This window comes from Talpa occidentalis, unplaced genomic scaffold, assembly GCF_014898055.3.
Source record: "Talpa occidentalis isolate TD23 unplaced genomic scaffold, MPIMG_talOcc4v2.1 talOcc4.3, whole genome shotgun sequence".
NCBI lineage: Eukaryota > Metazoa > Chordata > Mammalia > Eulipotyphla > Talpidae > Talpa > Talpa occidentalis.
Window position 1 is genome coordinate 65,086,637 of NW_023603184.1, and position 71,843 is coordinate 65,158,479.

At 45.9% G+C, this 71,843-nt stretch overlaps 1 protein-coding gene and 1 pseudogene across 1 annotated transcript; one reads left to right on the forward strand and one right to left on the reverse strand.

The window, feature by feature from the left end:
- Nucleotides 1–6,392: 6,392 nt before the first annotated feature.
- MARCO (macrophage receptor with collagenous structure) lies at nucleotides 6,393–38,924 on the reverse strand. The gene is made up of 16 exons (XM_037522085.1): nucleotides 38,816–38,924; nucleotides 28,994–29,095; nucleotides 27,797–28,018; nucleotides 27,019–27,054; nucleotides 25,416–25,460; nucleotides 22,944–22,988; nucleotides 22,540–22,647; nucleotides 20,889–20,987; nucleotides 20,714–20,749; nucleotides 20,129–20,227; nucleotides 19,976–20,038; nucleotides 11,682–11,726; nucleotides 10,634–10,732; nucleotides 10,061–10,105; nucleotides 9,465–9,641; nucleotides 6,393–6,605 (listed from the first exon to the last, which is right to left on the reverse strand). The coding sequence occupies exons 1-16, from the start codon at nucleotides 38,922–38,924 to the stop codon at nucleotides 6,475–6,477; spliced, it is 1,461 nt and encodes a 486-aa protein (XP_037377982.1). The 3' UTR covers nucleotides 6,393–6,474.
- A 32,475-nt stretch (nucleotides 38,925–71,399) lies between these two features.
- The window catches only part of LOC119255096 (calponin-2-like), a 2,422-nt pseudogene continuing 1,978 nt past the window's right edge, over nucleotides 71,400–71,843 (forward strand).

Here is a 71,843-nt window from a genome sequence, read left to right on the forward strand (position 1 = left end):
ACGAACACGCCACCTAGTCTATCCTACCCCCAAGCTTAGTGCAGTGGGAGGGCCCTAAATCCCATCTACCGATGCAGAGGGTTCCATGGGGCAGTGTTGGGGGGGCAAAGAGTGGATTATAAAGGATCTCAAGGATCATAATGAACAAGGAAGTTAGGAAGTGGGTGCTTTAGTTAGTCAGAATCAGGGGACCCCCAAAAACCCCTATTTATCAATCTGAGTAAGGAACAATTGGTTAGAACCAGGAGGGTGCCCCCAGGCCAGGTATCTCCAACCCATTTGTCAAACAGACAGCTGGAATCAGGGTGCCCTAACCCGGTGAAAAGTTTAATGTTCAGAACACCAACACAAAAACAGTGCCAGCGCAAGTGACCAAAGCTTGTTTTGAAAAAGCAGGCCAAGCAACCCGGGAGACTCAGTGGGCCTCAGTAACCTAGGAGACCCCACGCCTCTGCCAATCAGAAAGAGACACAACAGTGAGACCCCCAACTGCCAAGCCCCCACTCCTTGCCCAGTGTACCCATATAAACCCCAACTTCTTGCTCCCTCAGTGGCTACCCACTTGGGATCCCTTTCTGCTTAGACAGTTTTCCTGTCCTTCTTGTTTGTCAATAAATCTCTTGCTTTTCTGTATGACTCTGATCTCAATGTTAAATTCTTTTTTTTTTTTTTTTTGGTAAAGATTTATTTATTTATTTATTTCTACAAGAACCAGGGTACAGGCCAGATGCGTGGGAAGGTGAGAGGATTCATCAGAAACAGAGCAGGGAACAGAACAGGCAGACTGATGAAATGCACTGTTGAGGGGAGCAGCAGGCGAGACAGGAGAGGTCTGCCACGCTATGTGGGATTCTCGCCGGCCGGCCGGGATCGAACCCGTGCTGCAGAGGCTGCAGACAGCTTCACAGTGCGGCCCTCAACCGCCTGTGCCACCAGGGAGACCCAAATTCTTTCCTTTCTGAGACAAAAAGCAAGCATCCCTCAGGTTCCGGCTCCTGCTCCTGGACCCTTGGGCCTAATGTCATACACTCAGTGTTTACCATGTGCCAGGCCCCACTTTAAGTGCTTTCTTTTCAATTATCATTTTCAACTGATCCTCACAGAGACTCTGAAAGGAAAGAACTGCTACTGTCTTTACTTATAAATGAAGACCTGTTACTTGGCAGCACCTGGACACTAACCCAGGCAGTCTGAGTGCTGGACCTTCTTTATTACTCCATGTCTACAGCTGAGTCAGGAAGTGCTTTCTGGACTTGTCCTGCTGGGCAGAGGAACCTTAGGGGGGCTTGTGTACAGACTGTCCTTTGAAGGCCCTGCTATCCCTTCCCTGTTCAGCCAGCCCACTTAGTGCTGATATTTGCTGTGTAGGCCACAACCAGGCCACAAATTCTCCTGGAAGAGATTCGAATCAGGAGCGAGAATTATTTCAAGTCAACTGCACAGCCAAGCCTCAGATAGCAGTGTCACTCAGAGGTTAGAAGGTCACTCTCAGCCTTGGACGGCCTCAGCCCTGCTCCACACCCAGCCCTGCTCTCTGGAAGTTGAGGGTGCTGTTATGCTAATTTTATACAGTTCCTCTTTAGCCCTGAGTTCAGCCACCAATCAGCCACAGAGCCAGTGAGCTGACACTGTAGCCATGTGCTGTGGCCCCAGCTGGTCTGAGCAGGACATTTCCTCAGCTTAACCCAGCTCAGCCTAAGGGTTTATCAGAGGAAGCACCTGGGAGAAGTGTGGGCTATAACAACTCTCCTTCATCTGACTGGCATCAGACAGACCTGGGTTCCTTTAGTGTGTGGCCCCATCAGGTTAATCTTACCAATTAATGATCTTACTACTGTATAACCTTCCCAATGCCCAGTAGCTCTAAGCCACAACCCTGTGTGATTGCTCACAAGTTATGCAGTTGTTGGCACTTAATTCTTCTGATATGGGCCAGGCCTGGCTAGTCTCAGCTGGATTTACACACACACACACACACACACACACACACACACACCCTCCCCCAGGCCAGGCTTGCTTTTATGACATGGAGGGAACAGAGCGCAAAACAGTGACCGACCCAGCTTTAGATGAGCTCTGCTGCTAACTTACCTTGAATCTAAGGGTGGTGAATTGGAGCCATCTGACACATGACTTAATCTTCTGTGACTCAGTTTGCTCATTTATAAGAGGGGAATATTACCAGTTGCATCCTGTGACGCTCTAGTCTGCTGTGTGCGTCAGGTGGGGCCATATGTGGGGTCACAGGGGAGGGGTTGGGAAAAAGTTTATTAATCTCACAAGTCCTAGAGAGAGTCTCTGCACTCTGGAGGGAGTCACATGCTGAGGGAGCAAGCTCAGTCAAGCAATGGGAGGTGAGAGAGAGAGAGCAATTGAGAGAGGCAGTACCCTTGGACAAGAGGCTTTATCAGGGGCCTCCTTGGTGGTGCAAGGGGTTAAGTCTCAGCACTATGAAGCTATCCGCAGCCACTGCAGCACAAGTTCAATCCCCCACCAGGAAGCCAACCCATATATGGCCAAGCAGACCTCGCCTGTCTCGCTGCTCCCCTCAGCAGTGTATTTCAGTCAATCCACCTGTTCTGTTCCCCACTCTGTCTCTGGTGAATCTTCTCACACCACCCCCTCTCCTCCATACCTCTGGCCTATATCCCAGCTCTTAGTATGCATAAATAAATAAATAAATCTTAGGGAAAAAAGAGCATTTATCAGGAATCAGGGCAGGGTGCATGAGCAAAAGGTGAGAGAAGATTCCCTTGGCTCATTTGAATGTTACTAGGTCACAGCTAGGGTAGGGTCAGAAAGGGAACTTAGGTCAAGGCACCTGGCTACCTCAGCGGTGCTCATAGTCTGTGGGGATGTCGAGGCGGCAGAAAATATGAACTTCTCTAATTTACAATTCAGCTAGTAAAACGTGGGCCCTAAGATCTTATTTATAAACTGCAAAAGGCCAAGGATTTGATTTGTTTTCGGAGAAAACCATTCTTCATATCTGGGAAACTGTTTAAATGGGGTCTTTAGTCACGGTAATTAAAAAGAGTATGATGTACACCTCCATCTGAGAAAAGACTACGAAGCAGTCGCTGTCCAGAGGAGCTAAGTGCTCTACTTAGCATTCCTTCATCCCTTCATTTATCCATGCAACCGCCATTCACATGGTGAGGGAGTCATTCCAAATGTATTTATCGTGTAGGGACTGTTAGGGGGAAATGATGTCCTGAGCTAATCCCATGCAGGCTTTGTGGACCCCACCCCCACTCCAGACTAAAGCCATCAAGACATTGGGAAGGACAAATCCCATCACCACCAAGGGGAAGGTGGCTGGGACCTGAGGGTGGAGTTGGGCAGCCAGGTTGGATATAAAAACCAAACACGTGGGCCTTGGGGCTCTCTGGCTCGCGATTGCTCACCTCCCGGCTTCACGGCTCCTGGCTCGCGGCCAGCTCTCAGAGCGCCATTTTGGGATTTCCTGATCGGCGGATAGGGTAGGACTCATTTAAAACTTTGTCTCCCACTTTTCTCCCAGAGCTGTACATTTCCTCATTTCCCCTTCCCTTGTAAATAAACCTTTTATTAAGATTTCGCGTGTGCCTGCAGTAGAGCATTGATAAGTCCTTTTAAGTGCGTGGGTGAGGACCCACAGTCAGGCACCCCGTTTTGTATCGGGGTTGCTCTACAACAGGACCACTGCATAAGAGAAACTGCATGAACACAGGCTTGGATATAACAGAGAGGAAATGAAACATGAAGGTTGCTGAAGCCTGTGTGAGTCATTGTCAGGGCCATTTCCATGGTGATGAGTTGGCTCCACTGCCCAAGTGAATGGGGAGCCACCAATGGCTTTAGACAGGGAGTGGCATGGTTAGCTTTGTAATTTCTAAAGATCTCTCGGACTGCTGTATGGAGATCAGTGCATGGTTGGTGGAGTGCTGTAGAGGGGAGAGATTAGTTCGAAGACGTTCCAAGCATCCAGACCTGGATCACTGTGGTGACAGAGATGGAGAGAATTGTATGGACTAGAGAGAATTGGAGAGGCAGAATGAGCGAGGACCTGGGGCTTGGTGCATGATGGGGAAGGGAGGGGGAGCCACAGCATTTGACAGTCAGTTTCTGTCTTGGGCACTGGGTGAAGGGAACCACTGGCTGACAGCAAACACAGGAAGGCAGAAAAGGAGTCACGTTTTAGCTGCCTGACCTTTGAGGTACCTTTGTGGAGGCGGTTCGTTGACAGTTAGATATATGACAGGAGCTGAGGAGCTGGGTCTGCACTCAAAGTGTGATCGGGCAGTCACAGATCAGACACGAAACCCAAAGCCATGGAAGGCCGTGCTGAGTGCTCACAGCCTCTCTCTGGGCTTGATTGCTATGGTAGTGGTGGACAGCCCAGTCTCTGCAAGGATTTTTGGCTATTGTGTGTCCATAAATTGTTTATTCCTGTGGAAAGATGATGATGTGTGTGTGCATGTGTGTGACAGAAAGAGACAGAGAGAAAGGCACAGAGACCAGGTACACGAACACATCCCTAAGAAAGGAGCAAGCGTCCCTGAGGCAGAAATCAGTCTCTCCCTCCACGACTCATCTTTGAGGAGGCAGATGCTGGAATAAGAACTGCAGCTGGAGGGATTAGGCCTCAGACAGCCAGGAAGACCCTCCCCTCTCCCATGTCTCTCCATTTTCTTTTCTCACCATCTACCAATGAGTGACAAGGGCCTTTCCTGTTTGCACATCTCAGATCTCCTTTACTTAAAAGTCATCTAGGCTTGGCTTTTGATAAGCTAAACAGAAAAAATTAGAAAATCGTTTCTCCTTTCAACTCTATTTTCATGGCTCTCACTTCCTATGGAGATTCAGGAAATCAGCTTTGAGATTCAGATCAGAGATGACATCTTTGTTACAGGCAGTACCTGCTCTTTCCTTCCCTTGGGCAAGACAAAAACAAAAAACATCTTGGGAGATAAGGAACAGGATTTGAGAAGGGAGTGCTATAAGGCATGTGAGTTACACATTTGCAAAATAATATACCCCAGAACCCCTGATATGACTTAAAATGTTTTTTTAGTCTGACCCTACCAGGCCCAAGTCCCATGCTCAGAAAAACATACATCATCCTAGAGGTTTCTGCCACATGAAAACAGGCAGCTTTCAAGCCCTGCTTGCACACTCCCCTCTCTGCCAAGGGCCAGAGTCCTCTGTCCCTGCCAGTGCTACTGCTTGTGCTGGAATTATGGGTTGCATTGTATGGGAGGCTCTGCTTGGCGTCTTGAGGGGAGGAAACAGCTATCCTGCTGGGGGCTGTCCTGTGTGGGCTGTCTTTGGGCGGGGAGCTGTCCTGAGGGGGCTGTCCTGGGAAGGCTGTCCTGGAGAGCCTGTCTTGGGTGGGGCTGTCCTGGAGGAGCTGCCCTGGGGGGCTGCCTGAGGGGGTGGGGAGCTGTTCTTGTGGGGGGGGAGGGGAGTTGTCCTGGGGGTGCTGTGTTGCTGGGGGCTATCTGAGGGTGACTGTTGAGTGGGGGGCTGTCCTACTGAGAGATGTCCTGGGGGAGCTGTCCTGCTGGGGGCTGCTCTCACCCTGTCCGGTCCTAAGCAGAGCTCACACACTTGGGCCACTCCATCTCTCAGCCCTTCCATCTGTTCCTTCCCAGGTTCTGGCCTTCTGACCTCGGCTCTACCTGTTACAATTGACGCTGGGCAATCTTTTCTTCTATCGGAGGCTGAGCTCCTCCTGAGCAAGTGGGAATGACGATACCCCAGACTCAGAGTCACCTCACACCGTGCGTCTCTCCCGGGTTCAAATTCACCTGAATTATTTACAACCTGGGGTGTGCCCCCAAGATAAGAGAGACCAGGGAGTGCATGATTGTACTCAATCTCTATCCCAGGGGAAGACAGAAAAGGGAGAGGGAAGCAATGCTTCTCAGAAAGGGTGCTCGATTGCACCTTGCTTCTATTCAGTTGTTCCCTCAATAAATATTTACTGAACCCCTGCAGGGGTGAATAAAACAGACAAAAGTCCTGGCATTTATGGAGTGCACATTCTATTGAGAACTAATTCTCACCTTAAAGGTATTATTCTTATTTCTCATGCAGCATGGGCCAAACTATACACCAACCTCTTTATTTACTGGCGAGTGATCTGATACCTGAGGGAGAGATACTGGCTCTGAAGGATTAAGGGATGGTTGTGGTACTGTTGACTGAAGGTGATCTCCACCTTTTGCATTGCATTTAGATGCTCCCTGTAGCCCCGCCCTTCCTGCAGATCTAAATTGAGACTGCATTGTCCCTTTGTGCATGGGCCTGTGAGAACTCAAGGAAAGGGTCTGCATTGAGTAGGCACATCAGTAAGAGACTGGGGAGGAAGCTCAGTGATTTCAGCCTCAGCCAATGATTATTCCAGGTACTACTCTGAGCTTTATTAGCAACTGCATCCCATTCTTGAGGGTTAGCCTCCACTGAATGGGCTGAGTGGAAGGCTGAGAATCAACTGCAGTCTACACCGGCATCCTCATGGTGTCCGCAGTTGTGAGAACCCCAGGATTTCTTGTTGCAATACCACAGGCTCACCTCTGACCCTTGACAGGCAACATTATCCAGCCAGATCTGTCCAGTGCCTAGATATAGAGAAAACAAGGGGGGACAGGAGAGTAGGGCGGGTCAGTCTCATCCAAGTATTTAACATTTAGTCCAAGCATTATTTGAAATCTCTTCCCATGGCCTCCCAGCATTTACCTCTTCCTTGCAAATGTTTAACAGCCATATCCATCTTCCTCAAATGCCTTTTTAACCATGCCATCCCTAGCTCTGAAGCATTCACACCTTGTTCAAACACCCTTCCTTCTAATAGACTTGATTTCAGACCAAGAGATCAGAAGAAAACAGTTGGATTGTGTGATTGTTATAGGACAGGGAGAGGGGTAGCCCAAGCCCCGCAAACCTGCCTATTCTAAATGGGTTCTGCCATCCGCCGCATCAACACAAAACATATGAGACTTTAATGGGAAGGAACTTTAATAAAACTAGGAAACAATACAGGTAAGGCAAAGAGTCTAGTTTCTAAATGAAGCACCCAAAGTTACCCATCCCCTCGTGGGTAAAAGTCCATCCATATGGGATTGGCCCAGAATAAGGCCCCAAAGCCTGCCACAAGTCTAAAGCATCTTCCAGTGGGGACCCACAGAAAAGGGTCACAAACAACCAGACAAGCCCGGAAGGAAAAGAGCAAAATCAACATCAAGATAAAAGCTGCCATTGTCACCTCTCCACGGGTCTCACCCACATCTGTGTCACCCAGTCCACGACCAAAAGACAAGCGCAGTTTCTTCACGTGTCTCTAGGCTCCATGCGCCTCCTCCAGGTCTCCTGGCTCCATCCTGCTTCCTTCCTCCGTCTCTTCTGCAGCTTCTCCTCTTCCTGCTCAGCTCCACCCTCCCTTGGGAGGGGCAGGGAACCTCCCCCTTTCCTGGGGACCACCCTGTTACATGATTACTATAATTTATACTACAGTGTGACAATCTACATGAAGAAAATGTATTTTTTTTTTTTAGTATTTTTTTTTCATAGAAGAACTGGGGTGTAGGCCATAAGTAGGGGGGGGTGAGAAGATTCACCAGAGACAAAGTGGGCTGCAAAACAGTCAGATCTGCTGAAATACACTGCTGAGGGGAGCAGACGTCGTGAGACAGGAGAGGTCTGCTGTGCCATGTGGGTTAGCTCCCTGGCTGCGGATTGAACTCAGGTTTGGGGCCGTCACAATGGTAGTGCTGGGACTTAACCCCTAGGCCACCAGGGAGGCCCAAGGAAAGTGTATTTTATTTTATTATTTATTTATTTATTTATTTATTTATTTTTATTTATTTATTTATACAAGCACTGGGTACAGTCAGAAGCGCGGGAGGGTGAGAGAATTCACCAGAACCAGAGCGGGGAGCAGAGCAGGCAGAAGGACCGAAGTACACTGCTGAGGGGAGCAGCGGGCGGCAGGAGAGGTCTGCGTGCCATGTGGGACCCTCCTCTGGTGGCCGGGGAGCAGCCGGGGATCGAACTGGCGCTGCAGAGGCTGTGGGCAGCTTCGCAACCCATCGCTCAACTGCTAAGCCACCGGGAAGGCCCAGGAAAGTGTATTTTAAAGGAAGATGTGTATTAATAATCCAACTGGGCTCAGATTAAAAAGCTGGTATCACCTTTGGGATGAAGTAAAAACAGACCAGTTAGGGGCAGGAACAAGAGAATCTAGCTGTTGTCCTGCTGGGTCAGCTCTTACCACCTAAGAAATAGTCTCAGTCCATGGACATAACTCCTTTACTGAAAATTTGTAATTTTTGCCCATAGACATAAGCTAAGTCTTGAGGACCCCAGGATGTCTTTCCAAAACTTATTTTTGAAAGTGTCTGCTCTGATTTGCTTTCTCTTCTCTCCTCACCTCCTTAAAGATGATCACTGCTTGGGCAGTCTAGGCCTCTAGTTGCCAGAAGCTGGGATGAATGCTGTGTCTGCAACTTCTCTGCTGTCCCTGTAGCCCCCACACCTCAGCTGTCTTTGAGAGAGCCACGCCCCGCCAACACCCATTACCTTGTGGCATTCTGACCTTGGGGCTAGTCAGACATTGACCCAAACAGGACCAGCACAGCCCCAAGCAAGCCTTTGCCACCACAGTGGGGAAAAGGAGACAGCTTCTTTCTCCCAGTGTAACAGGGTGGTCCCCAGGAAAGGGGGAGGTTCCCTGCACCACCCAAGGGAGGGTGGAGCTGAGCAGGAAGAGGAGAAGCTGCAGAAGAGACTAAGGAAGGAAGCAGGATGGAGCCAGGAGACCTGGAGGAGGCGCATGGAGCCTAGAGACACGTGAAGAAACTGCGCTTGTCTTTTGGTCGTGGACTGGGTGACACAGATGTGGGTGAGACCCATGGGGAGGTGACAATGGAAACTTTTATCTTGATGTTGATTTTGCTCTTTTCCTTCCGGGCTTGTCTGGTTGTTTTTGACCCTTTTCTGTGGGTCCCCACTGGAAGATGCTTTAGACTTGTGGCAGGCTTTGGGGCCTTATTCTGGGCCGATCCCATATGGATGGACTTTTACCCACGACGGGACGGGTAACTTTGGGTGCTTCATTTAGAAACTAGACTCTTTGCCTTTCCTGTATTGTTTCCTAGATTTATTAAAGATCCTTCCCATTAAAGTCTCATGTGTTTTGTGTTGATGCGGCGGATGGCAGAACCCATTTAGAATAGGCAGGTTTGCAGGGTTTGGACTGCCCCTCTCCCTGTCCTATAACACCAGGACTGTCAAACTGGAGACAGATAAGCCTGGGGCCCTGAGTGGCAGGAATTCTCAGTTGCCTGAACCAATCCTTTTCTTTTAATCCAAGCCAAATGAGTCACTTTCAAATAAAGGGTGTCAACACCCTCCAGCTCCCAGGAGACAAAGTCCACTTCAGCACCTCAAAGAAGGAGGCTCCTGGATGACAACTCACTTACCACTTTGCACATTGTAAAGCGCTGTTCCCGAGGAGAAACCCAGCATACGGCAGAAGACAGTGGCATCGTTATTGTCCCAGTCATCATCGCAAATTGTCCCCCAGGCCCCATTATAGAAGACTTCAGCCCGGCCCCGGGACCTAGATCCGATGATCCTGGCGAGTGCTTGGTTTTCACCTGGCAATAAAGAAAGCACACGTGGGAGAGGCGAGCCAAGTGGTCTGGGCTGGCGTGAGGCATGCTTTTTATTTGGACACGATGCCATCAGAGCAAGCGCTTCTGGGGCTGGTCTTGCCAATCCAGCAGACCGTGCCCTGCCTTGTGTTGGTAGTGAGAAAAAAGAGAAAAGATAAGAAAAGAGAAAAGAAGGGCGAGAGGGAAGGAGAGAGAAAGGGAAGGGGAGAGAAGCGAAGGAAGGAGAACTCTGGTGTGGCGGCCGCACCCCACAGGCACATTCAAGGGATGACGCCACCAGCTTCTCCCAAAGGTGAGGCACTTTCCTGAGAACCAAGTGTCTCTCCCCTACCACACACACAATCTTCAGGTCTAGAGTTTACTCAAAAGCACAAATTAGAGAGAATAGAAATAGCCTTTACCTCTTTCACCCTTTGCTCCCTGTGCTCCTTTTTGGCCCGGGGACCCTGCCATGTGGAGAAGAAACACATCATTGATAAAAGTCAAGCCAGGATCTCCTCACCCACCTTTGCCAGCAGTGCAGAAGAGTAAGGAGTGAGGCGGCATCAGAGTCTCTCCTTGGGCTTTGCTGGTGATCTGGCATTGTGGGCAATGCATATGCCACGGGCACCAGTGGTTGAGCAAGAAGAAATGGCCCAAGGTATGGCAGGAAGGAGTCGAGCTAGATGAGTGAGGATGTTTCACAGGTAAGGGGCACAGGGTGGGATGGAAGCATCTCCTTGGTGGAGAGATCCGGTCAGCCCTGGAAGCTGCGCCGGGGTGTGGCTGGGCGGTGTGCAGGCACATGCGCACAGGGTGCTCGCCGAGTGCCAGAGCTGCGCCCTCCACCCCTCTGGGTGCACAGTGTCCAGGGCAGTCCTGGGACAGGACTTGGCACAGAACCAGGAAACTTCTACCCTCCTGGTGCCCCAGACTCCCACGCCCCTTAAACAAGGCCTCTTTTTAGCCCTACAAAGCAGAAGCAGAGAGCTTACCTGTCACTCCTGGTTCTCCCTTTGCACCGACTGGTCCAGGTGCACCAGTGAAGCCTGGCAGCCCTGGAGTTCCCTTTTCTCCCTTCATGCCTGCAGAGCCTGAAAAGAGAGCGGTTACTGGTGTCAGATGTCCATGGGGGCCGACAATCTAGGAGTAAAAACTGACTTGTCCGGAACAACCAGGTTTCCCCTGTGATGGGTCTGAATGTTCAGCTGTGTCTGTTCCCACTAGGGATCGGGGGTGGGGAGCTGCTCCACTCTGGAGTCTGCTCTGGTGTAAATGCTGGAGGAGAGCATGTTGACAGGATTCAGAGATTGTTGGTTCCCAGTGGGCTGCACACTTGTCTGTAAGTTCTGCCCACTCTGGAAGAAATTGCTAGAATGTTTCTAGGCCTCAATGTATTTAGCAAATTAAAATAGCAATAGAATATCCAGCTGAGGAGGAAAAAAGTCTGCTCAAAACATTTGCCTGAGAAGTTTGACTTTAGCAAGCATTAGGGTGGGGCCCTTGAGAAGACGGGGAATGCTGGGGCAGATGCCCACGTCAGTAACCAATTCCACACAAGGGATTGGCAAATGAGGGTCACCATGAGAATAGTCTACAGAGAAGCAGGAGCTCAGGAGAACCCTGAGGGGGTCACAGGGAAGATGGAGAGGAAGCAAAGCAGACACATGGAAGCAGATAGACCTTGCAAGCCACCTGGGAACTGGAGAGGTGCCGGCCCCGCGTGGATGTGGATGTGCACCCCAAAGGCACCATCTGATTGCCAACTTCCCAGATGTTGTTGACCTCACCACGCTCAGCCCCTGCCCCTCTCCCGATGGCCCTCAGGTTACTGAAATCCTGGTCTTCCCAGGTCTTCTAGATTTATCCTCCTCCAGCAGTGTAACCAGAGGTTTCAGTGACAGAGCCTCAACCAGGATAGGCCCAGACACGGTGGGGGAAGGTCACAGCCTTGCATCAAAGTCAATGAGACCCACCCTTCCAGCACATGCACTTTCCGGTCATCCTTGCTGGAAATTAAAATCAAGCCAGCCCTTTCTTTACCTGGAACTCCTGCTTCTCCTTTTGTTCCTTTCTGTCCTTGGAGTCCTAAGATCAAAATACAAAAAAGAGAAGATAATAAAACTCAGATATGAGACACTTTTAATCTTAGACAACCTCTACTTTTTGTCTGATTAATGGAGATGGAAAGAGACATTGATTCTCCACGATCATTTAAAGCCTCTTCAGCAGAGCGTGAAAGGAGACAAACTGCAGATGAAAGGGGGCGTGTGTTGGGGTGAAATAGAAGCGTGTTGGCTATGGCGCCTGGGTCAGACAGACCCCTGTTCACTTCTTTGTGCAGTAGTAACCTGACTTGGTGCCTATGTGCCATGCCCATCCTTCCTGTTGCACTTTATTAGAAAATAATTGAGAGTTATTTTGAAAGTTATCTTCATTTATAAAGGACCGTGGTGGGGACTCGGTGGCCACCAGGAGCTTTGGGGGTCCTCACCCACAGTAGATGTTCCATAACATTTGTTTATTTATCTCACTGTGGCTAAGATTCATCTGACTAAAGGGTCTCATGTCCAGGAAATGGAAAAATAATTGGTACAATAATTGCCAATGCGTCTATTTGTAGAATTAATGGAAAAGATCCTTCGTCCCTTCTCTTCCTCTCTCTCCCTCCCTCCGTCCATCTCTCCTTCTTGCTTTCCTTCCCTCTTTTCCCCCACCCACCCCTTTATACACTGACTTCCATGGGCCCACTGCACCCAGCACCAGGCCTGATCTCTGTGGGATACTCACCTGTTGGTTTAGCAACATCGCTGTCTCTCATACTTACATGCCAATTTGATTTTATTTCAGAGAGTCACACAAACTATTTCCAAAAGTCACACAAACTTGGGGAAATGAAAGCTCATTATTGACATGAAGAAAAAGTTACTAGAGGGTTAGAGGGGAAAGCAAATAGCTACTCGTGGGAGGCAGTGCTCATCAGCTCGCCCTTGACAAGGATTCAGTCCTACATGAGTCCAGCCTAAATTGAAGATCTACCCCTTGGTGATCACCAGAAACAACAGGGAACTCAGCTACCCTCCTTGACAATGGCCTGGGGAGAGCTCCTACCTCCAGATGTTTCTGCCTTCTGACTATCCTGAGCACCTACTGTGTGCTGGTGAATGGTGGGCAGACGAAAGACCTGGCAGGACTCTCAGGACCCTTCTTGGAATAATGAGCAAGAGGAGTCCTGGCTCCTGGCAGCAGTCAGATGTAAAGTTGGGCACTGTCTGGGGAGGAGGGTTGGGGGCCAAGTAACAGGAGGCTGCTACTGCAGATGTCAGCACCAAGAGAGATGGGGGGCAGTGGAAGAAGCTGAAAGAGCAACTACTTCAGCCCCTCATTTGAGGGACTTGTCTCCATAACAAGAGGTGATGCTACCTTAGAGGTCAGACCCCTGCAGGTCTAGCCACCCCCAGGCCTTCTGTGCACACTCCGCCCCTCACCACTTAGGCCCCCTGGAGGGCGTAGATCCAGCTGATAAAGCCTCATACCATGTCACACGTCATGGCCTGGCAAGCCTTCTCCCCGGATGGTGCATTTTCTTCCAGGCAGCGCAGAGGCAGAGGCAGACGTCCTGGACTTGTGTCTGCCTCTGGGGCTTGGAGCAGGGAGTTACCCTCCCCGAGCCTCACCTTCCTTCCCTGTGTTTCCTGGCCACCTGCATGTGAGACTGAAGTGAGGTCTGCTGGGACAAGCACTGACACTCATGTCTGGCAAGTGCTCAATAAATAGTGCCATGAGGCCCCTGTGGACCTGTTTGCTCACGACTGTCTCCCCTCCGGGTATGCAGCACCCTGCACACTTCAGAGAAGCCTTAGTGTGGGCTCTGGGCTTGCCCCCAGACTGCCGTGGAAACTTTTGCTGTTGACCTGAGTTTGCCCAGCTGAGGTGGCAGATGTTTCCTCTTTGAGTCTGAACAGCATGTGTCAAGATGAGAGAGAAGACATATTCGGAAACATCTCTTTGGTTGTTATTGAACAGAAAAAAGGTTCATATGTAGGCCCTTGGCTCTCTCAGCCTGCATCTCTTCCTTCAGAGACTGTCCCTAGAAGCAAGGTTCGGGGACTTCAGGCAATGCAACCTCCCCTTACTGCCCACCCTCCAAAAGACATGCCCTTCGCCAGCTGCCTCCACAGTGCCAAACAGCAAATATCCTGTGTAGACAGGAACCAAAGGGAAGCCCCTACTCACTAGGTCCCTGCCCCCGGTGGCCTCACCCTCCCAACTTCATTTTCACACCCTCCCTTTCAGCCCCTCAGCCCCTGGGGACTCAGTGTCTGCTGCTGTGGGCCTGTGCCAGACACCCTGCCAGGGGGTTTACATACACTGCCCTGTTCTATCAGCTGCCACACTCAGATGCTGGGTGATTGATGCAAGGTCACACAGGGAATGAGAGGTGAAGTGGGGATTGGAACTCAGTCTCAGCCTCCTGCTGGAGCCTCCTGTTTTTCACCAGCGTACCAGCTCACTCCTTCCTGGAATTTTGCATCCAGTTCTGAAGACACTTTGGTCCCACATGGGCCATCCCGCCCCAAATGAGCAGTAAAAACCGAGTGTGCATTAGAATCACCTGCACAGGACTTGTTAAAAAACAGCTTATGGTCCTCCCTGGTGGCGCAAGGGGTTAAGACGCAACCTATGAAGCTCTCCACAGCCACTGAAGCACGAGTTCGATCCCTGAGCAGGAAGCAACCCACATGGCACAGCAGACCTCTCCTGATCACCCGCTGCTCCCCTCAGCAGTGTATTTCAGTCGATCTGCCTGTCCTGTTCCCCACTGTGTCTCTGGTGAATCCTCTCACCCACCACACTCTGGCCTGTACCCCAGTTCTTGTATGAATAAATAAATAAATCTTTTAAAAAAAAAACAGCTTACTAGCTCCCTTCCCCACCCCACCTTCCAACTGAGCCTCTGATTTGGTGACTGGGATGGGGATCTGAGTTTCTGCATTTCAAACAAGTTCCCAAATGACACTGCTGCTGCTGGTCGGGGGACCATGCTTTGAGTAACAGTCCCCTAGACGCAGCTCACTCATTCATAAGGGAGCTCAGAACTTGCCTGTGAGCCTACCTCTGAGGGACTCATAGTCCCTCCTGCATCTGAGCTCTTCTAGAACCTGTTGGCCCCTGATGAAATGCTCTCTGATATGTGTATAAAGGGTGTCAGTGTTGTCTTCAAAACTGTCCTTTTTGTGGGAAGGAGATTGGAACTGAGTTTTGTGTAACTTCTCTCCAAGCCTCACTGGACTCTGAGTGACTGTGCTGGAACTAATCGATGGAGGGACTAGTAACTACTTCACTATAAATCAAGGCAACATCCTGACTGGATAAGGGAGAGGGAGAAATGACTGAAAAGTAGGATCTAGAAGTGCAGGCTATAAAATGACATTGGGAAGCAAATGAATGCTGAGTTTTTCCTTTTAACCATGAGCAGCCTGGATTTTCCTGATATCACAAACTGATACACTGAGAGGGCCCCAAATACTTATTTATTGTTATTTATTTACTTACCTATTTTTTTTGTTTGTTTTATTAAATATTTATTATTTAGAGAAATGATTTCTGCCAAGAAAATAATTTTTGTAGGAAGCACATGCCTCCCTATTATTTAATGTTCAATTGGTTTTCTAACTAAAATCTTGGGATGTTCTTGCTCCAAGAGGAAATGCCTATTTTGATAATAGAGACAGAGTGCTGGCAAGCTGGCTGAGACCTAGATGTTCTAGACTACTTGTCATACTCCACAGAGGAGTGTCAATTACCTACTACTGTCACCTGGCTACTCAGCCATAAGTCCATGTTGAGGCACAGATCTCCTTACTCCAACTTAATGGTACAATCCCCAGTACCTTAGAAAGCTTCTGGAAATACCATCCTGACCTACAGGCTAAATGCAGCCTGGAAAATTTAGGCTTAATTTCATAACTGACAAAATGAATTGTGTGGCAAGAATTAAGATGGTGCGTCGGGAAATCAAAATTGGGATTTGTGTAGATTTCTGTAAATGACTCTAAGAAACATAAAGGAAAATGAGGGAAAGTTTTGTAAGTGATAATTTAATAATATAATTTAGTAGAATTTAATAATTCTTGGGAAATGGAATTAAGTGAGTTATTATATTCACCACATAGGGCTTAATTGCTATTGTGGATTATTTGCTGCTTCTTTTTAAAAATAAGACATCTTACTATAGAGAAAAAAATAGATTTCAAGTTATTTGCATACTGACTTTGCAGCAAAAGGAAAATAAAAGGACATAGAAAATGCCAATTCTTGTTATATTTTAGACATGAAGCCTGTTGAGATGCAGAATTCCTGATCAGATTTGTGTTTTAGAGCTTAAATGTTTGAGCAGTTTTAGCATCATTTCACAAGGTAGAAAGGGTAGAAAGAAAATGCCATGCTTATAGGTTGAAGTGAATCTCCTTTATTCCAAACAAACTATTTTTCAAAATGACTAAAGGATTTAGAGTTAAAATGAGTTTTGTTTGCATAATCAAATGATCTTGCAATTGTCTGAAGATCAATGGTTAGGAAAAACTAAGTGTTGGAGGTTGTTAAATCCTGTTTTAGAGACAGTGAAGGAAAGTCCTGTTGAGTGATAATGCCCTGTCACTTAAAGAACTAAGCAGTTTATCTCCCCAGCAGAATGGAAGGAGTTTCCTCTTCCCTGTCTTTGACCTGAGATGATGCCTCTCTCAAGAGGCTCCAACAAAAGGACACATTTTGGGCTTCCCTGGTGGCATTGGGGTTAAGTCTCAGCACTGTCACCAGTGTAGCCTGAGTTTGATCCCTGGTCAGGGAGCTAGCCCACGTGGCTCAGCAGACCTCCTCCTGTTCTCCTCCCTACTCTGTCTCTGATGAATCCTCTCACCCACTGCACTTCCAGCCTATAATCCAGTTCTTCTACGCAAAAATAAATAAATAAATCTAAAAAAAAAAGAAAAAGAGGACACATTCCATTGGCATGGGGAGGCCCGTGGTGACTGTTCACTGACACATCTGGTGACTGAATCAGAATTTATTCATATACCCTGGGGTAGGAGGTGAGGGCAATGCTCATTTCTCTTAAGTCTTATACTCTATGGCCTCCTATACAATACAAACTGGAAAAGCACAATTTTGGCAACAGACTTTGGAGTCATCATATATTAACTGGGAAACTGAGGAAAGTTCACACTGTGGGAGTCTTTGTCTCCTTGAATGGAAGGTGAGATGATGAAACTCAGGTGTGTGGATATATGAATGAAGATGTGGGGATCAAACATCAAACATGGTGTCTGATCAGAGGCATCCCAAACAGTAGTAACCAGACTACTTGTGATCTGATAATGAAGCAGAATCCAAGCACTGTGCTCCCTCTGTCTTCATCCAGTATGGCTACATATTCTCTTGAAAGATTAATGATTTTATTTACAGAATGGGAAATACATCAGTTTGAAAATCTGGCCTGATATAATGGAAACTGGACAAACCCATAGTACTCTAGCTTGGGGAATACCAACATCCTGACATTGAAAATTATGCATTATCTTCCATCATGAGAAATCTTGGCTCTCATGCACCCCTTGTTCTCCCAATTTAGAAATCTTATCTCTCCAAAACTCATTAACCCGTGACTTCAGGATGATATATCAGGCTGGCCACAATTAGCCAGATGATGGTCCTATGGGAATTCCCTTCTGAGATGTCCATGTGACCTGCCAATTACTTGATCAAGGAAGCATTTGGATTTGTGCGGGAAACCTGTGCATTTTACATATGTTGTAATTATCACATGCCCCAAATTGAAAATGTAATTCATCTTGTTTACCGGGCAGTCAAAATTAATAAACAACCCTTAGAACTTGCCAGCTTGGTATTCACCACTAGACCTGATTGATGGAGATGCCTGTAAGAGTGTTCTACAGATATACAGGGCTCAGTAATAGAGTTAAAATAGCTCCCAGATGTGGGCCAGAAGTGTCCATGCTAACGTGGGGGTCTTGGGTAAATGATGAAGAGTCACAACAAGGCCTGAGAGCTCTGTTTCTTGTAAGAGTAGAAGAAGCTGCTGCAGCTTCTGTTCTGACCCTTCCTGGACTGAGATGAGAGGAGGAAGTGTCGCTCACCAGGGTACTGTGACAGGGGAGACGCTTCTTCGGGCTTCCTGAAGAGGAAGACCCCTTGATCAAGAGTAATGGGTAAGGCCTTACGGTTTGGGTTGGCTGGACCTGACTATATCTATCACTGACTGCCTAACTTTGGGCAAGTTACTGTGAAAATGTGTTAAGAAGAATAACTTTTAGACTATAACTCCAAATTAGCGGTTACTAGGAGGGAATGAGGCCGGTCAATTACACAGTAAAAGATAGAACTGGACTTAATGTAGTATATACAGACATTGATTTAGAATAATGCACAACTTGAAGCGAGTGTTCTAATGCAATGTTACTTCAATAATAAAAAAGACAAAAACTGTTCATCCCCTTGGGTTATCATGGCCACCTAGAGCTGCTCTTATGATGCAAACCCTCCCAGGTTGCAGAGTGACAGGCAAGATCCCCTACCCTTGGACAGAGGAGACATGGGCTGGAGTACTGGGAAGTAGACTCAGTGCCTCCTGTGGGGAAATCATGTTTTACTACCAATACTCTAGTCAAGAACCAGGGACACCAACCTAATGGGCAATGGATGGGGGTTGGGGGCCTACTGGTTCATAACTGAGAGAAGAAAGCCCACATTACAGTGAAACTGAGGAGGAAACTCAGGGGCAAGAAAGCCTCAGGCCCCAAAGACAAATATCCCAAAATTTGGAAGATGGAAATATGAGCTCAGAAAGAGGCAGCCAACATGTCACCCTCATCACCACACTCCGATGGAGCCTTTCTGGCTTTCTGGTGGCACCTGCATGGCATCAAGGAGCGGAGCCCTGGCCTGTACTGACATACAAGCCATGAAAAAGAAATCAGCTCTGAGGCTGTATGAACTGGGCGGACAGCAGCTATATGAGCTGCCGATGCAGTGGGTCCCAACAACCTTCAAGAAAATCCCAAAGGTGGAGGCCTCAGAGTCCAAGACCAGCCAAGAGGTGGCTTCCCAACACTCTAGCCAGTTCCTTACTCTCTGTCACATGCCAACCTTAGACTCCAAGGACACCAACTTATAAAGCCTCCCTCTTCCATGGCTTCTCTGCTTGAGACTTATTCCCCTCCCCGCTCTCTGATCTTCTCGACTCATCCTGTAAGGTTACCCTCAAGCTCTTATGTCACCCATGCACTGGTCTGCCTTTTGCAACCCCAAGAGACTGGAATCACTGTGAACTTGAAGCATTTAACAGAACTAAGTCACATTTGTTTAAAGACTCAATCAATCAAAGGGGCCTCCCCTGGTGGCACAGCGGTTGAACGTTGTGAAGCTGCCCACAGCCTCTGCAGCACCGGTTCGATCCCCAGCCACTGGTGAGAGTACCACATAGCGTGACAGACCTCTCCTGCCATGCCCGCTGCTCCCCTTTGCAGTGTATTTCCTCAGTCTTCCTGTTCTGCTCCCTGATCTGGCTCTGGTGAATTCTCTCACCCTCCTGTGCTTCTGACTGTACCCAGTGCTTGTATAAGTAAATAAATTAATTAAAAAAAAAAGACTCAATCAGCACTGCACTTGATCAATGAAAATGGAGAGAATCAATGAATGCTACATGTCTGTAGCATGGCCATGGGGTGAGGGTGTCTGGCATGACCTTCTGCTCTGGCAGAGAAGGGAGCTGCAGCAGGTTGTCCACATACACCCTAGCCAGACAACTGCCCTTCTGAAACACCCTGCAATGCCCCCTCAGCTCCTGCCTTGCACTGGCTCTTCTCTATGCAAATGCCCATACAGGAGGATGCCTCACACTCTCTGGCATCATTCTGTTTGTCTGTACGTGTCCTGTATGTCTGAGAGTAGGAACAGGTGTCATGCATCATGGGGACCAGTACCTAATGAGGTAGTTCAGACTTTCTAGGTCCTTGTAGGGGCCCAGACTTAGTGACTAGACAAAATGGGCGGTTTATAAAAAAATTACAAAATTAATGGTTTATAAAGCAGAGCACATCGCTATGACAGATTAAAACCTAAATAAGTTGTTATGATGGTTTATAAATTAACCTCAGTGCAGCCAGTTCCGGTGGGTCACTCCTCCCACCATCAGTCCCTTGGGAGAACTGCACCCCTAAATCAGGGAGCCTCAGGAGCCAGCGCACAGGAGATGCTCTGTCCTCCTCCCTCTCCATCCCCAACACCAGGCAGCCCCCCTCACCCATACCCCCTGTTACCTGCGTCCCCTTTGCTTCCTTTCATGCCTGCTGGTCCTGGACTCCCGGGTGTCCCTGGAGGTCCTGGGCAACAGATGCCACAGCGGGCGTAAGGTCGGGCTATGTGGATCTTCAGACACCACGCCCCAGGCCACTAGGGATGGAGGCCCTCACCTGTCTGTCCAACGAAACCAACGCGGCCGGGCTCACCCCTGGCACCTGGGAATCCTGCTGCACCAGGAGGGCCGAGAAGACCCCTGGGTCCAGGTTGACCTGAAAGTTAAGTCATGACTGCAAGGCTGGCGTGGTTGGCCTGGCTGCCCACCCCCTCAACACGCCCCTATCTCAGTGCAGGGAGACCCAGATCACCTAATGGTCATATGTCGCCTCAGCAGCTTTAAACATCTGTCTTTAGAAGACAAGAACTAGTCCTCTAAGTGGGAGGAAAATTACAGTCTCAACAATGTATTAATTTTTTCTCATTCCCTGCTGCAGTTTGGGACTTGTGGACTCACTCAGAACTCTGGCTTGTGAGTGTCTTGGTCCACACCTCTGTGTGCAGAGTGGGACTAAACTCTAAAGAGGAATATCAATGAATCATGCTGCTCTGTTTCTCTTGGGGGGGCCCAGTTTTAAGAAATCCCATATAGTCTGGGTTTATACTACCATGAAATAAAAGATAGTGGAAGCATGTTCTGGACTTGACTTTGCCCAGGGACAGTCTAGCTGGAATGGTGCCCAGATCCCCAGAGTTCCTACCTTGATCTCCTTTGATTCCAGGAATTCCAGCCACACCTAAAATGAAGAAGGACTTTTAGGGATTTTTTTCCCCCCCTCTAGTTCAGCCTGATAGGAAAAAAAAAAAGAAAGAAAGAAAGAAAAAAGGTAGGCGAGATAGCTACAGGCCAATGCACTTAACCATGCAGCCTCTTACCTGGGGGTCCTGGCTGTCCTGAATCACCTTTTCTTCCTTGGGCTCCAGGGGGTCCCATGACACCCGTGTCTCCTTTCACACCCATGTCCCCTTTGCTTCCTGAAAAAACAAGGCATCGAGTTCTGACATGGGAGGAGGGCAAACCAGGTCACCAGTTCCCACTCTGACACCCCCAAACCAACCTCACTCCTGTCCCACCCCCAAAACCTCACTCCTGCTGATCTCCGTGGTGTGAGATACAACTGCTGCCTTCAAGGTTCCCAGGGAAATGAGACAGCAACTCATGCAAAATGGATCAGGTGACCCGGCCTGGCTGATGGGCCATGGCAGGGACAAAAGTGGGCTCTCAGGACCTCGGTCAGCGCCTGGCTCACTCGGGAGGGATCCCAACCTAGACTCTGCCTGGGTTTCTTTTAGTGTCTACCTTTGGGGATTTATTTTTCAAGCTTTCAGAACTGAAACCTGAGTATTCCAGAAAGCAGAACTCCAATGCTGAGGATAGAAATCTGAGGCATTGATAGAGAGCAAAAACATTGTGGCAGCTCAGATAGCTGCCAGCGGGCCAGCTGCAGGCATTCCTGGTATACAAGTTTTCAAATTTTCCACTTGTCATCTGCATTCTAGGCTCAATCCAGCCTGTCCTCTCCTTGGTCCTCCACTGCTGTCACTTCCTTCTCCCTTCCTGCCACTGCTTGGTGCATATAAATTGAGGGAGGCTGCTCACAGGGCAGGACTGGTGACCCCTTTCCAAACTTCAAGTTTGGTTAGGAAGCAGACTGCAGCTGTACCAGCAGGTCCTGCTCATCGGCATCCCCCAAGCTTGGCTGAGATTCAGAAAAGCCCCTTCAGCCAATTGCCACCCCAACAACTCCCTCAGGAACTGGGACTGGCCTGTTGGGATGGAATTTGGTTAAGAGGCCCCATGCCATTATTTCCTTGACCTCACAGCTGGAGAGACTTCCAGGAAGGGTGCCAGTGAGTAGGAAAGGAGACAAAATGATCAAAAGCAGAGGGGAACAAGCAACAGTCATGCAAGTCTTTCTCGGTCTAGGCTGTGAGAGATGTCAGGGGCAGGCTGGGAATTGATCGCTGGCGATGGTTTGTATACTTGAGGAATGATTGCTCCTTCACGGAAGACAACATGCTATGAAGAACTTGCCACAGTCTCAGCTGCAAACAGCACTGAATGGCCCTTCGGCGTCCACTCTGACAGAAGGGACAAGCGGCACTTGCGAGAAGGGACTAGGGATTGTTTCACTGGAGGAATTAGTTGGTGTCTCACTGCTCTGAGGGCCAGAGCCATCATGAAACACCTTCTGGATGAACCCTTGTGTCCTCACGGCCAGCCGCTCTCCTGTCTTCCCCAGGCCATCTCTTGCTTCGCACTTCAGAGCCTCCTCTTCCGCTCCTCTGAGGACCTCCCACAGCCTGTATCCCCACCTGCTTCCAGCCGTGTGTGGCTTGAAATTGTCACCCCTTCCACATGCTCCTCAGGTCTCCTGGACATAGGGGGCCACATCTGTGCTTCCAGGATTCCCACAGAGAGCACAGCCCTGTCTTGGTGAGCACAGAATCGACAGAGCTGCACAGAGTTGGGGTCCAGTTTCCTCAACCTCCTAGCAAGTGCCAACACCCCCAACTTGGCCCTTACCTGGAAGGCCCAGATCTCCTTTGTCTCCCTTGGCACCAGTGTCCCCTTTTGGTCCAGTGAGACCCCCATCGCCTTTGCTGCCCTTCTCTCCTTGGGGTCCTGGTGTGCCTGTGAAGGGAATGGCCGGGTGGATGGGCTCCCACCGTCCTAACGGAGGGGGACTCCAGGGAGTGGGGTGGGAAATATTCTGGCGAGAAAGGAAAGAGGTCCCAGAGGAAGTCTGGAAGGTATGTTAGCTCATTTCTTGGGTGGTTTTGATGAGGTACAATAAGACTCAAGAGGAAAGGACTGTGGTTTTGTCTTAACCTTCTGGGGCTCGGGGATGTGGAGAGGGGACCTTGGGGACAACCGGCTCAGGGCCTTGGCCCAGGCATCACTGAGCCTGCAGGGGCTGCACAGATTACCAGTGGCTCCTTGCTTCCCTGGAGCGCCTTTGGATCCTTGGAGACCTGAGGAGGAGAGAAGAGCTCATTCATTGTGGTCTGTGTCTTGGTTCAAGCAACCTCCTAGAGCCCTGCCTTGAACAAGGCAACCCACAGCAGGTCCCCCTCCCTCCCTCCCTCCCTCCCTCTCTCCCTCCCTCCCGCCCCTACCCCAGGCACAGGTGCATGCTCATGAGGCAGTTTGCTTCATCCCAAGGGGCAGTGTCGTGCCTGGGAGGCTGAGAATGCATCCTGCATGGTAGTGGAGGAAAGACTTGAGAGGAAGCTTTGCGTTGTGGCTCTGCCACTCAGCAGAACGCATGACTGCGGAAAAGCTACTTAAGTATTCCCCACCTCAGTTTTCTCATCAGCAAAACGGGGCTGGTAATGACCACCTGATTGTGCGTCAGCGCCCAGCACAAAACGGAAAAGAGAAACAACAGTCCCTCCCGAGCGGCACAGGGGCACAGGTGAGGCTGTGGAGCTCTGACTGGAGGTGTAAGGTGTCCCGGAGGTGGGGGGGAAGTCGGGGAGGGCTCCTTGGAGCAGGAGAATGCAAATGCGAGGCCATTGGGGGTCCAGGAGGGAGAGTGCGAAAGGAGGAGAAAAAAAGGTGGACGTGTGCAGAGGCCAGAACCGTCTGTTACGCAATCGCTTGGCTGCGGAGCTTCCTCGAGCGCAGGTTCCTAAGGCTATGACTTGCATTAAGGTGGCAGCCTGGTGAGGCGCCTTTCATTCATCCTTTTGAATGAAAGGATCAGACGCTGCGCCCTCTGCGAATCACAACTGCATCTGACCTCAGAGTTAATCACAGCTATGAGTGGGAATTTCTGAATTACATGATTTTCCCTGGGGTTGGGATTAGGGGGTGCAGGGGGTTTCTGTCTGTACTCCCTGTGGAACCACAGAGGCCTATTTTGTGTGTGGTCCACAGGAGGGTTTGGGTTGGAGAAAGGGTGGCCTGGGTTAAGTGAGATGGCACAGCCCAGCTGAGGCCTCTGTCAGAGCAGAGTGGACACCTCTCAGAGCTCTGAGAGAGGATGTCCATGCGCCACTCCTTCTCAAAGGGAGGGCTGGTACTTTCAGGCAGGCCTGTGTGGCTCTGCCCAGTGAGTTCCTCTGGCCCAGGTCACACCCTTTCTCTCTAGGAAAAAAAGAGAGGAGAGGGAAGCCAGCACACCCTGAGACACCCTCCCTGAGCTGAGCCCCACAGGCTGAGCGTGGCTGAGTGTGTTCTCAGGATGTATGAGCACATGTGTAGGTGTGTACGTGAAAGTATGAAGACATGTGCACCTATGTGTGTGCACGCCAGGGCTGTGGGTGCCCCATGCACCATAAGCTCTGCTCCCATTTTTTGCCCATCCTCCCCCTAGAAACCCTCCTACTGGAGACTTAGAAGAATAGACTCCTTGGGATGCCTTCTATTAAATTCCTTTCAAACACTAGTTCCTTCATAGGTTGAGTCCTAACCCCTTGTGTCACCAGGGACAAACCGCAGCCACTGCAGCATGAGTTCGATCCCTGGCCAGGGAGTTACCCACATGGCGTGGCAGACCTCTCCTGTCTCGCCTGCTGCTCCCCTCAGCAGTGTATTTCAGTGTGCACGCGTATTCTGTTCCCTACTCTGTCTCTGGTGAATCCTCTCCCCCACCCACACCTCTAGCCTGTACCCCAGTTCTCGTATGCATAAATAAATAAATCTTTAAAAAAAAATTAGTTCCTTGAAAAAGACTTACGCTCCTAACAAGTTTCCCTTCTGTAACTGGCGGTGTTTTCTTCCTGCCTCAGTCTAGAGGCTTAGAGCCTGTGGATTTGCTTCCCTCCCACCCCTGCAAATCCTGTCATTCTGCTCCTTTCTCTAGCAAGGTTTTATTGTTTTGCATCTTTACATATCATCAGCCTCAATCCCTCCCAGGATCTGGAAGTTGGGGTGTCTAGGTGGAAAATGGAGGGGGCCGGAAGGTTGATGACTTTCCAGTTTGGATCTCCCTCCACCCCACCCCCATGGAGAAGCTGGCAGCTGGCAGCTAAAGGCAGAAATAATCATGGGCTTGTAATTAGTCTCTCCAATCTTTCAGTAACCCTCTGAAGCACTCTCATCCCCATCTTATTCTAGACAAGAAACCGGGGCCGCATGAGGTCAGGGGACTCCCTAGCTCACAGAGTGAGGCCATGTCGGGGGTGATGCTCAGGATCTTGGGTCCCTGGATCACAGAGCTCGACTCCCCCCACTCAGAGCTGCAGGCTTGCCCTCTTGAGCATGAGTGGGGATTGGGGAATCTATACCCCTCCAGCCCTAAGTAGGTACCCTCCTCACATGTGGGCTACTTCCCAGCATCTCCAGCCCATCTAGTGTCTAAGCTGGCTGGCCCCCTCACACACAAACCCCTGGGGCATTAACTCTCAGAGAAAGTCTGCTGTGGGTGCCAGTGCACGCACCTAGCTACTACTCACCTGCCTCTCCCTTGACTCCTGGCGGGCCTTGTGGTCCTGGAGGGCCTGGAAAGGAAAAGAAACTCAGAACATAGCCTGGAAAATGAAGAGGAAAGGGATTGTGTGACCAGTAGACAGAGGTCTGTAACTGTGGCTCCATTGCATCCCTTGGCCCCTTCCTATCCAGTAAATGGGGGTTTCCAGGCATGCCTCGGGAGCCCTTTTGACCTGAAAATCTGAGGAAGAGGAGCAGAGACACCAATGAGCCAACCAACAAGGTGAAATGACTATACCACTCACGAATAGTCATTCAACAACCAGTCACTGAACACAGGGGACCAGACCACTGGTTTTGGGGGAAGAGAAATTCCTCATACAGGAAGGAAAACTGTGGAAGGAAGGAAAGAGAAGAAGATATCTCCTGCATGCTGTGCAGGTAAAACACAACCATCTTCTCTTCTGAGGCGGACTGAGTCAGATGGATGTGGTGCTGCCCCTTAACTGGGTGACCTTGTACAAGTAAATTCATTTTGAGCCTCGGCTGCCTCAGCAGTAAAATGAGGTTGTCAGTCAGTTATGCAGCTGTCTAGAGGCCGCCAGACTCACAGGCTCCAGGTGAATGGCGCCTCAGTGTGGCATTGGGCACACCATTTCCGTGCCTGGGCAGGTGGGAGATGGCTCCTTGACCCATCCCAGTCAGTTTGGGCTGCTCTATTAAAATATTTCAGGTGGGTAACCACTTAGCAGCAGATAGAGCTGGATGTCCAGGGTCCGATGAGTGGGTAAGGCTGCCTGAAGTCCCTCCGACCCATGGAGTGATCTGGGCCATACTTGAAAAATGATGAGACTAATGATGAGAGTTCTGTCTCAAGAACATTATGTACCTAGACTTTCAAGGTAAAATCTCAACCACTTAGCAGGGACATGTGTGAGTGTGTGCATGTGTGTATACACAACCCATGTTTGACATTTTTTACACATCACCCCACATGACTCTCAAAGTCACTCTTTAAGAGTAAGGTGAGTAAAAGTATTTCCATTATTTCCTACACAAGTGAGCAGCCAAGATTTCAGAAAGTGAAGTGACAGGCCCGGAATCACACAGCTGGTGGGCTGTGCTCCTGGGACAGAACAATGTCAACCTGATCCCACAGGCTGCTCCTCTGTCATGTGATGCTCCCTCCCCAGTGGTGACGGTTCTTTAAGAGACATGAGCTGGGCACACCCAGACGGGGTGCTGAGGGTCACAAGTCTGGCAATAGGTGCCTGAGAACAGAATATGTGGGGGACAAAGGAGGAGACTTGCGCTACAGTGAGATGCCTGGGGCAGGCCCACTGAGGGATGTGCCCGGGACAACCAGGGAGATGGCTGGCTTGGAAGGGTGGAGTGGAATGGGGCAGCCATTTCCAATTGCAGGATGGGAGTAGGGTCCAGGTTCAGGAGCTGGAAGTCCAGGCATAGCCAGAGGACAGAAAAGCACCCTGAGTTTGTGGGGAGGCTTTGGGGGCCAAGGAAGGTAAGCTGGCGTCAGGTGGTGAGATCCAGACAGGTCCAGACCAAAGAGTCCTTGGGGAAAGGCTGTGAGGAGAGGGTAAGAATGGGCCAGAGTGGAAATGAACCTACCTGGAGCTCCTCGTTCACCTTTGACCTGGAACAGCTCTGTAAGAGAAGGTTCAGATTGAGCTGTGGGGGCTCCCAGGGCTCCCAGCTCCATGTTAGAAGCGTGAGCGCTCCCAGGCGAGGAGCAGAGGATTTGAGCAGACGGGGGAACAGCCGAATGTTTAATTGTATCTAGTATTCCACACCTGAGAGCTGGAGATCCCTGGGAGTTGCAGTCCACCTCTGGAACATTTTCTCTGCCTTCAGCCTTGCCACCCATGCCACCCTGTTTTCCCAGCAGGCCCAGCTGTCCTCTCCCCTCCAAGATGCCCACATTGTCTAGACCGGCTTGGTGTTTGCCACCCGGTCATGGACCAGTATAAGTTGGCAGCACCAGAGTGGTCCTGGGGATTGCCCTAGGTTCTGCATCTTACCCACCCTCTAAAATATTCTGGATCAGTCTGAGGGTTCTGTGACTCAGACCCAGTCTCGGTCTGCTTGCTCTAGTCCCTGGTTCTTGCAGGTCACACTCTGCTTGGACAAGGACCCTGGTTCCCACATGCCTGATGCCACTGCCTCCCACAGTCCTGTCTGGAGTCACTTATGCAGCCCACCGGCGCTTCAAGCCCATCCTGTATGGCTCTTGCCCCATGCCTTGGCCCCCAGGATCCCATGCCAGACCAGGGGTCTGGAAGATGTCCCCTTTGTCAAGGAAGGGGATTCAAGTCTGAAAACCCTCTTCTCTATCCCCTTTCTTCCCTGAGGAGGAGGAGACCAAACCTGGGCGCGGAGGAGGCCAAACCTGGGCTCCGAGTAAAGTTGTCCACCTGTTGCAGCAGGTGCTCCTGCCTGAAGCGAAACTGGGTGAGCTGGGCCTGCAGGTCTTGCAGCCTGGGTACACCGCCAGACAGATATGGGACATGCGCCGACCGAAGCAAGGAGAAGGACGGGCTGCGCTGGGTGGCCATCGTGTCATTGGTAAAGTACGTCTCCAGGGTCAAGAGGCGCTCCTGTAGATTCAGAACTGGACACCCGCCCCCAGCCCCTCAGTATTCTTTTAGGGACCTCACTGAAGTCCAAGGCATTGAAGCATATCCTTCATGTTCTTGTGTCATGTTTGCATCACTGTAGGTGTTGAATATGTGGACACACGTGTCATGTGCTGTGAGGACCTGGCGTGACAACATCACTTTTTCTATAGTCAGCAAGTGTGTACTCCACATACTGGCATGATAGTACATTTCATGGCCTAAAAATGTGCCCACTACTCCCAAGACCAACCCTCACCCTTTGTGCAGTTAAGACTTCATGCATGCTCTGGGCATGACTGCATAACAGCTAAAATGCTGATCTTGTCATGTGTGACCTTAGTATGCATGTGGCAAGTGTTCATGACAACTGGGCACACGGCAAAGCTCTTGACTGATTTCAATGTGTGCTGATAGAATTGCTCCAGGAAGGTGACCCACATGGCATAGGAGACCTCTCCTGTCTCGCCCGCTGCTCCCCTCAGCAGTGTATTTTAGTAGATCTGTCTGTTCTGCTCCCCACTCTGTCTCTGGTGAATTCTCTTATCCCCTCCCTCTGCACCTCTGGCCTATATCCCAGCTCTTGTATGCATACATAAATAAAACACATCTTTTTTTAAAAATCATGATAAATGAACTCTCTGGCTAATAGATAGCCTTTCTACTCAGAGATTGGGAATCCTTGAGGTAATGTGCACATGCATACTTGTATGCTTTAGGCACATACAGGTGCACATGTGACTTCTCTCTCTCTCTCTCTCACACACACACACACACACACGCACACACACACACACCCCTCTGCCGCCCTATCCCTAAACCCCATATCTGAGGTTTCTCAGGGACTGAGAACGCTCCCCTAGGAGGGAGCAGCAGCGGCCTCAGGCTCTCCACTCAACCTGAGTCCTGTCTCCGATGGGGACAGGTTCACTCACAGCAGGAGGGGCCAGACAGGGCCAGGACTGCTTTACCTTGCACCACCAGCAGCCCGGCGCCCGCGGTGAGTAGTGTCAGATAGATGGACACTGTGGCCATGAAGCAGTTCACCCCATTTCTCTTCTTGGGTTTTTGATCTGTAACACAACCCCAGCCAAGGTGACTGCAGAGGGTGGAGAGCAGGGGGCCCCAACCTGTGCCCAAATCCCCTGTATGTGAGTAGAAAACTCCCCTTGAGGTCCAGTGGGAAAGACACCGAAGATTCGTTATTCCCTTGATTCTCCTACGTGCCACAAGCAAGAAATGTCATTGTCAGTCACTCATTTTTGTGGCTGGGCAAACCTCTGTGCTAGCAGAGTAGGGTCCTCAAACCAGGTGTTACATCAACCTTGTTCATTGGAAAATCCTCAGGTGGTGCCTAACCTTAGGGGCCTCTCAATAGAGTCTCATTGAATGAATTCGTGTCTTTAAGTTTCAACACTCCAAGAGGAAGGCAGTAGTTCCCATTTTATAAATGAGCAAGGTATGGAGAAACTGAAAGCCTTTTAAGTTAGCAGAAGCAGATCTGGAATTGGCATATGGGCCTATGGGCCTTTTCGTTCATTTTCTTTAGATTTTTTAACTATTAAAGTAAAACATGCTTACATGCAATTATCCAACAATTTAGAGAGCATCACAGGGTTAACAATCTTCCCCCAACCCCCCGAGGTTCTAACCCTTGGACTGTGACCTTCCCTCCTTCTTGTTCCTGGAAATGTACAAACGCGCTTACCGTTACATAGACCCATTTCTTCCTTTCAATCTTACACAATAATATCATATTACATTTCACACAGCACATTGCCTTTTGTAATGAATGTCCTTTCATGGACATTTCTCTAGTTTTCTTTGTAGAGAGAGATTTAATTATTCTTTTAATAACTAATATTCTTTAAAGGTAAAAGTCACAATTCATGCAAATATTTCCCTACTGAGGGATTGTGTCCATTTTGGGGCATTACAAAAAAATACTGCATAGGGCATTTTCCCTGGGTCTGACCCCCACACCAGCTGTTTTCCTACTTTGGGGCATCTAAGGCAGGGTCTTGCTGCTCACATTGATTGAGAACCTACTCTGTGTCAGGCATTGACTGACAAAATCCCTAATTCTTGCATCAATCCTGCAAGGTAGGTGTGATCACCCGCTTCCATAGAGGAAAGGCCTAGAATTCAGAGAAGTTAAAGTGACACAGTAGGAGGCACATGGCCCTGCATTTGTCTAAACTTAAGACTTGAGCTGGCTTCACTAAGCACTGTGACTGCTCTCCCTGGGAATATGCTGCTGAAATGTGTCTCAAGAGAAGATGTGCAAGGGAAAATAGATCAAGTGAGCAGCCCAGTCCAGGGCACTGACTGGGGGGCTGAAGCACCATTTTTGCTTTGTGAAAGGAGTGGCTTTTCAATTGACTCTTATACTAGGTTTGTATGAAACTGATGTCTTTTTTCCATTACCTGTGGGGCTTCTGTTATCTCCCTGCTATGTCATTCAGCGATGCAAGGATCTGGAATCCCTGCTTGAGCATTGCCTAATGTAAGGCGGTCTAGAGATGATTCTGGCAGCACCGAGAGGAGTGGATTTTTCGGTCGGGTGGTGTTTTAATTAGTGGAAAGTGTTTGAATTGTCTAACAGAGAGTGTCGGTCCCTCCTACCTTGTGCTGTACCCACTCCCTCAAATCTACACACACAGTTGCCTGAGTGAACTCTCCACACACCCTCCCCTGCCTTCAGCCCTTCAGTTGCTACCTCAGGACAACTCTCCTGTAGCTGTCAGCCAGCTCTGCTGTGACCACCTCTCCATACAACATCTCTCCATGGACGCTGACCAGTGGTCAGGCCAGGCCAGCCAGGGCCAGACCTTTCTGACTTCAGACAATGCATCTCCTCAGAAGACACAACCCTCTCCCCTCCCGTCTGCATGATTAATTCCTACTCATCCTTTGGGAGATTTTTTTACTCCAAGACACATACTGAGACTTCCCTTTCTCTGCTTCCCCAATCACTCTGCCTTGGCACTGATTATCCTGAACTAAGTCTGCTTATGTCTCAGTCAACCCCAAATGGCCTGGATATTCTTGGGCTATATTCCAGCACTGACATGGCATCTGGCATGGTGAGGATGGGTAACATACAAAGGAAGGCTCACATTTAACACAAGCTGGGTAGTGAGTGCAATCTCAGAGACAGTGTTCAAATTGGCAAAACATAACAGGTAATGAAAATGAAAAAAATTATTGTGCTTCAGAGGCACAGGTATTATAGAGGGCAGAGCTGGGGGAGAGGGTCATTAAGCATGTATAGAATATTTCATGCAACAACAGCAGAAAATGCATTTTTTCCTTGTACACATGGAATATATACCAAGATAGATATACTCTGGACCACAGAGAAAACCTCAATAAAATATAAAAGAAATGAAGTCACACAGAATATGTTCTCTCGCAATAATTGAAGTAAAACAGAATTAATAGCGTTAAGACAACAGGAAAATCTCCAAATACTTAGCCATAAAAAAAGAAACCTAAATAATTGAGGAAAAGTCTCAAAAAAAAAAAACTTTAAATAGAACTGAATAAAAGTTAAAAGACAATATGTCAAACTATGGGATACTGTTAAAGCAGCACCTAGAGGGAAATTTATAGCATCAAATGCTTTTATTACAAATGAGAAAAGATCTTAAAACAGTTAACTAAGTGCCTAGAAACTAGAAACAAAGAACAAAATAAACTCTGAGCAAACAGAGAAAGGAAATAATAATGATCAGAGCAGAAATCAAGGAGATTTAAAATGGGAGTACAAAAGAGAAATTCAATAAAACAAAATGCTAATCTTTAAAAAAATAAAACTGATAAGACTTTAGCAAGACTGCAAAGAAAAATGGAAGAATACACAAATCACCAATATCAAGACTGAAGCATATTAAAAAAGAAAATAAGGAGATACTATTTCTAACATTATGATCACCAATTCCTCAAAACTCACAAACTACCAAACTCAACAAAGATGAAAGAGATAATATGAATATTTATAACCATTAAACAAACTAATTTACAATTAAGTCTTCTGAAAAGGAAATATCCAGATCTAGATGATTTTATGGGAGTATCCTAACAAACTTTTTTTTTTGGTCTTCAATAAATATTTATTAAATTCAACTGGATCATATTAAAATCCCTTTATCAACTTCTGGTTTGAACATAATTATATTTTCCATCATGAGAAAGGGAGGAGGAGAAGAAAAAGATTGCAACCTAAAAGAATATCAGTATCTCATTGAATAAGGAAGCCCCAAAGAAATATTTATTATATGAAGTCACAAAATATTCTTTAAAAACCTCATATGCCCTGCTCTAGAAAATTAATTTTTTCCAAATCAATAGTAAATGTTCTAGTCTATTCAATCTAAGCAGTTAAGCCTATGGTAAATTCAGGTGTTACATAAATTTAGTAACAATTCTTCCTTTATAACAGATTAAAGATATTGTCAATAGGAGAGTTCTCACTAGTTTGCTATTAAGAACTTTAAAGATTTCATCCTATACATCTTTTTTTAAAAATCAGCATTGAGTTTACAATCACTTGTAGATAGTAAAAGAGTAAACTGGAGAACAGCTCTTAATTCATTTTATAATGTCATGCTTTTCCTAATGTGAAAATCAGACAAGGACAGTCCAACGAAAAGCAAACAAAAGATGACTAACTCTCATGATATCTGACATAAAAATTCTCAACAAAATACCTCATAAGCATAGCAAACAATGTATAAAAATAATTTATATACCATCATTTGCAGGTGTGCAAGTCTGTTTCAATATCTGAAAATCAACCAATAGAACCACTATATCAATTGGCTAAGGGAAAAGAAATCATGTAATCATATCACTGATGCAATAACCACACTTAGTAAAACCCAACTCATAATAAAACTCATAATTCATTATTTTAATTCTCATAATAAATAACAAGTTTATAACTAAATTCTCAGCAAATTAAAAGTAGAGAAATGCTTCCCCAACTTAAAAAAACGCATCTACAAAATATATGAAGTTAACATCAAACTTACAGTGAGACAAACTATTTTCCTCATAAGATTGGAAAAAAGACAAGTTTGTACTCACTCTTTTATTCAATCGCATTTCTATATACTATTGACAAACAAATATACATAGAAATTAAAAATACAATGACATTTATAATCACTCCAAAAAATGAAATATTTAAATATAAATTTAACAAAATGTTTTTAGGATCTATTAGTTGAAAAGGAGACAATCTTGATTTCAAAAATATCAAAGACCTAAATAAATGTATCAGCATACCATGACAATCCACTCATGGATTATAAGACATGTCATTTCTCAAATAAGTTATATTAAATTTACACAGAAAGGCACAAATCCTAGAATAAGTAAAATAATCTTGAAAAAGAAGAAGAATATGTGAGGAATAACTCCACCTGATGTTAAGGCTTATAATAAACCTGTAGTAATCAAGGCAGCATTTTTGGGTGGAGGGCCAGACATAATATAAATATAGACTGATAGAACAGACTAAAGAACAGAAATAAACCCACACAAATTAATCCAACTGATTTTAGATGAACATGCAAAGTAATTAATGGAAGAATTAAGACCTTTTTAGCAAATGATGTTGTAGCAATTGGACGTCAATAGGTAAAACAAACAAATAAACAAGCTTTAACCTAAACTTCATACTTTTTTTTTTTTTTAAGATTTATTTATTTTTTTATTTATTTATACAAGCACTGGGTACAGTCAGAAGCGCAGGAGGGTGAGAGAATTCACCAGAGCCAGAGCGCGGGGAGCAGAGCAGGCAGAAGGACCGAAGGACACTGCTGAGGGGAGCAGCGGGCGGCAGGAGAGGTCTGCGCGCCATGTGGGACCCTCCTCCGGTGGCCGGGGAGCAGCCGGGGATCGAACCGGCGCTGCAGAGGCTGCGGGCAGCTTCGCAACCCAGCGCTCAACCGCTGCGCCACCGGGGAGGCCCTAAACTTCATACTTTTTTACAAAACAATTCAAAATGAACCAGGAACTTAATTGTAAAATGTAAAATGATAAAACTTTCAGAATTAAACATGAGGTGGTGTTCTTAGACTTGATACCATCATTAAAAGTACAACTCATAAAAGAAAAAAATAAGTTGGGCCTCGATGGAATGAAATAGTTTTGCTTTGCAAATGACTTGGTGAGAAGATGAAAAGACAAATTACAAAGTGAAAAAAAATATTTACAAACTACACACCCAGGAAAGAACTTGCATCTTCAATATGTAAAGAACTGCCAAAACTAAAGAGTAAGAAACAAAGGATCCAATTAAAACATTGGCAAAGGACATAAAGAAGTCATTAAAAGATATTCATCATTAGTAACTATAAAATGCAAATGAAAATTACAGTGAGCTATCATTATCACACACCTATCTGAATAGTTAAAATAAAAATAATAATAATACTAATCATTGGCAAAACACAGAGAAACTAGACCAGTTACCCACTGCTGGTGGGAATGTAAAATAGCACATACACCCTGGAGAAGCAGATCAGCTGCTTCCTGTGAAAACAAGCACACACTGATAATCCAACAATTGCACTTCAAGGCATTTACCCCATAGAAATGAACTTAGGCTTACATAAAATATTTTACATCAATAGCAGATTTATTTGTAATAGTTAAAAGCTAAAAACAACTCAAATGTCATTCAATGGGTGGATAGTTAAATAAACTGTTGTGCATCCATATCACGGAGTGATACTCATCAATAAAAAGAACTTCCTGCCTGGCATCCCTGGTGGCCTACATGTTGAGTCTCATTGCTATCACCGCTGCCTGAGTTCAATCCCCAGCCAGGGAGCTGACCCACACAGGGTGTAGCAGACCTCTCCTGTCTCACCTGCTGCTCCCCTTAACAGTGTATTTCAGTAGATCCAACTGTTCTGCTCCCCACCCTGTCTCTGGTGAGTCCTTCACCACCAGTACTGCTAGCCTGTACCCCAGTACTTCTACACACACACACAAAATATGTTTAGGGCCTCCCCTGGTGGTGCAGGCGGTTGAGCACCACGCTATGAAGCTGTCCGCAGCCTCTGCAGCGTAGGTTTGATCTTGCCAGCCGGGGCGGGTCCCACATGGCGCAGCAAATCTATCCTGCCTCGCCCGTTGCTCCCCTCAGCAGTGTATTTCATCAGTCTCCCTGTTCTGTTCCCCACTCTGTCTCAGGTGAATCCTCTCACCCACCTGCGTATCTGGCCTGCACCCCAGTTCTTGTATAAAATAAATAAATAAATCTTTGAAAAAATGTTTAAATTAAAAAATAAGGATTATGTTCAGTGATATAAGTCAGAAGGAAAAAGGAAAATATCGGATGGTTTCACATACAGGAGGAACCAAATCAGGGATCCAAATAAGGGATCTGGGGAAAAAATAATAACAATAAAAAAACACAACACAACAAAAATAAACAGGCAACTATAAATCAGATACATTCTGCAGGGGAGAGGGAGAGAGAGGGATCAAAACAAGGGCAGGAAGAACCAAGGGACAAGCCCAGGGGAACTGGTGGTGGAAATTCTATGGGGAGGACTCCTGAGAAAAGAAAGAAAGCAAACACTGTAAAAAAAAAAAAAAGGACAATGATGTAAACTATATAAAAATAATTAAATTAAACAATAAAAAAAGAAAAAGAAAAGAAAAAAGACTATACTGGTCCATACAACAACTTGGATGGGTCTCAAGGGAATCAACAAAGTAAAAAACAAACAAGAAACAAACTTTAGAAAGTTACTGTAATTTCATTCATAGAACATGTTTTAATAGCAAAATTATAGAAATGGGGAACTGATGAATGGGTGGCGGGAACTGTGATTGCTGGTGGGGGAGCGAGGGGTGTGAATGGTTGCGAGAGAGATTTTGGCAGTGGGCACCTAAATACATACGTATGATAAAGCTGGAGAGAGCTACATTCAGCCAGCAATGACAGCATCTAAAACTAGTGAAATCTAAATCAACTCTGTGTATTGTATAACATCAGTTTCCTGGTTGTGGTCATGTATGGTAGCTATGAAAAGTGTCACTGCTGGGAGAAACTGGGTAAAGGTCAGATATTTTCCACTACATTTTTTTTTTTGCAACTTTCTGTGAATCTATAATTATTTCACAATTCAATCTTAAAATTTAGAAACCTCTAGGTTTGTTTGTTTGTTTTTAATGTTGAAAAATAGAGACCTGACAAAGAACAAAGGGAGAACACTGATAGGCAATGACAGTAGTCACATCAGCCAGGCTGACCTGGAGTGGACTCCGGGTCTAAGGACTGTTAGGAGAATGTTTTCAATTCCAGTTAGAATTGGAAGAAGGGACAGAAAAGCCACAGCTGAGAACTAACGCTTCCTGCTAACTAAAATAAAAAAAAAAACATCAAAACATAATTCTCCTCCTGTATTATTTGGGGTCATCTCTGTCAAGAAGAATGTTCTTCAGATAGAAATTGGTGGGAGGAAAAATCATAAAGAAAGATGAAGGTTGATATAGTTGAAGACTTGGGTGAGTGGTCCAGCGAGATTATATCCCACAGACCGGCAAGAGCTTGCCCAGGTGATAACAGAACTCTGAGAAACCGGATTCTTCAGGAGACTGACAAGACTCAAGCTAGAAAAATGGCCATCATTTACATAAAAAGTGGAAAGGAATGCACCCCTGAACGATATTGTCACAGACAATGCAAAGTCTCTCACTCAAGTTCCGGTGTTTGTTGAGGGGGTAGATGGGGCTGATACCAGTTGAAGAGGAAAGGTTGGGGTTTGGTTGGACCTTAAGGGCAGCAAGAGTTAATGGTATGTCTAGCCTCTTCAGAAAAGCAAAACAATTTCAGCAGATAAGATATGAAAAATAAAGATGCCTGAAAGATCAAGTGCTGAAACTGGTAGTTTTATCATCTCAGTAATCCCTGAGGAGGTCACTAGTTTACAGACACTGACAATGATCACTGTCTATAATGGCACTCATCTAGAAAGTTCCATATGCACCATGATCTTTATATAAGATCTTTATATAAGAAGTTGTGAATGCATTTAAGAAAGGCTTCCATCTAAATTAGAGTGATTTTAGATTTTGGTTAGATGCTTAGTTAGTTCTAACCCAAGTGAGAAATCTAGGGTTTACGCTCAATGCTTGGATCTTCCTCACCTGCGCTGTTCTTACTGGTCTCTCTGCTTTTATCTCTCCAGAGCATTCACTCTTTCCTTCCTTACACCCACTGCCTCTCATCTCTTGCTACCAAGCTCCTCTTTGTCCTCAGAGTTAAGTCTTTCCAGCTAGTCCACCATCTATGATGATTAATCTCAAGGGTAAATCAATGCTTCCCAGTCCTGACTTCAATCCCTTCAAAGGTCCCCATTGCTCTCCGACAAAGTCCAAGTTCATGCGTGGTAGTTTCAACCCCCTTGAGTTTCCCCACACAATTTTGACCCAATGCAATGGAACTGTTTGCTTCTCTAAGTTCTCTGTGAATATATCATAAACATGTGCCCTACCCTGTCCCAGCCCATCATCTGCTTTCTGTAAATAACCCCCTCTATCTTAAAGTCTAATTTTAATTTTTAAGTCTCAACCCCATCCTCCAGGATCCCACACCAGCCTAATTAGATCTGTTCATAATACCTGCGCAAATTTCAGTCATAGCCAGCAATGAACTGTATAGAAATAGTCATGTTCTGGGTGGGCTCAGCCTGCCATCCTCTTGCCAGTCCAACATGACTGTGGGCTCCCCAAGGTCAGAGCCATGTTTGATCTTGCCTGTTTCCTGAGTGCTAAGGGCAGCATCTAGCAGGCAGTAGGTGACGAATGTTTATCAGCTGACTTTGTTTGACCATATTCAAATCTCAAAAACCATGTATTCAGAATGCTGCATTTCCCAAAGTTCTGCACAGTCAACAATGTGTAAAGTCATTTGCACCTGTGCCTGTCACTGAACCACAGGTTCCCAGAAGCAGAGCGTAGACCCTTCATCTTTGTACCTTCATACATTCAAGCCCTGTATGAGCAGAGGATGGATGAGCCAACACTCAGGCCAAGGGACAGAACTGCAATTGATCCTGATCATCCAACTTCCAGGAGATACAGGGAGTGGGACTGACAGATTGACATACAATCCAATTCCAAGAGGATATTCTAGAGCCCCAAATCGAAGATCCCACGTTTGTTAAATGCAAAATCCTCAGAGGGAATTTTAAGCGCTATAAGATTTAAAACCACGTCACCTGCGTAACACTGAGGGTGAAAACAAAGATAAAACAGAGCTAACTGCATTTTTAAAATCTGAGTTTAATCTAAGACAGATGAATTATGAAACTGCAAATACACACTAACCAACAGGAAATAGAGAAAATACTCCCTCATCAACACACCCATTAAACAGAGGTCACCTTAAGGAATATTAGAGAAATTGGATTAAGTCAATCAATACGAGGCACTTGGTTTTTGTTTTGTGAAATTTTTCATTTCTCTTGTTTTGCATTGCCATTTCGTCACACAACATGTGTGTCAGAATAAGACACTGATAAAAAGGAGGATTATTTAATAATTAGCATCCATCTAAAAGAAAGCATTTAAACACAATTTAAAGGAATTCTGAATAAAAAAAAAAAAGGAACTACATGCTAAAGGTACAGCATCTATTATTAACATTCCAGAAGACCCATTTAAAGCAATCCAGAACTAGATGTTCCATCAACTTGTCTATTTCTTCCATTTGCAACAAAAAGACTGTCATTAGGCAAGGCTGTTGCTGGGGAATCTTACTTTACCATTGATTTCGAAGGTCTCCATTACAGTGAACATGGTTTGGTCAAGAGCTCTTCTTTCTTCAGGTCTAGTAAGGATCTCTTCCTCCTTGAGAATTTCCTTACTTTCCATTGCTAAGCTATATAGATGACCAAAGTCCTGGAGCCAGCAGAAATGCTCTCCTCAAGAGGAACCACTAGGGCAATGATTGTTCCCATTTAACTACCACCGCTGATTGTAGTTCATGCAGCACTTCCTTTGGCTCTGATTTCTGAATTTGCAAAATATTTCCTGATGTGATCAGATTTGGGTATTTCTCAAAAATGGGCTCTCCACATGTGGAGCTCCTGCTTGATGCAGTGTTGATTAAGAGGGGAGAGGGGGCATAATTTACAAGTCCTGGAAACCACCTTTTACTCCTAGGTCCCTGAGAACTGTTAGCTGGCTGGCCCTGGGGAACCAGGGATTCTGCTTCTCCCCATCCTGTCTGCCTTTCAAAGCCCTGCCGTCATCTCAGACCCAGCATGCTGCCTGGGGCCTCTCCTGCTCACACTGAAGTCTCCCTCCTCTGACTTACTATGACCTTTCAAGTTCATATTTGCTACTCAGAGTGTAGGCCATGGACCAGCAGCATCAGCATTGCCTGGAATCTTGTTAGACAACCCACATAGACTGATTTCAAATCTACACTTTACCAAGAGGCCTAGGTGGTGTAGGGTCACATCCCAAGTTGGAGAAGTGCTACTCCGTACCACACATGTTAGCATTTCATGAGCTTCTCCCTACAGTTCTCCATGTTCTGGGGCTGTGTGCTCATGCATGTTTGCATGGTCCCAGTAAGGTCTGACCAACCTGAGCAGACACATCTTTTCCAGTGTCCCGCATGACTGGCTCGTCCTCTGAGGGTGGTTGTGCAGTATGGTGGTTAGAGCTGGAATGCCTGGTTCAAGTCTCTTCCTCCACTTGGTCACTGTGGGAATGTGAACAGTCTCTGAAGTTTTGAGTGCCTTGCTTTCCTTGTTTGCAAAATATGGATGATGATAGTCATTACTGTGTGTATTAAATGCTGTGAGGGGAGGGCAGCTGCAACAGCACTTGGTAGGTGGTGAGGCTAAGGTCACACATATGTGAATGCAGGGGGTGCCAGGAGCTTAAGGAAATGGCCTCTGCCTTGCAGGGGCTCTCAGTCTAGTGTGCAGTGTGGATGTATTGAATTCCAGACACTTACTGTTAAGGGCAACCTTTATGGAAGCACCTGAGAGGACAGAAGCAGCCAGGAGGCAGGGTAGGCAGGAGTGGGAATAGCGCCCAAGTTTTAGACCAGATCTCAGCTTGCCCAGACTGTGCGTTTGCCTGGAGAGCAAGATGATGTGAGGGCCTTGCAGGGAGCAGAGATGGCTAAGTAGTTTTCCAGAGGCCAAATGGCTTGAGGCAAGGGAACCATGAGACTTTGGGGCCATCTGGAATAGAGTAAGTGAGAGGAGAGGTCGATAGGATCTGACATTGGGTATGACTATGTCAGTTTCTTTGGCGTGATGAAAAAAGGGAGAGGAACTGTGCTCCAGTATGCCCAAAAGGCGGAGTACCCAGGGGGCCCACAATTTCAACACTTAGGAAGTCACTGGTTTCAGTGAAGTCTAGAAGAAGAGGCTAGATAGAAAAGGTTGACGAGACAGAATTGGAAGTGAGGAAATGAAGGCAGCTATCAGCTCTAGTCAGTAGTTTGGGGGGTGGACAGTATAATAGAGGTTGCAGGGAGTTTGCCCAAGAAAGGGGAAGTCCCCTGGCAAAGGAACCTGCTCACTTAGCCTCAGTGCCTCCCCTTTGCTCGATGAGCTCAGCTCTGATCAAAGACATCCTCCCTTATGGAGGGGTTTGGGGGTGGGTACGCTGGAGAATGTGTGGGCTATTTACTAAGTGTTACTGTGCTTGGAGGGAGATTTTAGTGGTTCTGGCTATGAGACCAGACAGATTGGGATGTAAGCTTGACTCTTTGACTAACTTACTGTGAGACCTTGGGTGACAAACTTAACCTCCCTGAATTTCAGCACCAAGTAATATCTTGTAAAATTATTAACTGATATCTAGGATGTTTTAGGTGTCAGGTACTATACAAGATATGTACATAGATTACTTCATACTCAGAGCAACTTGTAACTTGCCTCGGATTGTGCGGTTAGAAAGTGATAATATCAGAATTCAAATCCAAGATTCCCTGCCTCTACAGCCTGGTTTAAGCCTGGTTGAATCTAGGAATTCTAATCCAGAGGTTTGCATCAGAGGAACATTTTGAAAACTCACCTGTCATCCCACAGTCTCAGCCTGAGATCCTAGTTTAAATAAAAGCTCCCCTGGCTGGTTCTAAAGCACAGCCAGACTGGGGCTCACTGCACAGAGTGACAAGTAGCCACAGGAAGCATGGAGATCCATCTGACCCTCAAGACTTGATCAGGGAAGATCCATTAGGCTGAGCCATTTGATATTACTGATAACTCATCCCTCCTGATATGCAATAATGGATACTTCATAAGATACAAGCTAATCCATCCAGCCTGCAGGGCTGGGATCAGAGTGGGGCAATTTAGGCAGTAGCTCGGGGTGCAAAAGTTTCAATAATCAAGATATGTAATAATTGAATACACTACTTTAAAGAATCAAAATTAGTGTAAAAAGTTCAGCATGAAAAAAATTACCTACATTTAAACAGATCCCACACTGTACTGATGTCTCCCGGCACACGCTCACCCTGGCCCCAGGCCTGCTCATCTTGCTTTCAGCATCCCCATTTGCAAAAGGGAGTAGTAATAATTGCCTTGTTTGCTTGTAAGGTGGGTGTGAGAATAAAGCAAAATACAGTGTCAGTGGGCCTCCCTGCTAGCGCAGGCGGTTGAGTGCTGCACTGTGAAGCTGTTCGCAGCCTCTGCAGTGCGGGACCCAGCCGGCTGGCAAGGGTCCCACATGGCAAGCAGACCTCTCTCCTGTCTCGCACGCTGCTCCCCTCAGCAGTGTATTTCGTCAGTCTGCCTGTTCTGTTCCCTGCTCTGTCTCTGGTGAATCCTCTAATCCTCCCGCGCATCTTGCCTGTACCCTGGTTCTTGTATAAATAAATAATAAATAAATAAATAAATAAATAAATAAATAAATAAATCTTTAAAAAAATTGTCAGTGGTAGCACTCTCTTGAGAATTGTACCTTATGTCATGTTAGCATGTAATGTAAACTTCCTGCATTGTCAATGTTACCGTAAAAAATCTCTTAATTCTCCATAAAATACAAAGCACACAACTTGGAAAAATATGTACAATCTCTTTCTAAGTCACACTCAGACACTTTCATCTCAGGAATACAATTCTGGCCATTTCTCCTGAGCACAAGAATTGTTCGACTGCATTTGGGGGCCATGTGGCTCAAAAAAATGCAGGGTTGGCTGTATTTTTCTCTGAGTACACATAATTGGACTGGAGAGTTTAAATATGTGCACAGTTTGGCTCTGATGCAGTTATGTCAGGTTCTGATGGTCTCCAAAGAAAAGGCCAAGTGGCTCACAGTGTGGTATTGGACAGGGGTAACAGGGCTGGGTTCCCTGGCAAGTGCACCCCCACTGCTGGTGCCTCCATAGAACTTGACTGTGTGTGAACCAGTGGGGCCCAGACTAGATTAGTGGATGGACTGCCTGACAGATCACTGATCTCTTTCCACCTGTAAGCTAGGGCAGCCATGATAATGAATGATGTAAAAATCCCCTACATGGCGCAGCAGACTTCTCCTGTCGTGCCCACTGCTCCCCTCAGCAGTGTATTTCAGCCAGTCTCTCTGTTCTGCTCCTCGCTCTGTCTCTGGTGAATCCTCTCACCCTCCCAAGCCTCTGGTCTGTACCCCAGGTCTTATATAAAAATAAAAAATAAATCTTTAAAAAAATAAAATAAATTAAATTAAAATCCCCTACAAAAACTGTGTTTAAAACAAACCAAACCCTACTGCAAGAGGTAGGCCAAGACTCCACAGTGGTCCCAGAGTCTCCACTACTCTCAATGGCTACTTAGTCATTTGTTCTGTCATCTGCCTGAGCTCGAGAGCAGAGTCAATGGAAAACAGGACCTGTGCTAAAGACAATGTGTAGAGACAGATGTCAACAATTTCTACCTATTAACTTCATTTTTCTTGCCAGAGTATGCAGCAATCATGTGTTCAGTGTCCCCAGGCCCAGCTCTGTGCCAAGCAATTAATGACACTTAGTAACTGTTAATTAATACTGAAAATTTTTTAAAAATCAATGCAAATGACCATCAACAGGTAAATAGATAAATTGCTGTACCTATATAAAATGGGATACTAATCAGCAAGGAAAAGAAACAAACAGCACCATGGACGGATCTCAGACGCTATTATATCGGGTGAAAGGAGCTAGACCCAAGAGGGAATGATGCATGACTCCATTTACATAAGGCTCCAGAACAAGCACACTCACGACAGTGTCGGAGAACAGAGCCATGCTTCCTGGAGTGGGCAGGGGAGACCTGACTGCAGAGGGCACAGGGAAGTTTCTGGAGTGACACACTCTTCTGTATCTTGATTGGGATATTACAAAACTCAGTGAACTTCACACTTGAAAATGTGTATAAAGTCTGTAAATTATGTCTTAATAAAGTGAATTAAAACAGAAATGAAAGGAAGAAGGGACATTACAGTACATGGAGCTCCATAGAGACAATCCCTGGGGAAGTGAGAATGGATGGGTCCTGGGCTCCTCTGTGCCTTGCTGAGGTAAAATGGCTAACCATGGGCAAAGGTGATCCTAGAAGTTGAGAATGCTGTCATATGTATTTCTGTGCAAACTTGCTGGAAGGAGCCCAAGAAGCAGCACCGGGATGCTTCAGTCAGCTTTCAGAGTTTTCTAAGAAGTATTCAGAGAGGTGGATTCCATGTCTGCTAGAGAAACAGGAAAGTTTGAAGACATGGCAAAGGCTGGCAAGGCCCATGATGAAAGAGAAATGAAAACTTTTATTTCCTCCTAAAGGGAAAAAAAAGATGTTCAAGGATCCCAATGCACCCAAGAGGTCTCTTTCCGCTTTTTTCTTGTTTTGTTCTGAGTATCGCTCCAAAATCAAAGGAGAACATTCTGGTCTGTGCATTGGGGGTGTTGCAAAGAAACTGGGAGAAATATGGACTAACCCTCCTGCAGATGACAATAGACTTGTGAAAAGCAGGCTGCTAAGCTGAAGGAAAAATACAGAAAGGATATTGTTGCATCCTGAGCTAAGGGAAAGCCAGATGAAGCCAAAAAAAAGGGCCTTCAAGGCAGGAAAAAGCAAGAAAAAGAAGGAAGAGGAGGAAAAAGATAAAGATGATGATGAAAGTGTTGGTTTTAGCACAGTATTTTTCCTTGTCTATGAAAGATTTAACTCCCTTGTAGAAAACTTCCTCCTTTTAAAGGAAAAAGTTGAAATGTAAGGCTGTGTGAGATTTGTGTTTAAACTGTACAGTGTCGGGCCTCCCTCATGGTGCAAAGTGTTAAGACACAACCTATGAAGCAATCCACAGCCTCTGCAGCACGAGTTTGATCCCCAGCCAGCCAGGGAGCAACCCACATGGCACAGCAGACCTCGCCTGACTCGCCCGCTGCTCCCCTCAGCAGTTTATTTCAGTCAGTCTGCCCGTTTTGATACCCACTCTGTCTCTGGTGAATCCTCTCATCCCCCACAACTCTGGCCTGTACCCCAGTTCTTGTATGCATAAATAAATAAATCTTTAAAAATAAAAAATAAAAAAAAAAATAAACCGTAAAGTGTCCCTCATATAGTTAACACACTACGAACATGTCTTTCTATGGTCCTGCCCTGCTTGTGGCTTCAATGGTCACTAACCTTGCCTGGTGCAGGATGGGGTTGTAAATTTGCATGGAAATTTAAAGCAGGTTCTTGGTGTTGCACAGCACAAATTAGTTATACATGGGGATGGGATTTTTTCATCTGTTGTTGTCTTTGATGCAGCTCATGTGAAATAATCGTTCTGTTAACTGAATGCCACTCAGCAATTGCCAAAGAAAAATAAAAAGTTGCAGCTGTTATGTTGACATTCTGAATGCTTCTGAGTAAATGCAATTTTTTATCAGTGTTGTTTTTAAAAAAGAAAATTAATGGAACAAGATGACAGGATCATGGGGCTTTGAACCCACTCGCGGAAGCTCATTCTTTGAGAGCGATTGGAAGGTGAGGGCACTGGCCTCCCAGCAACAGGTGTGTGATTCAGTGTGAGAGGTCTCACCGAGCCACCCACCCCCTCGCTTCCTTGTGACTGACATCCTATGCATATGTCGAAATCACCAGGTCAGACTGTGCTCTCAGAACAGAGGAAAGAAGAGAAGTCAACACTGCAATGGGAGACTCTCCCACTGACCTGGCATGCCGACCCCGAGGCAAAGGCCAGCAAGGCAGCTGTGCTTTCCTGGTTTGGTGTCTGAACAAAGTTCTCCTGATCCCAGACACCATGCTCCATCTTCCTGACACCTGCAATGATTTCAAAGGGGCCAAAGCTTTCATTCCCCCAATTCAAATGCATTGCTTTCCAGAAGAGGAAACAATGACTTACTCACACAGAGATGTAAATGAGCAATATTACTCCTTTCCCAGAGTAGATTTGGGAGGATGAAGGAGATGCGGTAGCAGGAGACACTGGGACCGCTTTGAAGCCTGTTGATCCTGAAGCCTCTGCACAAGAAGGTGTTAAATAAGCACTGAGAGAAAAAGATGAACCACTAGGGCCTCCCTTGGTGGTGCAGGCGGTTGAGCACAGCGCTGTGAAGCTGTTGGCAGCCTCTGCAGTGCCTGTTCGATCCTGGCCGGCCAGCGAGGGTGCCACATGGTGCGGCAGACCTCTCCTGCCTCGCCCGCTGCTCCCCTCAGCAGTGTATTTCGTCAGTCTGCCTGTCTGCCTGTCTGCCTGTTCTTTTTTCCAAAGTTTTTTTTTTTTTTTTTTTTTGTACAAGAACCAGGGCACAGGCCAGATGCGCGGGAGGGTGAGAGGATTCACCAGAGACAGAGTGGGGAGCAGAACAGGCAGATCTACTGAAAAACACTGCTGAGGGGAGCAACGGGCGGCAGGTGAGGTCTGTGTGCCATGTGGGACCCTCACCGGCTGCCGGGGATCGAACCGGCGCTGCAGAGGCTGCGGGCAGCTTCACAGCGCGGTGCTCAACCGCTGTGCCACCAGGGAGGCCCTGTCTGCCTGCTCTGTTCCCCACTCTGTCTCTGGTGAATCCTCTCACCCTCCCTGCACATCTGGCCTATACCCCGGTTCTTGTATAAATAAATAAATAAATCTTTAAAAAAAAAAAAAAAAAAAAAAAGATGAACCACTATTAGAAACTACAAACATGCCAAGGGTCTCCTGTTCTGATTCTCATTGATCTAAAACAATTTTGCCTGAGCAATTCTGAGGTCAGAGCAAATGAGATGGAACAAAACAGAGGAAATCAATGAGAATTGCTGTGGAGGTAGTTGTCAGTCTTCCCACATTCATTCAATAGATGTTTATTGAATGCCTACTGTATCCCAAAACCTGCACTGGTGAGAATAGAAAGCAGACCCTTATCTTCTCCATTGAGCTTGCTTTCACCCTCCATTAGCCACATTCTCCCAGGGCCGTGCCCTACCTTATCATTTTTAGTAATTGTAAATCCTTCATAATTGCTCATCCTTTCCATTCACTGACCATATCTCCTATCTTTCCAGCTCATTCCTTTAGTTTATTACATCCAACAATCCTTGACTCTAGGGCTTCTGACCTATTATTCTACTACTCTTTCCCCTTCGTGGGCTCTCTCCTATTTAATCAACTTAAATTTATGGTCAATCATTATAAGCACTCCTTTGCACACAGCCTCAACTCCCTTGCCTCTCTTTTGTCTCACTATTCACTTAACAAACCCTCCAGGCTACTGACTGTGACTGGAGAAAGTTATGTGACCATGCTATGCTCGTGATCTTATTTTAATCTTGTGGTATGAACTGCAAATGAACCTTAATTCTATCTGGCAATTGTACTATAGTTCTTTATTCAACTCACTTTCCCATTCTCCCTATGAACTCGTTCACACTTGTCTCCACTCATCTTCATATCATCTCCTATCTTCACTCGTAGCTGATGATTTTGCTCTCCTCCTGACTGAGAAAAATTCAAGCAACCAGAAATGAAATTCTCGAGATTCCCGCCACCATAGGTACCAAAGACACTGCCTGTCTTTCCATGACATAAATGAACTTCTTGAGCTCTTAGCAAGAACCATTCTCTCAGCCTGTGCATTAAATCCCATCACCTCTCACCTACTTAAGGGTATTTCTCTCTTCTCTAAACTATAAGTTTCATAGTCTCTACTGGATTATTCCCAATTGCTGAACATACATACTGTCTTTCTCACACTCTAAAACACATACTCCTGACCTGCTTCCCTATAACCTACTATTCAATTTTCTGTTCTCCTTTGTAGCAAACTTCCTCAAGATTGTTTTTTATATCCACTGTCTTCAATTCCTGTCTTCCCATGCTCTTTTATTTTTTTCTTTTTTGAGTGAAATGAGTTCTTTACTGTTTACAAGGCTTTTTTGCAAAAAAAAAAAAAAAAAATCCTTATTCTTTCCCCGTTCAATCTTGGTTGCCAAAATCAGACAAAAAGAAATTGAGAGGACAGTTTTTTCTTATATCTATGGTGGAAAACTTGGCACAGCGGATACTGACTACCCCAGGTCTGTTAAATAGTAGCATCTTCCAGGGTCCTTTAAATCCACTCCACTGGGGTTTTCTTGCCTGTCATTCACCATTAATACTCTTGTTAATATCACCAATGCGCTTTATATGGGAAGAGACCATGGTCAAGTTTCACTTATCAGACACTTCATAAGGTGGTTCGTTCTCTCCTTCTTAAAGTAATCTCTTCAGTAATCTCTCCAGACAGTGTCCCTAACTCACTGGTCATTTTTGGTTTATTTTGCAGGTTCCTTCTTTTTCTCCTATCATCTCTTAATGTTAAAGTGCCTCAGGGTTTTATTATCTTGTCATGGTTTGATTTCTGAACACTCATTTCCTTGGTGATGCTATTTAGACACTAGTTTTAAATCCCACCTATGTATCACTAGCCATAATTTATAGATCGAGGGCAGAATTCTCTTAAACTTCAGACCCATATTTCAACATTTAAGTTGTATAGACATCTCAAACAACAGGCAACTTCATCCTGCCTGTTTGTCAATGAAACATCTTAAAATTGACTTTGACCACTTTGTCTTTCTCATTTTATTCATTAGGAAATCATTTGACTTTACCTTCAAAATATATCCAGAATATGAAACTTCTCATAATTTTCTGCTACCTTTCTGGTGCAAGTTACCATGATCTCCTATGTGAATTACTCCAACTGCTTTCTAATTGGTATCCATACTTCTGTCCTTACTGCCATATAGTCCAAATTCAATAGAACATTCAGAATGATCCTTTTAAAATATGTCAGGAGTGATATTATGGAAGACAGTGGTTTACAAAGCAGCGGCAATCTATCTGCCCACCTTAAAAAATAATTATATTGAAAGAAATAATATGAAGGGACTATTTTGTATGTCTCAAGTTTATCTGAACTTTTGAGGCTTCCAGGAAACAACTCAGCTGTTGCAATACAGTTCCACCGATTTCAGTCATCAACTTGGTAACAGTTATCTATCTCTCACTTGTACCTAGCCCTGTGGCAGGCATTTGTGAAGACAATAACCCATAATTTCTAAGTATGGTTTGCTGGAGACAGAGTGGGGAATAAGGATCTTGTTCTTCAATAATCAGGGTTTCATATTCCTACTATCGCTCGCTGCTTCAGATGACAGAGGAGAAGGCATGAAAACCTGTGTGACATTGTTTTTAATACCTACCAGATGAATTGGCTTCTGGGAGATTAAAAGGTGCATCACATGTTTTGGATGTTCAAAAACAATTCTATACTTGAATGAATTTAGAAAGCATGCCCAGGGAAAGAGATGGGTTCAGAAAAGACCTAAGAAAACCTTTAACTTTTATCTCAGGTACTGATTTCTTGTACAGACAGACACATGTGACAACAATAAGCACACCCACACATGTACACACACACACACCCCAAAAAAAACTTGTGGAAGGGAGAGAATTTAATTTTCAGAGTTACTACATTGTAAGATTCAAACATCCCACTTTCAATCAAAAAATTGCAAAACATACAATGAAATAGGAAAGTATGATCTATTCAAAGAAAAAAAATGAATGGGCAGAAAATGTACTTGAGGAAATCCAGTATCAGGATGACTAATCAAAGAATTTAAAATAATTGTCTTGAAGATGCTCAAATAGCTAAAGGAAGATAAAGACAATGCCAGGGAAGCAATGTATAGATGAATAAGTATGTTAATGAGGAGCTAGGAAACATAAAAATGGATCAAAAAGAAATTCTGAAGCTGAAAAGTACAATAACTGAAATAAGAAATACACTGAAGGGGTTCATAAACAAGTTTGAACAGCTGAAGAAAAAATAAGCAAATCTGAATATAAATCACTGAATAGTAAAAAAAAAAAATGAAGAAAAACAAAACTTAAGGGCTCTGTGAGGCACTCATGTGGGAATCCCAGAAAGTTAAAAGATAGAGCAGAAAGAATAGTTAAAGAAATAGTGGTGGAAAACTTCCCAAATTTGAAGAAAGAATGAATCTATGAATCAAATTCAACGAACAAGAGGATAAATGCAAAGAAACACATAGCAAAACACAGTATAAACAAATTGTCAAAATAAAAAGATAAAGAAAATTTCAAAAACAGGAAAAGTGGCTTGCCACATTCAAAAGATCCTCAATAAGATTTCATCTGATTTTTCATCAGAAACCTTGGTGACCAGAAGGGAATCAATAGACACATTCAACACACTGGAGAAAAAATTTTCAACTGAGAGTTCAACACCAAGAAAACTATCTTTCAGAAATGAGGGAGAAATTAAGATAAACAAAAACTGACAGAATTTATATCCAATGATGTAATATGAGATAAATTATATAAAATGCTAGTCAATGATATAAAACTAAAGTGAAAGGATGGAAAAGCTATTCCATACAAATGTAATAGTAATTTATATTTGCTGTTACAAATAGTCCTGTAAAAAGTAATACAAAAATAAGTAAAGTGAAAGTACTGATATCAGACATCAGACATCAGACAAAAGAGACTTTGTCTCCGGAAAGATTATAAAACACATGGGACATAATGTAATAATAAACGGTTCAACATAACAGTACAGCAAGACAGTGTAACAACAATAAATATTAACAGACTTAATAATAGATCTTCAAAATATGTGAAGCAAAAGCAAAAGTTGAACTGAAGGAAAAAATATATAATTCTACATAAGTGTTGAAGAATTCAATACCTTACTTTCAACAATGGATAGAAGAGAACAGAAGACTTAGGGTCTCCCTGGTGGCACAAGGGGTTAAGAACCACACTATGAAGCAATCCGCAGCCTCTGCAGCAGGAGTTCAATCCCCGGCCAGGGAGCCACCCACAGGGCGCAGCAGACCTCTCCTGACTCGCCCGCTGCTCCCCTCAGCAGTGCATTTCAGTCAATCTGCCTGTTCTGCTCCCCACTCTGTCTCTGGTAAATCCTCTCATCCCCCACACTTCTAGCCTGTACCCCAGTTCTTATATGCATAAATAAATAAATCTTATTTTAAAAAAAAGAAAACAGAAGACTTAGACAGCACACTAAACCTAGTAGGTCTAACAGACAAACATAGAAAATCCCCTGGACAGCAGCAAATACACATTCTTCTCAAGTGCTTATGGAACATTCTCTGTGATGCCAAAATAGTCTCAATAGATTTAAAAAGATCCATATCATACAAAGTATCTTCTCGAACTACAATGGAATGAAGTTAGGAATCAATAACAAAAGGAATACAGAAAATTCACGAAGATGTAGAAATTAAGCAACATACTCTAAGTAACCAGTGGGTCAGTGATGAAATCACCAGAGAAATGTGAAAATACTTAAAGATGAATAAAAAGGAAATACAACATGTCAAAATTTAAGTATACTTTGAAACGATTAAAATAAATATGCCTATTTTATCACAACAGAAGAAATAGCAGTTGGATTGGCCAAAGCAGTATAATATCACACTTTGCTGGGTAACAGACCTCTCCGTGCGCAGATCAGGAGGACAGGATTCTTCCCTTTGCTCCACCCTCCAGCCTTATTTCTGACCCACAGTCCACAAGAAGTCTGGGTTCAGAAGAATTCTTTTGGAGAGAATCAGGGTTCATTTACTAGCTATTCAATGTTAAGTGACTCCTTGAGAGACCCTAGGAATGAAGGGATGGCCCTGAACCTGAGAAGCAAAAGCGAGAGCTTGTGACAGAAGCCCCAGGGCTGGATGGCTGCTGAGGTTTCTCTTCTCCTTCCGACTCACTTCTGCACTCCACAAGTGTGACCCTCTGGCAGCCAGAAGGCTCACTGGTCATGTGGACTGCACATACAGGGTGGAGAAGGGTTTCTTTGCAATTCAGGGGACTCTGCAGGCAGAAAACTTTGGGCAGAGGGGAACAGGAGCTGCAGTTTGGGGCGACTGCCCCATGAGGAGACAGATGCCTCGGGGTGGCTGTGTCACGACGGAAAGCTGGCTTCACAGGTCCAAATGGAGTTCTGTTATCACCGTTATCTCCGTGTTTGTTGAAGTCAGGGTGCCAGGGGACCCAGGAGACAGGGTAAAGTAGTCAGGCTGAAGTCAGGAGGTGAAATCAGTGTTCACTGAACTGCTGGAGGAGAACATGATCTGAGCAAATAAAGAGGAAGGGGTTTCCCAGGTCACCTCAGCCATTCAGAGCTATTGATGCGCGACATGTGCTTGCTCAGAATTTCTAGAGTGACATTTACGGGCTTGGAGTGGCCCAGCATCAATTTTCCCTTCCTAGAACACCCAAAGTTCCTTTATCAATATTACCTCTTTCCCAGGGCCATTCAGCCAACACAGTTAGCATTAGGGGACCTGCAGCAATCCAGCTAAGGAGTGGAGAAGCAAGCAAAGTTATACCAAAGGCATCATCCTTTTGTGGTGTTTATGTCATGGGAGAAGGGACAATAGTCTGAAAATCATTGGGGTTTTACTCCTTGTCAGCAGTGTTGTCCTGAGTGGACTATCCTTAACCTTGACCCTGCCCTGCTTGCCATCTGCCTCAACTGCCTCCATTTCTCTCTTTTCTAAGTCTAGTTCTTTTGTCAAATCTGGAAGTCCTTGACATTCTTCTAATAAATTTCCTTTTGCTAAGTTGGTTAAATCTTTTTGCAATCACATATAGCTAAAGCACCCAAAGTGCCCTTGCTCTACACCAAGGACCTCAAGAGCTTTCTAGTGCTCCTCTTTCTGCTCACCACTCAGACCTCTGTGACCATGATTCTAGACTCCCACACACTGGGCAAGGTGCCTCTTCACCAACCTAAACTCAGTCCAATCAGCTCCCACTCAAGCCAGGAGGTAAAGGAGACTTACAGGTTTCACAGTTAAGATGGATGGTTCACTTCCCAAAAACCTAAATTCATTCGTTAATTCAAATCCAATAATTACTGATCCTTTCTCAGCAGTTCTCAAGTTTACCTGTTGTTTTAATTGAATTTGTCATGGTTTATAAAACTATGTATTTTTCAGGAGTATGGGATCATAACTTGATGTGTGTCTCTGTGTGTGTGTGTGTGTGTGTATGTGTATAAATCACACCACACCCACCACCATAGTTGTAGTGCTATTCATCTCTATAAAACTGACCCCCTCAATGCATCCACACATATCCCTCCCTTCCCCTTTCTCTCTTCTAACCACCATTTTTATCTCAGAATTTTTTCTTGTGCTTTGCTATCTTGTATACTTTGTTTCTTTATATTCTGCTTATGAGTTAAACCATCTGGTATTTGTCTTCCTCTTCCTGACATCTCATTTAGCATGATCATCTCATGTTCTATTCATGTTACAAAGGGCAAAATCCCGTATTTTTTTTAAAGTCAAATTGCATTCCATTGAGTATATATATCACATCTTTATGGAGTCATCTACTGATGGGTTTTTGGGTTGTTTTCATGGCTTGGCTATTTGTGAATAGTGCTGCAATGAACATAAAGGGTGGATACATCTTTTCAAATTAGCATTTTCTTAGTCTTTGGATAAATACTTAGGAATGAAATCACTGGATCAAATTTTACCAATTTCTAAAAGAAACAATGCCTCCTCACTTCCCTGCCCTTGCTGGGAAATTAAGCGTAAGTCTAAGGGCATTTCTAGCCATCTGAGGTCAAACTCTAACTCTCCCTCATTTTACCCATTTTGGAATGCAATAAGCAACACATCTTTGACTCCTTCATCATTTGGTCTTTTTGTACTTTCCTCCAGATGTAGATGAAGCCTAGGGTTCATGAATCTAAGAACTGTACAGAGTATGGTGAAATTATTTGAAACATAAATGAATCAAAATTTCCCAGCTATTATTATCTCTTGTGTCATTTCTGATCACAGAGAGGAGTGAAGTAATGATGACTGTGCAAACGAGATACAAATAAGGAAAGCAAAGTCCTGATGCAGAGTTTTTAAGGGTTGGGTGGAGGAGAGTTGAATTGCATTCCTGTAGACTCACTTTTAAAAGGGTAGATTTTATAGAATCACTTCCCCAGGAAGGGGAAGTGAATATTTACATTTTACTGCCTACGCTGGGCCTGGCACATTTAAACATGTATATGGTTCATTCTTCATGGCATTCCCCTTCAAATGCAAATGTTAGTGTGCTCTTTTTATAGGTGAAGGAACAGAGGCTCAGGGCCACTGAAGACCCCACAACATGCCCACTGATTGCTGGAGTCACTGGACATGAATGGGATTGGAGTTGGTCAGGTGGAGCATTTAAAGAGGGATTTTGTCTAAAACAATGGAGCTGATAACTCCAATGTAAGATACAAAGAACAGAAAGTGGTGAGCCCGTAGGAAAATCACGAGATCTGTAACATGTCTTTGACACATCACCTCCCTTTGTGGATGTCCTTTCCCCTGCTTGAAGGCTTTACTCTCCCTCTGAAAGAGACTGGACACTCAGCATTTGCACAGTCAGAGGTTACCCAAGGAGATATAGAATCTGCTTTGTTCTAAATTCATTGTTTCTCATAGCAAACTCGGGTAGTCCAGATGTCATCATCCAATCCATTAGGGCTTCTAGCAGAACAAAAAATCAGAAGAAGGGTGAATTCCCTCTCTCTTCTTGAACTGGAACATCTGTCTTCTCCTGGGGTGTTCTTTAGAGACATCCCCAGAAAAGGGGGAGGCACCATGTTCTCCACCCCCATTTACATGCAGCCACCCGGACTGGGAACTGGGGGTGGAGCTCAGCAGCCAGGTGAAGCTGTGTAACACAGAGGCAGGTGGGCTCAGGGACACATTTGGAGAACGGCCTACTTGCTTCTGGGTTCGGGATTTCCACCAGGGGCTAAGGGCACACATGTGGAGGAGAGGCATGTAGCAACACTTCAAAGAGACACGTGAGTGGAAGACATGTGAGGAGACTGACTGTGGCAGCCATTATCTTGATTTGTATTTTTAGGACTTTCCTTTTATCCCAGTCTTTCCTAGTCCCTTTGCCCCCTTGCCATGGTTCCCTACTGTAGGGTAAGAGAGAAAGTATCAGGTTTTTCTGTCCTCCCGCCATCAGGATGGATGATGGATCCCTGCGGTCCTGAATGCATGCCTGATGGCGGACACCTGGAGTAGGGTGTGGGCTTGCGTACATGGGTACACCTAGGCTGAGAGACTGGGCTTATAAGGGCGGCGTCACGGGGACGCCAGCAGAACCACGAGAAGCAGAGAGAAGAGCGAAAGAGAGAACGAAACAGCAGAGAAAAGGCCACAAGAGAAGGCGGGAGAGCCCAGATAGAGTGAAGATTCGCTGGGGGCTAGGAGGACTGCCAGCCTCCCGGCCCTCCGGCCTCCGGACCCCCTGCCTGCCGTGTACCTGGCAAATCCCAATAAAAACCTGAAAAGCCACTGAGGGCTCCAGGACTCTCTCCTCCTTACCCCGTCTGCTTGGATCATAGGGAACCCGCTGTGTGCCCTTCCTGCCACTGCACCTACTAAAAGGCGCCTTAGACCTGTGGCAAACTTTGGGGCCTCAGTGGTTCCATGTCAGTTCAACCCTGTTTGGACATTTACCCACGAGAAGATGGGTAACTTTGGATGTTAAAGAATGTTCTTTCTTCTTCTCTCTCTATGAACACTTGTTCTAGTGAAATTCTTTCACACTGAGAGTCTTTGTGGTACACAGATGGTGGACCCCTTTAGAGCATGCAAGTTTGGGGGTGCTAAGGTATCCCCTGGCCTGCACAATAACAGTTGGACACCAGAGCTCCTGCTTCTTGGGCCTTCAGATTCCAGGGCTTAGACCAGTGGCCCCGTGGTTTTTAGCTCTTTAGCAAAAACTGGGAATTATGCTATCAGCTGCATATTTTCTCTGTTCTTGAACTCAGCTTGAATTACACCACCAGCTTTCCTGTTCTTCAGCTTGCAGATGGCAGATTGTGGGACGTCTGGCCTCCATAAGTACATCAATCAATTCCTACAATAAATCTCCTTTGATATCTGTCTATATCTCCTTAGTGATGCCTTATATCCTAAACACTTCAAGTTGCCCATAGAAATGACTATTAGTTGCAGAAAACTAAAACTTGAAGAATCAAGTGGAAAAATAAAAAATCCAGTAAGGTGACTAGAAACAAAATTAACATACAACCAGAGCTTTTCCTTATATAAGCAACCATCAGTGAGAAAACATAAAAAAAAAAAGAAAAGAAAAGAAAAGAAAATTCTTACTATAAATGAAGGGGTGAAATACATAGGAATACATGAGAAAAAAGAATGCTAAGGATCTTTGTGAAGAATGTCTTGAAATTCTACTGAAGTACATTTTTTTAAGAGCCTTGAATAAGTGTCTTAGGTAAGAAAGTTCAATGTTATAGCAGTACCAATTGTCCCTAAATTTATCTGTCAATCTAATGCAAGTTAATAAGATACTAATAGAATATTTTTTTACAGCAAGGAATTAAACAAGTTTTTCCTAAAGTTTAAATGGAAAATAAGCCACCAAGAATAGCCAGAAAATAATTAAGTTTTGAGGGAAGGTTAATCTTAAACAATATCACAAAGTGTTATAATGTTATATAATTATGCAATAATCGAGTATATCTGTGTCTGCCTATGACTAGGCAAACAGGGATGGCTGAAAAGAGAGTCCACCGATGCAGGAGGCTGGAATGCAAAAGCCCACCAGGAAGCCCACCTGGGGGCTGGAATGCAGAAGTCAGCCTAGAAAATTCAGACAATGAACCCCTCCCTGCCCTAGAATCTTTTCTTGTGCAAACCCAGTCTCCCACCTGACCTCTCCTCACCCTATAAAAGCCTGCCTCCCCCTGGCAACGTGCGCAGCTTCGCCGACCCCCACCTTGGGTCTGTGAATCCCTCCCGGGGCGCAATAAATTTACCCCCCCTTCAAAAAACTTAGCCTGGCTCTCCTTTTCTTTACTGCACCAAACCTTTCACACCCCAAGTGAAAATATATTATCTTATTATATTCCAATATATAATATTGAAATTCAGAGCGCAAAAGAGGAATGTTTTATATCAAAAAAGAAAAAAATAGGCTATTTGATAAATTATGTAAAGACAACTTACTTGACAACTCCTTACCAGAAAATTAAATGCTAATGAATCAGAGCTATATAAGTGAAAAAAAACTTGAAAAACTGACAGTGCCAGACTGAAAGGTCATCTGTTTTAGTGTATTTTTAACATTATTTGAGTCGGGAAGAATTTTCCAAGCAATAAGAAAACACAAGAGCTGAGCTCTAAGTTTGATTACATAAAAGTTACAATTAGCTACAGAAAGAAAAAATACTGTAAAACATTTTCATTTTAAAAGACTAAGCCAAGCAAAATATTTAAAATAAATTACACAAAGGATTAATTTCCTGAATATGAGGAGTCTATAAATAAGTTAAAATACACAAATAAAAGAACAGACAAAGCAATCTGGAGGGTGGGAAATTAGTCATAAGCAAATGATAATGCAAATTCTATCTCCAGTTTTTAAATTTCAAATTGAAAATTATCAAAACCTTTGATGAACATATGGGCAAAAGTATAAGGGACTAGGCAGGACTGTAAATGGTTGCACTGCCTTTGAAGAACAATTTAGCCATTTCTGTTAAGTTGCTGTCTTTTGACTGTAATTCCATTTCTGTGCATTATTTTACAGGTATTCTTATGCATGTACATGAGGACATGCGTGGAAGTGGTGATTGTGAGGCAATACTGAAAACACCCTGACTGTCCCTCAGTCAAGAGCCATTTAAACAAATGACCATCCATTCCTACTGTGGAGTCCCACTGTAGCATAATAAAGGTTTTTTTAAACACACCCAATCTATTTCCTGTCTTTTCTGCCTCCCCTGGCCCTGGGCTAGTGATGCACACCCCTAGGGTGGCAGGGGGGGGGGGGGGGGGGAGGGGAAGGAGCAAACTGCTGCTTCTACTGCACTGGTTAGGGAAGCCTGATCCAGGCCAGAGCAGAGAGGTCATTGTTCAGCTCTACTGTCTGGATCTTAGCAGGTTCAGAGTGAAGCCCTAATCTTACAAGTTTCCCATTTCCTGAAATAGGAAAAGGAAAAATCTTTCTCAGGGTTGGATTTTCCTTTTTCAAAAACCAGAGTTTGGAGGGTCGACCATGCAAAATAAAACAATGAAACATGAAAGGAATGCGGAGGATGCCAGTCTCCTCCTGAGGCCAGACTGTGACAGGGCAGGGAGAGGGGCACCCCAGACCCCCCCAAACCTGCCTGCTCTAAATAAGTTCTGCCATCCGCTGCATCAACACAAAACATATGGGACTTTAATGGGAAGGAACTTTAATACAACTAGGAAACAATACAGGAAAGGCAAAGAGTATAGTTTCTAAATCAAGCACCCAAAGTTACCCGTCCCCTCGGGGGTAAAAGTCCACCCAAGCGGGATTGGCCCAGAGCAAGGCCCCAAAGCCTGCCCCAAGTCTAAAGCATCTTCCAGTGGGGACCCACAGAAAAAGATCAGAAACAACCAGACAAGTCTGGAGGAAAAAGAGCAAAATCAAAATCAAGACAAAAACCACCATTGTCACCTCCCCACGGGTCTCACCCACATCTGTGTCACCCAGCCCACGACCAAAAGGCAAGTGTAGTTTCTTCACGTGTCTCTCTCTCCATGTGTCTCCTGAGGTCTCCTTCTGGCTCCATCCTGCTCCTTCTTTCCTCAGTCACCTCTGCAGCTTCTCTCTCTGCTCAGCTCCACCCTCCCTTGGTGGGGGTGGGGGCAAGGAACCTGGAACCTCCTCCTTTCCTGGGGACCACCCTGTTACAAGAGGAGCAGCGGCAGAGGGGAAAGTGCAGCTTGCGTAGGGCGAGTGTTTAGAGGGTCTCCCGGCACTTCCTACAGGGTGGAGAAGACTAAGAAATCATGGAATGAAGGGACTAGTCTACCACACCTGACTGCTAAGTGACCTGGATTTACAGCTGCACACATCCACCCAAACCAGCATCCTGACGCAGGGAATTTGGGGTGTTTGGAGATACGAGGGCAGACCCTTGCAGAGATCCACAAAGGCGATCGAACCTCGGCCTCAAAGAGTAGAATCTTCCACGACACTCACTCTTGCTTGTCTGGGCTGGCATGCTTCTCTTTCCAGGTTGAAAGAATTTTACTACTTTACCTGTAGGAGGAGGCTCTGCCTGATAACCCCCCACCCAATGGAGCACTTACACAGCCTTGCCAAGTGCTGTCTCCTTGATTACAAGTCTCCTAAACATTCTGAATAAAAACTTTGTTTCTACCTGCAGAAAAACCTGTGCTCATTAGTGGATTAGGGCTGACAGCACCAAGAAGGATGGGGTGAATCAAATCATCTTGTGCTGCTTGTCCTGGACACCCCTATGGAGCTGGCAAGGTGTCCGCACAGTGCCACATCCCACCTGGCTTGGGAGTGATGGGGGTCACACCTGAAAAGTAAGTGGACCTGAGGGCAATCCTGAGACCCCACAGAGGTCAGGGTAATGTGAAGAAAGCATCCCAGAGAACTCCAGGGGTTATGGGAGTGCCAGGAGACCAGACCAGGGCACTGGGAGATGCTTGGGCTTCAGGTGAGAGGCCACGGGGGACAGAAGCTTGATTCTGAAGGTGTTGACAACGTCTGAGAGCAGTCTGCGCCAGCACTTTGTGGGACCAGCCACATCTTATGGATGTGCTCGGGGCCACCAAATGAACACACGGCGTGAGATGCCACACACAGACATGCACAGACAGTGACATAAAGTTGGGTAAACTTGTATTTGCAATGCCTACTTCTATGAAAGGCATGGGAAACTGACTCTGGTGGTTATATCCAAGAAAGGAGCTTAGGGACTGAGCGTCTGGTAGCTTCTAGATGGGGCTGGGAGTAGATGTGAGCTCCCTAAGAGGATGGTCAGTGCTTCTCCCATTACACTAGGCACTCACTATGGCCAAGGTCATTGTCTCCCCATCAGACTGGTGACTCTGCCAAGGCAAAGAATATGCCTTCCCCAGCTGTTGCGTCAGGCAACACCACACTGACAAAGACACGGGAGTCGTGGAGCAGGCTGCACAAGGCAGGATGCTGCTGAGAGCAAGATCCTGGCTGTTTTTATTGCTAGAATAATCATAGAGCGTCAGCTGTGTGAGTTAGGAGGACAAGGAGAAAAGCATGGGTGACACTCAGGACTGTCATCTAGGCCTTGGGGGACACGAGTCTGCTGACTGTGTTATCAAGTGACCAAGTGTTGTAATGGAAACCAGACCCCAGACCCCCCGCCACGGTCCTAATCTTATCAACAAGGCATTCCACTGATCAGCTTCTGTTGTAGAAAGATCATTAAAAACCTGAAAAAACTACTGAGGGCTCCTGGCCTCTCCTTTACCCATCTCCTGAATCAACAGAGACTGCCCTGTGCATGTCTGCCCAACATGATCCTTATCCTCATTCCACAGATGAAAACCTTGAGGTCAGAGAGGATACCTGACTCCCTAAGGTCACACAGCAAGTTAGTGGCATGCCTGGCATGCAAGCTGCACATCCCATCGTGAGGCGATGGGCAGTGGATGATGTGACAGAACTTGGGGGAACAAACTGTGCTTTGAAAGGCACATGTTCTTCCATATGCCCTGAGAACGGCTGTGGTTTCCATACCCAGACACACTGAGGGAGCACACCCATCACATGTCTGATCCACATGGGCTACTGTTTCCTCAGAGGCACTGAGCACCACCTCCCAAAAGAGTCTGTCTGGCGCCCTGAGCTCAGGCCAGGCTACCAGCAGCACCAGGAACTAGCTTCCGCCCCAGCTGCTCAGCCACGAGCATTTAACAATTTTAACCATGCTGACCAGGGTTCCTTTTATTTTTTTTTTCCTCAAAGATTTATTTATTTATTTATACAAGCACTGGGTACAGTCAGAAGCACGGGAGGGTGAGAGAATTCACCAGAGCCAGAGCAGGGAGCAGAACAGGCAGAAGGACCGAAGTACACTGCTGAGGGGAGCAGCAGGCAGCAGGAGAGGTCTGCGCACTTTATGGGACCCTCACCCAGTGGCCGGGGATCAAACCGGCGCTGCAGAGGCTGCAGGCAGCTTCGCCGCAGCCCAGTGCTCAACCGTTGCGCCACCGGGGGAGGAGGCCCCAGGGTTCCTTTTAGATGAGTGTGATTTTCACATGTGCAGTCTAGAGTGTCAGGTGCAGAAAAACTAACGACATCCTGCAACTTGTAATCTTGTTCAGAGACAAGAATCCAAGTTCTGAAATGATCAAGGTTATGTATAAGGGAGAACAAAGGATTATACAAGGGAGTGAATAAAAGTCATTTCCCTTTTGAGAACTTTCTTTCCTCTTGAATACAGGGAAGTGGGTTTTGGGGCCATCTAGACAGAATCCTCAAGCCACAGATTACTGGGGATCAAGAACCCTGCCTGGCTTCCTGGGAAAGCAGGGTGTCACTTCACATTGATCGGATAACTTGAGATGAGTCAAGCACCCTGTCTTTGAACTGTGTAGATGTGGCTCCAGAAATACTTAGATGACAGCACTTGACTGACGGGAGTGGCCAGTTCTCTGGCTGACTTTTCCTTGTTCCAGTAGATGCAGAGTCAGAGAGATGTGTTTGTCTTTTAGACAATCTGTTCTCTGGTGCACCCTCTTGCCCTATTCCTGGCTGTCCAAAGTCATCCGAGAGTCTTTTGAGACCCTGGCTGTTAGTTTGCCACTACAGACGGTGGGGTCTCGTCTTACAGCATTGCTTCGTGAATCTGTTGTGACTCAGAAAATACCAAGGCTGTATTTTGATATAACCTTCCTCTCTCCCTCCCTTCTTTCTCTTTATTTCTTCTCTTCCTTCCTTCTAGCCTTTGTTCTAAAGGCCATTTCCTGATGGGTTCGAGCACTCTCTGAATTAGTCTGATTATCTTATTGTTTCTTTCGCTCATTAATTAGTATGTTGAATAAAATATATTAATTGGCATTTTATCGGGCCCTTTAAAGCCATAACTCAAAGGAGAAGCTGTTTTGTGGAAACCTCAGGAACCAGGAGAATCCACCTAGCAGGGAAAATGTTTGGGCCTTTATAAACCTTGACTGACCCTCCCTGGGCACCAACTCTGTCACACAACAACATGGTGCTTCTGTCTTGATGCCCCTGGACATGTACCTTTTGGCTTAAAAAGGTAAGTTGGGCCAGGCATGTTCCTCTGTGGGTCCCTCCTATGAACACAGGCTCTACCAGGACATTGTCCCAGAGGTTAAGAGGGACAGTCAGTATGTCATCGAACTCACTTGTCCCTTCCCCTTCCATCAAGTTTCCATCAAATTAGCTTGTCACCTCTGAAGACCTCACCAGGCAGCCAAGAGCCAGAATGACTTACTAGTCCCTGTCTTAGCTGCTCTGCAGTTAGCCATTGTAGCCAAGGCTCGTTCCTTCATGATGCAATTTATTTATTTATTTAATTTTTTTAAAAAATAAATTTTATTTTTATATTCCCATACAATTGCAATCCCCTTATTTTGACCCCAATCCATCCCCTCCCCTCCCCCTACCCCCCATAGAGTGTCTCTGGTTCATAGTTGTTTGTTGATTTTGATTTTTACTTTCTTATAGTTATTCTTTTTCCTGGTCCCTTATTTAAGTTTTCTAGATTCCTGCTATGAGTGAGACCATCCGGTATTTTTCTTTTTCTTTCTGGCTTATTTCGCTGAGCATGATCCCTTCCAGCACCACATGATGCAATTTATAATGGTGTCTTTCCCCAAAAAGTTCTATGAGGCTTCTTGTTTAGGTTGCCCTTATACCTAGAGGCACTGCCAGATTCAAGACAAGTGAACTTTCCAGCCTCTAGTAAGAAGACTCTGATGCCCAGAGGAAGATCTGATGTGACTGAAGAGTTTCTTCAAAAAAGCTGTGCCCTTCCCTTGTGCAGGAACTTGAGCTAAGGAAACAGTTCGTTTTGCCTGTCACGATTGATCTTTGCTGGCGGCCGCCCAGTGTTTATCATTCAGCACAAGACTTGGATGGGACTGAGTGGATCGGAACTAAAGTAGCTGATTTATATTCAGAGCGGAGTTTAAATTAACTGCGCGCAAGTCAAATCTCTCATTGCTGGTGTTTGCTCTTTCTGAGCAGTGCTGCGGACATATGCTTTGGTCCATCCAAATTCCTAATGGGCCAAGTGCACCAATTACAGACAATTTTGTGAACATCCAGAGCTCTGAGAGCTGACGCAAGGATGATTCAGGAGAAGCTTTGGTGTCCTTCAGCTGGTTGTGAGCAAGTGACACCTCCGAGCAGTGGGTCTGCTCTGGGCTTAGACAGGCTTTGACTGGGCTGAGTGACCGTCACAGCTCTCCATCCCCGCCCCCCAAGCTAAGACTCCAGGATACTGCAGGTCTTCCTAGGAACTTGTGTGCTGAGTACTGCTTTTTAGTAGAATGGCTACTGAGCAAAGGAAATGGAGGGTGCTGTAAAATAACAGGATCGACAGGTTTGGAGGAATGTATTGATGATGTTGAAGTACCAGAAATAGGTACCTGGGGGCTTTTTGTGCCATTTCCTCTATTTTGGATATGCTTGACATTTCCACAGTTAAAAGTATTTTTTTTTTAAGATTTATTTATTTATGCATACAAGAACTGGGGTACAGGCCAGAGGTGTGGGGTGGTAAGAGGATTCACCAGAGTCATAGTTGGGAACAGAACAGGCAGACTGACTGAAATACACTGCTGAGGGGAGCAGCAGGCGAGACACAGGAGAGGTCTGGGGGCCATGTGGGACCCTTGGCAGCTGGCCGGGATTGAACCCGCGCTGCAGAGGCTGTGGACAGCTTCACAGCGCAGCGCTCAACCACCTGAGCCACCAGGGGAGGCCCAAAAGTACTTTTTTTTTTTAATGGAACAGAAGTTTTTGGAGGAGAGACTTGAAAGAGAAGCAGAAGAGGGACCTTAAGAGTTCATTCTTGGAAAAATTCCCAAAATGCTGACAGACCCCACTACTTCCTTCCCTCTGTTGGAGGAATCAGATGTGGGGCGCCAGACACTATCAATGATGTCAAGAGGTAAACTGTTTACCTGAGAAGTTGCTGTGGGGCTAATACTCATGATTGCTTACCCAGCAGTATCTCCACCTTTGTCTCAGCAAGGGTAGAACTCCACTGTGTGCAGAAATGTACCTGCGGGAGGCAGGTCAAGATCCTGGGAACAAATCTCTCCAGTGATTGGTTTAGGTGTGACCATGTGATCAGTTCTGGCCAGTGGACTAAAAGGACAAGTCTTCAGAGGTGGGGCTAGACTGCTGGATGCTATTTTCCTCTCAAATTAACAAAGGAGTTGCATTAAGAGAAGCTTTTTCTCCTCGGTGCTTTTGCATGCTGTATGTCCTTTCAAGGCGAAGACCTCCTTTTTCTCTAATCTCACCTCAGTTGGGAGCCTGCTGCCCTGATGGAGCTGGAGTTTTCGGAGAATACCTGTTTACTCTGCATACAGAGTTCCAGGAAGTTAGAAGTTCTGCAAACAGAACTTCTTCCCAGAATTGACTCCTGTTCCTTGAGGATGTGCTGGCTTGTGCGCAGGTTCCCCACTAACCAGGAAAACTTATTTTCAGCAGAAACTTATTAATCTGTATAAGCAAAAACACAATTGTGTGTTGTTTTCTTGTTCCTTTGTTCATATCTTTAATAAAGCCTTAGGCTGGGAGAGTGAAAGGCAGAGCTGCTCTCGATGGCTCTCTCCCCAGCCTCCCCCCACTGCAAATTCATTCTGACTCTGAGTCTTTGTTAATGGCAGAGAACTTCATCAGCTGTCCTGTCTCCAGCACACCTCCTGTGGTGCTCCTCGTCTGTCATGCTCTACTCTCTAGCACCTTCATTATCGATCCCAGCTCCAGAAACTTCAAGATTTCAAACATTGGTGTTCAAGAAGTAACCTGCCTGTCAGCATGCCCATTTTGTAAGCGAAGTAACAGGCTGGGTGCCATTGAGGTGGGGCACTTAGCCACACACCTTTTGAAGCAGGACAAGTGCCAAAGGCCTTTCCCTCCTTGTGTTGATCTTCTTACTTCCTCCTTATAGTAGTTCTAGAATCTCTGTCATTCCTGGGAGGACTAAGGATTCTCATGCCATCTCCCTCTTAATGGACACTGGGGTATGGGCAAACATCTGGCCAACTTGCCCATACAGGTTAAGCAAGTCACAGGCTGTGATTTTGAGAAAACTACAAAGGAGGCTGGGAAGAGACGGCTCAATCTTGTCTCCAGGAAGTAACCAGAGAGCTCTTTACAATGTGAGTCACACTGTGTCTTGCCCAAGAACTTTCCATGGACTTTCATTGCTCTGAGAGTAAAATCCAAACCCCTTAGCAGGACCACAGATCCTGTTGGACTGGCCTCCCTGACCCCCTGGTCCTCACACTTCCCCAGGTAACCCCGTGTGACCTCTCAGGCCCACCCCGCTGAGCTCCCGCACAAACCTCTCCCACCTTTGTAGGCCCTGTTCTTTCTCTTTGAGACACTCTCCCAGTCCCGTGCATGACTGGATTATTCTCAACCCTGAGGTCTCCCCTTTCCACTTTTCTCCTGAAAGACCATAGCCTCCTTCCTTCCTGGAAGTGCTCCCACCCTTGCCATAACATCACCCTGTTTGTTTCATTCATTGTGCTTAACACAGTCTAATTGTCTTAGCTGCTTATTTACTCATTTATCATATGTCTCCCCATCTACACTGTTCCAGGGGACAGGGGCTATTCTCTCTTCTCAGCTGGTTTCAAAGATTCACTCACTGTCCAGCACCTGAGAATGCTAAATATCTCTGTTGAGTGAATAAATGCGAGAATGAAGGAGACTTCACCTTGACCACAGCGTCAGACAGCCAGGACCCAATGGGACATTGACCTAAAAACCTTGTGACAGCCCTGGCAGAACAGGAGCACCACAGCCACCACCAGGCAGTAATGCTCCAACTCAGCCCCAGTGGACTGCATGAGTCAGCCCTTTCTCCTGGGTGTGGAATTGTTTTCAGCGGTCACCCCTTCCTGCCCTGAGCCTTTGAGCACAGATGAACTCCATCTCCCCAAGTTTCCCCCATCACTTGGAGGAAGTAAGGGCTGGCCTCTTGCAACCAGCTAGGCAACCCAATCATCACTGAGGAGTGACCAGGGGGATGTTGAGGTAGAGCCAAGCAGCAGTCTTCCTGGGAACTGGCCTGTCTTTTTTGCTGGTCTGATCTGTGGGAACATGGTCAGAGCAAGTATGCTTGGGGAATTCTGAAGATAAGGGAAGTGGAAGCCCCACTTTATAGGAAAGGTAGATATTGCAGTATCAGAAAGATAACCAATAAAGTCACATTCACTCTTCTTCCTCATGCCTAACCCTACACACATATATGCACACATGTACATGCATACACAGAATATATGTGTATGCATGAATAGCACAGATAATACACATGCACACAGCCATATATATCACACATGTGCACATGCATGTGTGCACGCACATATCCATGTGCATAGAATATGCATACACACACATACCCACATCACACAGAATACATGTTCACACATTCACACAAACACAAATACACAGTTACTTCTACAATAACATATATTTCCCTCCCTTCAAAAAAAATTTAATGTTTTGGGCCTCCCCCATGGCACAGCGGTTGAGCGCTGGGTTGCGAAGCTGCCTGCAGCCTCTGCAGCGCCGGTTCGATCCCCCGCCAGCGGGTGAGGGTCCCACATGGTGCGCAGACCTCTCCTGCCGCCCGCTGCTCCCCTCAGCAGCATATTTCATCAGTCTGCCTGCTCTGCTCCCGCTCTGGCTCTGGTGAATTCTCTCACCCTCCCGCGCCTCTGACTGTACCCAGTGCATGTATAAATAAATAAATAAATATTTAAAAAAAATTTAATGTTTTAGGAAAAGTTCTGAGATCAGAAACTCCCTGGCCTATACCCTGACCATTAAGGATGGCAAAATTGCCACACCAGTCTGGCCTTTTGCTTTACACAGGCCAAAATTCTCTTCTGCCGGAGGTCTCAGCGAAATGATTAATGGAATGATAGGGACGTTTTCCCTGATATCAAATTCTTACTGTTCCTGATCTCCCCAAACATCTAGTTTCCCTTAAAATGTTCCAATCTGGGTCTGTCATCCTTGTTTTAAATCTAGTTATAATTTCAGCTGTCAGTTTATTTCCCAAAGTGAGAGTAGTAAGCAGGACTTAAATGAGTCCATGAGCAAATGCTGTTGTGCAAACAGGAGGCGGTAAGGGATGGAGATTGCACTGGGAGGCAAAGTGCTGGGTCTTGGGCCTCTGGCACCACTAAATGGCTAAGAACTCAGGAAGTCAGGACCTCAGGGGGCTCAGTGTCCACATCAATACCTACTAGAAAAAGCAAAGTTTCCCTGCTAGACGGTGGGTCTAAGGTTTTCTCTGATGCTGAATTGTCTGCTTTGCCTGGCACCTGCCAGAGGTGCATGCAAGAGGCCTGGCTCCTCTGCTTGGGGGAGTTGTTGGCATATCAGAGGAAGCTCGGAATCCTGTGCTTATTTACCAAGTGTTAGGACTCTATGTGGTCAGTCTCTCTCTTAACTCAGAGAGAAAGGTTGGCCCACGAGACTCAGTTGGGCTGAAGAATGGACCCCTTTTCTGCCACCAGGGAAGGAACTTGATCATTCCAGCAAATCAGGGCTGGCTCCTTTCCCCTTTCAGTGGCTATGTGACACAGATCTGGCCAGGGTGGCTTGAAGGGAGCTCTGCCGGAGGAAAGAAGGGAATTCCTGGAAAGGTTATGCTCGCTCTTAAAAAAGGAAATTCTCTCTCTGACCCCTGGATATTACTGAGGGAGGACTTGCCGACATTATTATGCCCCTTGGAGGGGGAAGGTGGGGCCGAAGTGCTGAGGTGGCAAGAGGAAAAACACCTGGGTTCTTGGAGATGACATTGATCTTCAGGATCTCCCAGACTTGGAATTACTCTATGGACAGACTTCATATTATAGCCGTGAATAAATATCTTTATTGTTAAGCCATTTTCTGATGGATTTTCTTTTTTTTTTTTTCCTGCAGTAAAAGCTAGGTTGTGCATAATGACAAGCTACACACACATTCTGATATAAGTGAATTTCTCCCTCATGCCCTTTGGGGTTGACAAGGAACTTTGCTTCGCAAATCTCTCAGAGACCAGACGATGGGAGAGCACAGAGAATCCTGGGAATGGGGACATCTCTTGCTTCCTCTCTCAACTCACTGGCTAAAGTCACTGGGAAGTACGATCGCGCCATTCGTTCAGAAAGTGAAATGTAGAACCACGTGGTGGAAACAGGAAGGTTTATTGCATAACTTGATACAAACGCTACTAAGAGCCAGTTGGAGTAGCCTTCAACCAACAATTTGATGTCTTTGAACCTTGGTTCCCCTATGCAAAACTTAATTTCCTTAAAGGTTTCTTCCTTTCCCATTGTTGTGAAAATACAATAAATAAAGCATTTGAAGGTATTTGTAATGACATAATGAATATAATGACTAATAAATTTTGTTTTAAGATTTATTCATTTATTTATTTATACATGCACTGGTTACAGTCAGAAGCGTGGGAGGGTGAGAGAATTCACCAGAGCCAGAGCGGGGAGCAGAGCAGGCAGAAGGACCGAAGTACACTGCTGAGGGGAGCAGCGGGCGGCAGGAGAGGTCTGCGCGCCATGTGGGACCCTCCTCCGGTGGCCGGGGAGCAGCCGGGGATCGAACCGGCACTGCAGAGGCTGCGGGCAGCTTCCCAGCCCAGTGCTCAACCGCTGCGCCACCAGGGGAGGCCCAATGACTAATAAATTTGAAGTTATTTCTCAAGGTATAACAAAACCTACTTGAGTGGGTAGCTGAGGGTATTCATGCCTGGCTGGTTCCAGCCACGTTTTGTTTTAGACATTCAACTTTCTCCATCTTTGGGCAAAACATTTGGTAGCCAAGGGTTTGTTGTTTCCTGTTTTCAGAATAAAATAGAGAATTCTTATTTTTAGATGGAGGTGGGGCTGGGGTGGGCAGACAGGACTGGGCCTGGAACTCTACTCCCTATGGCATTTCTCGGAGGCTGTCTTAGTTGGCACAGGCTGCTGTAACAAAATGCCACAACTTGGGGGGCTTAAATGTATTTCCTCACAGTTCTTGTGGCTGGAAGTCCAGGATCAGGGTGGCAGTGAAGTTGGCTTCCCCAGAGGCTTCTCCCCTCCGTAGCAGATATCATCTTCCCCTGTTTCTTCACATGGCCTTACCTCTACATGTGTCTGTCCTAATTTCCTTTTCTTATAAGGACATATTGGGTTAAGGCACACCCCAATGGCCACATTTTACCTTCATTAGCGATTTAAAGGCTCTCTTCAAATAGAGTTACGTCCTGAAATACATGGAATTTCATGGGGACACAATTCAGCCCATAGCAGAGGTCATTCCTTCCCTCCCGACGAGAAATTGTCCACAGGAAAAACACACACTGATTTCCAGTCTACAGAAGAGAAAGAGGGGAAGATGAAGGAGACAGAAAAGGAGAACAAAGAAAAAAAAAGGAGGAGGAGGAAGAGAAAAGGGATGAAGAAGAGGAGCAGGGGCCTCCCTGGTGGCGCAGGGGTTAAGCACTGCACTATGACGCTGTCACCCAGCCTCTGTAGCGTGAGTTCAATCCCCAGCCAGGGAGCTACCCACATGGTTCAGCAGACCTCTCCCTTCTCCCTGCTGCTCCCCTCAGCAGTGTATTTCAGTTGATTTGCCTGTTCTGCTCCCCACTCTATCTCTGGTGAATCCTCTCACCCCCCCCACACCTTTGGCCTGTACCCCAGTTCTTGTATACATAAATAAATAAATCTTTTTAAAAAAAAAAAAGAAGAGGAGGAGCAGAGGGAGCTTAAATACCTCCTTCTGGTAAAGCTGCAAGAGCCCAGAGGAGAGAAAGGTCACGCAGCACCCCCTGCACAGTCATTTGGTGGGGCAGGGTAGTCACCCAGCCTGGGGATGTACCTGCCTGGATGTCAGGACCAAATCAGCAGGTGACAACAGACACAAGCAGCAAGGAGAGCCTTCTCAAGCCACTTCTCGGCAGTGACTGACTAATGCCGGCTTGAAACTGCTCTGCAGGCAGACTTGCTGTGTGCAGAAGGATTGGTGGGCTAAATGAAACCCAGCGCAGCAGAGTTTGCTTACAGAGCGAGTCGTATAAGAGATTCATAATTAATTGTGTAGGTTTAAATGCTTATGAAAGTTTATTTATCATCTTAACCAGACTCTCTGCATTAAGTTCATCTTAAACAGAATCCTAATTTAGAGAACGCGACAAGATATGAGTGGTAGCTAATATATTGACATCTGGGTGAATTCTACTCTTCACCTGGGCTTTTACGGCCCCTACTTATTGTGCAAAGAAAAGGGGGTATAGAGAGCCGTGCAAGTGTAAAATATAATGATGATTTACTGCTGGGGATTAATGCATGTATTGCTGCCATTTGTTTTTAGATACTTTTATGGGCTGTGAGATACCCTGACTCTTTCAACCGGCTGGCTGGCTCGCGAAGACAGGGGTAGCCAGTGGAATATGTTCAGAACAAGTCTGTGGGAGTGTCTACTATTGAATCACCCTCAGGCATTGCAAGCAAAGCACAGGCTTGGGCCAAAGCAAAGCAGATCAAATAACTATTTTTGAAAGCATTTGATTTTCAAACTTTTCACCAAAAAAGAATCCCAATGGCCATCAAGGAGAAACAGGAATTTATTGGATCTTCTGTTACTTTGCAGTTTAGCTTGGGGATGGGGTATTTTCATCATCTTGAAGGATAATCCTTAAACCAGGTGGGGAGTTAGAGGGATATAGTACATCTGATGACATGAATCTGAGTGGATGTTTCCAGGAAATCAGACCTTCTATATTCCATCATGCAAAACACTCAGAAGGAGGAATGTGTAGGGATTTCTTCCAGGGTCCCAACGATTCACTCCCTTTGAGTCACAAAGGGCAACCTCCTCCTGGCACTGCTTCAAAGTACTTTGTCCAACTGCAGACACAAAGTGAGGATGAAGCGATTTTTATAGTTATTGTCATCATTAATCCTTTCATTAAGGTCTCCTTTATTCATGTCAACACCCTGCCCCTTTCTCCCCTCCCTCTCTTCTAAATCTCATTCGTTGGGCTGGTTTCTCCAAGCTCTCCCAGCTCAAATTTTAATTAAAGTGAGTCACAAGCCTTGAATCACTAATGAGCTCCTCTTCCAGATGCCATTGGAAATCAGAGTGGCTGCACGCTCTGTGGTGGTGTTCATTAGCATGGTATTATTTTTGGAATACAGACGACCCCTATTTGGAGACGTTTCGTTTTCGGTTGGTATTCAGTTGTGAAACTGCCCCTTTCTCATATTTTGCATAGACAGAAGCAGCAATGTCATTGAAGATATCGAAATGAAACAAGAAAAAAGATGTAAGGGAGGTGCCTACCTCACCAGGAGAGAGGATTACCATTCATCCTGCATCATTAGAAGTGGGGGATGGAGGGGTGCTAATAACAATTGGGAGATTTTCAGATTACTGAACACTCTCCTTCTGGGTATCAAGACCTCTTATTTTTTTAAGAGGGAATGTAGGCCAGAGGTGTGGGGGGTGAGAGGATTCACCAGACAGAGTGGGGAGCAGAACAGGCAGATCTACTGAAATACACTGCTGAGGGGAGCAGCAGGAGATTGAGGAGAGGTCTCCTGTGCCCTGTGGATTAGCTGGGGATCGAACTCGTGCTGCAGTGGCTGCTGACAGCTTCATGGTACTGAGACTTAACCCCTTGCGCCACCAGGAAGTCCCAAGACCACTTTTATTTTACACAGTTAATGAACATTTCCTAAAATCAGCCTCTTCTTAAACAGAAGTCAGTGTTTTCTGGTATATGTGCTGCCGAAGCAAACACAAAGTCAGTGTTTTCTGGGACCCGTCATGATGATGAGTGGTCAGCCAAGGTTCGGTCCAGGGCATCCTGCAGTCCACACTAGGGGATCACTGCTTAGAAAGTTCAGATTTCCATCAGCCAGACTGGCAGAAGGTGTGGAGGAGCGGGTATTCACCAGGAGAGCTGGTGCTGTGTTTGTTCCACATCCTGTTGTAGAATGTGAGAGATGGTAAGAACCTCAGCAATCATCTACTCCAGCGGCAATTTGGTAGATGAGGAGAGGCAGCAACATGTTTCCTCAAGGTCCCAGTGGAGGGAAGGCTGAGGTGGGCGCTGAGCCAGTTCTAATGAGCTTGTGCTTTTCCTGATCCAGAGAATTTTCCTGATTCTCTGCACCTGCATGTCCCACCAGGCAGTCTCAAGACCAGCCCTTTCTTCTGAAAAGGCATGTGGAAATGGATCCTAACCTGCAAGTCATGCGAAGAGACAGG

Bases quoted from the DNA above. Each gene is read 5' to 3' on its own strand.
- MARCO (XM_037522085.1), bottom strand. From the start codon at position 38,924: ATGGAAAGTAAGGAAATTCTCAAGGAGGAAGAGATCCTTACTAGACCT. The intron at 29,096-38,815 runs GTAAAGTAAGAT...GTTGTGTTACAG, and splicing joins GGAGACCTTCGAAATCAATG to ATCAAAAACCCAAGAAGAGA. The intron at 9,642-10,060 runs GTAAAGGCTATT...CTTTATTGCCAG, and splicing joins GGGAGCAAAGGGTGAAAGAG to GTGAAAACCAAGCACTCGCC.